This window comes from Jaculus jaculus, chromosome 4 (genome assembly GCF_020740685.1).
Source record: "Jaculus jaculus isolate mJacJac1 chromosome 4, mJacJac1.mat.Y.cur, whole genome shotgun sequence".
Lineage (NCBI taxonomy): Eukaryota > Metazoa > Chordata > Mammalia > Rodentia > Dipodidae > Jaculus > Jaculus jaculus.
Genome location: NC_059105.1, coordinates 99,016,548 through 99,088,636, shown reverse-complemented (window position 1 = coordinate 99,088,636; position 72,089 = coordinate 99,016,548). Strand labels below are relative to the sequence as shown.

At 37.2% G+C, this 72,089-nt stretch overlaps 1 protein-coding gene across 1 annotated transcript; it reads right to left on the bottom strand.

Moving 5' to 3' along the window:
• Nucleotides 1-35,700: 35,700 nt before the first annotated feature.
• LOC101605851 (eukaryotic translation initiation factor 1-like) lies at nucleotides 35,701-57,264 on the bottom strand. The gene is made up of 4 exons (XM_045148378.1): nucleotides 57,242-57,264; nucleotides 54,255-54,319; nucleotides 50,354-50,543; nucleotides 35,701-36,088 (listed from the first exon to the last, which is right to left on the bottom strand). The coding sequence occupies exons 1-4, from the start codon at nucleotides 57,262-57,264 to the stop codon at nucleotides 35,701-35,703; spliced, it is 666 nt and encodes a 221-aa protein (XP_045004313.1).
• Nucleotides 57,265-72,089: the final 14,825 nt, after the last annotated feature.

Below are 72,089 nucleotides of genomic sequence, written 5' to 3'. Positions count from 1 at the left end.
AATCACAGAAAAAAAATCGACACATAGTCTCACTCATCTGCAACACCTAACCTGAATCTGCCCAAGATGCCTTACATACCCAGCAAGCACCTCATGGGCTAGACAATAAGATGGATGGAATAACCCCTATAGTTTTTATCAAACCTAATGATGTACAAACATCCCTATGATCCAAAGTGATTTAACTAAGCCATAATACCAAAAAATCCCACCAAAAAGCTATAATGACACAGAATACACATTCACACTACAAAAGGTGGCATTGGGGTTAGCAAAAAAGTATTCAACCAATACAAAGTTTAAACAGGGAAAACATAAAACTCCATAGCTCTAAATCAAACAACTCTAGGCAGTAACAAATCACCAAGTCTGAAAATTCTAACCAGCAACAAGTGTCTGGAGCTCCAATTCCACCCCTCCAGCTAGGCTAGCCACAGACCTGGAGAACTTCATCTGGGGGCAGCAGCTTTCCTTAAAAACCATATTGTGGCCCTGGCATTTCCACTGGGTCTCCACCGCAGCCCACAGTTTATCCTCATGGCTCCATCAGGTCTTCATGAAGGGATCCAGCAAACCTGCTTCACATTGCCCATGGTCTTTTCCAAAACACAAGACCACATTGTAACCCCAATGACCCACTCTTTCCTGCATTCCTTATACTCCACAATACCATGTAGGGTGCCAATTTGCTAATCCAGGGGGTGGGGAGTAGCGGATAAAACAGACTTTGAACAATAGGACACTCCACCATTCAGGCCTCTTCAAGACACTGCATAATTTCTCTTGTCCCAATGCAGGCCAGCTGGCTGAATCTCAATGGTTGTAATCCTTCATACAATTGCAGATGAACAGGCAGAAGTTTCTGCAACAAAATTTCTTTCTGCACCATACCACACTGCACACACCAGTCCATTTCTATGCTCTGCATCCCTGAACAAGTTCTCAGGACATGGGCATAACAGCAAGCCTGTCACAAAAACTGCTTCTATCCCAGTCCAAACTAAGCTATTTTTTACCCTCATAAGCCAAGCTTCACAGTCTATAGTTCTTACTGCATTCAGGTCTTTCAACTGTGAACAGAATAGCTGATCAAGCTGTACATACAGCACTGTAAGGCACCTCTTAGGCCAAACTTTCAAATCGTTACACATTCCTCTTGAAAACCAGCTCCAAAAGACCAAAACCACACAGTCAGGTGTCTAGCAGCAAATGACACCACGTCTCAGTACCAACATTACTGTTATAGTCAGTTTCATATTGCTGGCAGAACTCACTCAACCAACAGCAGATACTGGGGACAAAAAGGTTTATTTTGGCTTATAGACTCGAAAGAAAGCTCCATGATGACAGGGAAATCAATGGCATGAGCAGAGGGTGGACATTTCCCCTGACCAACATAAGATATAAAACAGCAACAGGAAAGTGTGCTAAACACTGGCATGGGGAATTTGGCTATATTACCCATAAGCCCACCCTCAACAATATACCACCTCCAGGAGGCTTTAATTCCCCAGTTTGATATATTTTTTGATTGTAATCTTTACTCCCTTTTCTATGTGTCATATATGTGTACGTATGTGTGTGTGTGTTTATGTGTGCTTTTAGTGTTTTGTTTCAAAGTAACTCCTATATACTTTATTCTTCCTTGGAAAATATTCTTTGAAAAATTTCCCTTGCTTTTATAGACTCAAAATTTTTGAAAATAGCACTGTACATGGCATTTGCTGCCTGAGTTTTATTTATTTTTTTTATTTTCTGTTCCTAGCTCATTTTCTACTCACATCAAAGAGAAACAGTGCTAAAAGAGAGTAGATTGTAAGTCAATAAAATATGCATAGTCATAATATAAGATATTCCTGTCTATTCTATATACATGTGATTGGCTAACTAAGAAGTGTTAGAAGCCACTTTTTAAGACTTCAAAGTAGAATGAACACATTCATACATCTCTTTGGGCTTTCAAGAGACTTATAGTGTCTCACCATTAATGTTTTAGGATGAAATGTCTATGTGACTAGCAGAAGGGGAAAATATAGTCAGGGTGACAGGATAATCAGTATGCTGTACATCCTTAATGTTGCCTCAGTGACTGGATTTTATAATGTTAGGGAAGGAGTGTATAATTAAACTTACCTAAATACCTAAAAATACTGAACCCATGACAAGAGACACATTTGCAACAAACCAAGAAACCAAGGAATTAGTATGGGAGAGAAAATCACACTAATTTACCCAGTTGAATCCTTTACTATCTACTAAAGATCATTTCAATGACTGGCATTAATTCCTACAGATTTAGACTACTCATTTCTAAAGTTTTAGATCAGTTCTCCTGTTTCTTATATATACAGCAAAGGATTTAGTGATACAAAATTATTGGTGGAGGGATGGAGATATGGCTTAGTGGTTAAAGCATTTCCCTGCAGAGCCAAAGGACTTTGGTTAGATTCCCCAGGACCACGTAAGCCAGATGCACAAGGGGGCACATGCATCTGGAGTTCATTGGCAGTTGCTGAAGGCCCTGGCACACCCAGTCTCTCTCCCTCTCTCTCTTTCTCTGTCTGCTTCTCCCTCTCTCTCTTTCTCTCAAATAAATAAATAAAATCATAGATAGATGATAGATAGATAGATAGATAGATAGATAGATAGATAGATAGATAGATGGAATTGTCATTTAAGAGTCCTCAGAGAACCCACAAATGGTACTCTGGCAAAGGAAAGAAAAAAATAAATAAAACATTGAATCATAAAATAATAATAATAATAGAGACACAGATAAATACTGGGGAATCAATGAAAGAGTAAAAAATGAATGTGGCTTCTTTTTCCATTATGCCAAATCTTTGCCTGAGTTTACATGTAGTGGTCTTTCTTACATCAGGTAAGTACAGTTTCAGAAAAAATAAACCAAGTTCATGTCTGATTTGAAGAGAATATATTTTTCCTTAATACATGCAATTCCTAGCAAAGTAAATCCAAATCTTTCCTCCTTAGTGGAAAAAAAAAAAAAAAAAAAACAACAAAACACACTATATATTGAGATGTGAGTGGTTGCTTAAACACAAATATTATGTAAACTACTTTTATATTCAGATACATACTAGTTCAAAAATCTATCCAACATTTTAGAAGTTGTCAATTTTTTTTTTAAGAAATAGAATATGCAGAAAATTTCTCACCTTGGAATAAGCAGAAACACCATTGAGCATATGTTACTAACACACAATAATGAACTAACATGTAATAATCTACAAGAGACACCTGTAAGAAAGTCCAGCAGATTCTGACTTTCTGAAGTTCTTTTTAAATCTGTCATGATCTAAGTGAATGTCCAGAAGTGTTCTTTGCCATCTCTGATTTAAAGCCAACTTCCATACTGCAGTGCCATACTACCACAGCCATATGCATTCATCTCTGCAGTGGTGGAGTTGAGTATGCCTCTCACTAATATAGATTTATAACAGGAACCACACATCCTCTTTCCTAATACAGAAATAGAGAGAGTAAACAAACCTTTCCCCAAACACTTTTCCATAAATGTTCTCTTGTAAAAGTAAAGAACTATACTTAGTGGTGTAGTTTTCTCCATTTCTTTGCAAAAATCTGCATAATGAGCTTATTTTACAGTTAAATAGATACTGTGCCTTTGTGTGTGTGTATGATGTATCTTGTACAAATAGTGTGGTGATGTGTGCTGTGTGATGTGGTGTGGTGTGGTGTGGTGTACCATATGCTTGCCTGAGGTGGGGGCGGGAATAGCCTGCAGTGGCTGAAGGAGAATTTTTGGTGTCCTGTTCCATTTTGGATGATATTCATTAAAAACATTATTAAAACATTATAAATTTAAACCATTATATCCACTTTGGCTCAATAGAGAATTACTAGACATATCATTTCTTTAGGATTATTAATATCATTAAGTAGGTCAATAGTCCTTGAGAAATTTGAATGGTTCCCTGTTACTATAATGTCCAATCTTGTCATTAGACCCTCACCACATTGTTAGGACAGTGCATTTTTCTCTTCATATTTCTCATTATAGACAATTTTGCCTTAATCACAACAGCAAGATTTTTTAAAGTTTATTTATTTGTTTGCAAGCAGAGAGAGTAGAAGAGAAAAATACAGAGACATGGGCACAACAGGGCCTCTAGACATGAAAAATTTCATATGCAAGTACCACTTTGTGCATCTGGCTTACATAAATTTACATGGGTACTGGGGAATCAAATCCAAGTAGCTAGGTTTTACAAGCAAGAACTTTAACCACTGAGCAATCTGTCCAGCCTATTAATAGTAGTTTTAAGACTTGAATACTTTATTCTGCAGTGTATATTTCATTCTAGAATTTTTAGTTATAGAAAGGTTAAATTATTCAGTTTCTTTCATTTGTTTTGCCAAAAAAGTAAATGCAATGACTTTCGTTTTACATTTCTATCTTTTTATACTAGTTATGTAGACAGTGTGTATTCATGGTGGTACCATCATTAGCCTTCTCACTGTCACCCTCTCCCCCAAAGATTGTGGGCATTGTGAGGATGGCCATCAGTTATGGGGGAGAGGCAATGTCTCTGTGCATAATGACCCAACTTATAGCTCTAACAATCTTTGCTCCTCTTTTTCTGTGAATTTCCCTGAGCCATGTTGGGTTCATTTTAGGTTTATTTCAGTGATGGGAGGTCTTGAGAGTCTCTGTGTCTCTGGATATCTGATTTGGTAGGTGTTTGTGTCCTTCACCCTTGTGCTGATACCAGGTTCACTGAGAAAGCATCTCTTGCCAATTACCCCACTAAATCTATGGCTTCAGCTGGTGCCCTGGTGGGGTGCAATGGGCTGATCCTCTCCTAATGTTCTGCATCCATATGAAAAGAGAAGCAAATTCTCCCATGGAGAGTGAGGTCAGATACATGGATATCCACTATTATTTTAGAGAGAATTTAATAGGTCTAGGCTCTCCTGTAGCCCACTATTGGTGGAGGCTAGATATTGGAGAGCAGGCTCATATTTGGATATGATTCTGACTTGTTTTTCCATTCTAGGTATGGGTTCTGTTCCACTGAGTGGATTCATAAGGCAAATCAAGAGCAGTTGGCAACCCACCATGGCTGGGTGCCATTGCTGCACTTGTGTGAGCATTACAACAGGTTGATTGCTGCTGAGTAGCATAGACCATGAGTTACTTAGACAAATGTTGGTCATTTTCTCCAGTCACTAATGTAACACCTTCTGGCACTAGACAAGATAACTGACTGGGGATTGACTCTCTTCCAGTTTCCAGCCAGGTTGCTCCATGTTACATCTCAATAGCATATGGTGTTTTTGGAAATTGGGTCTTATTATTAACTTTTGGTTGGCCATCAATTACCCTGACAGAATTCTTTCTTCTTTTGGGAAACCTTGTAGGTCTCTCTGATCAGCAGCTCATTATGGATGTTACCTAAATGCTGGTACTGAGAGTTACAGGTCAGTGCCAAGGGAGAAGAAGAAACAAAGATATAGGTAATATGAAAGAGAAAGAGAGAAAGAAGAGAGAGAGAAACAGGAGAAGATTGAGGGTAGGTTTTTTCATGCCCTCTCTAGGCCCCTGTGATTCAGGTGCTCTCTCTAAGCACCAGATGAAGGTTCAACTTTTTAGTATGTCTTTCAAGATGTAGGATTTTACGGTACCATTACCATTGGGTTCAGGTTTTCCCCTTCTCCTCACACTTACCCTCCTCTTCCACTCCACCATCCATTTTGCCCAGTCCTCAAGATATTTATTAGGTATGACAGCATCATGGTCAGATTCAGGTTAGGAGCCACAGATGAATGAGACCATTATCTTTGTGCAATTGGGTGAGTTTAATGAGAATGATCTGTTCCAAGTTTTTATTCAAAATTCATTGTGTAATTTTTTTTTTTCTTTACTGCTGCATAGAACTACATCGGGTAGATAAGCCACATCTTAGTTATACAATGATGGACATCTGGGTTAATTTCAGCTCTTAGCTGTTAGGAATTGCGCAGGTACAAGCATAGTTGAGCAAATATCTCTGAGCTGAGGTTTGGAGCTTTTAGGGTAAATGCCCACTAAGGAAATAACTGGGTCTGTTGGTACCTATATAGTCATCCTTTTTAGGAGTCTCCATATTACTTTCCATAGTGGTTTTGCCAGCTTACATTCCTGCCAACAATGGATGTGGGTTCCTATTTCTCCACAACCTTGCCAGCATTGGGTTTTTTAATGTTTTCTATCCTTATTGGGGTAAGGTGGAATCTCATAGGTATTTTAATTTGCATTTCCCTGATGGTTAGGGATGAAGAACCTTTTCTATTTTTTTTCCATTTTATTTAAATTTATTAGTTTTCTTTTCAGTAAATACAGGCAGTTTGGTACCATTATTTAGGCTCATCTGTGATCTACCCCCTCCCATTAGACCCTCCTTGTTAATGAAAATGGGTCGTACATTGTGGAGTTAGCCCCCAGTTATTGGTATGATAAATGTCTCTGCAAATCATGACCCAATATGTGATTCTGACATTCTTTCCGCCCCCTCTACCACAAAATTTCCCTGAGCCATGTTGGGTTCATTTTTGGTCTGCTTCAGTGCTGAGGTGTTGGAGGCCTCTGAGGCTCTGGCTCACTGATTTGGTAGGAGATGATTTTTCTCTGCATTGGTCTCCTTCCCCTTTGTGCTGGTATCCGGTTCACAGGAAAACATCACCCTTCCTTATTTTGCCAGTTGTCCTTAGTTTCAGTTGGGCCCCTTTTGAGGTATGTTGGGGCCGCTCTCTTCTTAGGATCTGCATCTATCTGGATAAGAGAAGCAGATTCTCCAACGGACAGTAAGTTAGCACCTGGAAAATTGAGAGAACACTTAATTTTTTGATAGACAGTATGATAGGCGTAGGCCTTCTTATACCCCGTGATTGATGGTAGCTTGATATTGTAGAGTGGGCTTGTGTTTGGGTATGGTTCTGACTTGTTTCCCAGCTCCAGCTTTGGGACTAGTACCACTGAGTGGATCAGTTAGCCAAATCAAGAGCAATTGGTTCCTCACCATGGCTGTGTGCCACTATTGCACTTGTGTGGGCATCACATCAGGTTATTTGTTGCTAATTAGGTTAAACAATGTGTTGCTTGGAGAGATATTGGTCATTTCCCCCAGTCGCCTATGTAGCACCTTCTGGTACTAGACACGCTGACAGTCTGGGGACTGACTTTCTCCTGGTTTCCAGCCATGTCATTCCATTTTATGCGTCAGCTGTGTATGGAATCTTCAGCAATAGGGTCTTACCACTGGCCTTTGGTGGGTCATCAAGTACTCTGACAGAAGTCTGTCATTATTTTGAGAAACCTTGTAGGTTTCTCTGATTAAAAGCTCTCTGTGGATGGTAGGCCCAAGCTGGAAGTGGGGGTTATAGGTCAGTGTCCACTAAGAAATTGAGGAAAAACATAACTAATATACAAGAGTTAGAGAGGAGAGAGAGAGGGAGGAGAGGGGGAGAGGGAGGGAGGGAAGATGTAGGAGATTTAGGTCGGGCTTGATCCTACCCTCTGCAGTGTCTTGTGCTTCATGTGTTTCCTATAAGGGTCTAGTGAAGTTTCAGCCATTTGGTCTGTCTTTTAGAAAGTAGAATTTTATGATACCATTGCCTTTTGGGTCTGGATTACTGTTTTCCACCCTTCAATTCCCTCCCTGCCCTCCCATCCATCTTATTGTCTAGTCCATGAGGTGCTTGCTGGGTATGTAAGGCATCTTGGGCAGATTCAGGTTAGGTGTTGCAGATGAGTGAGACTATGTGTCGATTATTTTTCTGTGATTGGGTAAGTTCACTGAGAATGATATGTTCCAGGTTCAACCATTTTTCCTCAAATTTCTTTATGTCGTTTTTTCTTACTGCTGTATAGAATTCCATTGTGTAGATATACCACATCTTTGTTATACATTCTTCTAATGATGGACACCTGGGTTGATTCCAGCTTTTAGCTATTACAAATTGAGCCGCTACAAACATGGTTGGGCAAATCTCTCTGGCTTTTGGTTTGAAGGTTTTAGGGTAGATGCCCAGTAATGGTATAACTGGGTCTGTTGGTATTTCTATAGTCAGCTTTTTCAGGAGTCTCCATATTGCTTTCCAAAGTGGTTGTACCATCCTGCATTCCCACCAACAGTGAATGAGTGTCCCTGCTTCTCCACATCCTCGCCAGCATTTATTTTCATTTGATCTTTTGATGTTGGCTATCCTTATTGGGGTAAGGTGGAATCTCATAGTTGTTTTAATTTGCATTTCTCTGATGATTAGGGATGATGAACATTTTCTTAAGTGGCTGTTTGCCATTTGTATCTCTTCCTCTGTGAATTGCCTGTTTAACTCTGTGCCCCATTTTGTGAGTGGGGTGTCTTCTTATTGTTTAGACTTTTGAGTTCTTTGTAAATTCTAGAAATAAGGCCTCTATCAGTTGGATAACCTGCAAATATTTTCTCCCATTCTGTGGGTATTCTATTGGCTTTGCTTATTATATGCTTGTCTGTAGAAACTCTTCAGCTTCATATGATCCCAATGGTTGAGTGACTGTTTAAGAACTTGAACCACTGGAGTTTTGTTCAGGAAGTCTTTTTCCATTCCTATATCATGGAAAGTACTTCCTAAATTTTCTTCCAGTAGTTTTCGAGTTTATGGTCTTATGTTGAGGTCTTTGATCCATTTGGATTTGAGTGTAGTGCATGGTGAAATGTGTGGATCAAGTTTTAGTTTCCTGCATGTGGTTATCCAGTTTGCCCAGCACCATTTGTTGAAGGTGCTATCATTTTTGCAGTCTATATTGTTTGGGCTTTTGTTGAATATCAAGTAGCTATAGTTGCTAGACCCAAAATCTGGGTCCTCAAGTCTATTCCATTGGTCTATACTCCTGTTTTTATGCCAGTACCATGCTGTTTTTATTACTATGGCTTTATAATATAGCTTTATATCAGGTATGGTGATGCCACCAGAGGTATTTCTTTTGCTGAGGATATGTTTGGATATGCGAGGCCTTCTGCCTTTCCATATGAAATTTGAGATCATTTTTTCTATCTCTGTGAAGAACACTGTAGGGATTTTAATTGGAATTGCATTAAATCTATATATTGCATTTGGTAGGATTGTCATCTTCACAATGTTAATTCTGCCTATACAGGAGCATGGGAGGTCTTTCCATCTTTTCAAGTCCTCATCAATTTCTTTTTTGAGAGTTTTTATATTTTCATTGTATAGATCTTTTACTTCCTTGGTTAACGTTATTCCAAGGTATTTTATTTTTTTGTTGCTATTGAAAATGGGCCTTTGTCCTTTATTTCTTTTTTTGTGTCTTTGTCATTTGCATACAGAAATGGTACCGATTTTTGTGCATTGATTTTGTACCCTGCTACTTTCCTATAGGAGTTAATCACCTTCAGGAGTTTTGGTATGGAGTCTCTCAGGTCTCTTACATATACAATCATGTCATCAGTGAATAGAGCTAACTTAACTTCTTCCTTTCCAAATTGTATCCCTTCTATTTCCTTCTCCTGCCTTATTGCTTGGGCTAGGACTTCCAGAACTATAATGAAAAGCAGAGGTGAGAGAGGACATCCCTGTCTTGTTCCTGATCTCAATGGGAATTCCTCCAGTCTCTCTCCATTAAGTATTATTTGGGCCTTTGGAGCTTTGTATATTGCCTTTATTATGTTAAGATGTGAACCGGCCATGCTGATTCTCTCCAATGTTTTGATCATGAAGTGATGTATCTTGTCACAGGCCTTTTCTGCATCTATCGAAATGATCATGTGGTTTTTATGTTTAAGCTTGTTTATGTGGTGTATTACATTGACAAATTTTCCTATGCTGAACCACTCTTGGGTTCCTGGGATAAATCCCACTTGGTCAAGTTGGATAATTCTTTTGATGTGTTGTTGGATTCAGTTTGAGAGTATTTTGTTGAGGATCTTTGCATCTGTGTTCATTAGGGAAATAGGCCGATAGATTTCTTTTCTTGTGGCATCTCTGTCTGGTTTTGGGATTAGGGTGATACTAGCTTCATAGAAGGAGTTGGGTAGCTTTCGCTGTTCTTCAATTGTGTGGCACCGTTTTAGGGAGATTGGTTTGTGTTCTTCCATGAAGGTTTGATAAAATTCGGCTGGGAATCCATCTGGTCCTGGACTCTTCTTTTTTGGGAGGTTTTTTATTACTTTTTCAATCTCCATGAGTGTGATGGGTTCATTGAGGTGATTGATCTGCTCTGAGTTTAGCTTTCATAGATTATATGCATCCAGGAATTTATCCATCTCTTCCACATTTTCCAGTTTTGTGGAGTAGAGATTTTTGAAATAAGTCATGATGATTCTGCCGATTTCACTCATATCTGTTGTGATCGCTCTTTTTTCATTTTGAATTTTGTTAATTTAGAGTCTCTCCTTTTTTTGCTTGATCAAATTGGCCAGAGGTTTGTCAATCTTGTTTATTTTTTCAAAGAACCAGCTCTTTGTTTTGTCAATTGCCTTAATTGTTTCTTTGGTTTCCAGTTCATTAATTTCTTCTCTGATTTTAATTATTTCTTTCCTTCTGGAGCTCTTTGGGTTGGATTTTTCTTGTTTTTCCAATGCCTTTAGGTGGATGGTTAGGGTATTCATTTGGGATCTTTCTGTCTTTTTTATGAAGGCATTGAGTGCTATGAATTTTCCCCTGAGGACTGCCTTCATTGTGTCCCATAACTTTTGGTATGATGTGTTCTCATGGTCATTCAATTCCAGAAATTTTGCAATTTCATTTTTTATTTCATCCACTATCCATTTATTGTTTAAGAGTGTGCTATTCAGTTTCCAGTTGCCATTGGGGTTCTTGTTGGGTTTTTTGTTGTTGATTTCTAAGAATATAGCATTATAATATGATATCATGCAGGGAATTATGTCGATTTTCCTAAATATGTAGATGCTGTCTTTGTGACCCAGTATATGGTCTATTTTAGAGAATGTTCCATGTGCTGCTGAGAAGAATGTGTAGTCTGTGGATTTGGGATGGAAAGTTCTGTAGATGTCTGTTAGGTCTATGTGCTGTATGGTTTTGTTGAGCTCTCTTACTTCCCTGTTGAGCTTCTGTTTGGATGATCTGTCTATTACTGATAATGGTGTGTTAAAATCCCCAGTTATGATGGTGTTGGTGGTTATTTCTTTTTTATTGTCAAATAGGTTTTGTTTTATGAACTGTGGTGCCCTTGTGTTTGGTGCATACAGATTTATGATTGTAATATCCTCTTGATGGATTGTTCCTTTTATAAGTAGGAAGTAGCCTTCTTTGTCTTTTTTTCCTTGTTTTTGGTTTGAAGTCAAGTTTATCTGATATTAATATAGCTACATCTGCTTGTTTCTTATCCCCATTTGCTTGGAATATTGTTTTCCACCCTTTCACCCTGAGGAGGTTTCTGTCTTTAGTGGTAAGGTGGGTTTCTTGAAGGCATCAGATTGAGGGGTGTAATTTTTTGATCCACCCTGTTAGCTTGTGTCTCTTGATGAGTGAATTAAGGCCATTAATGTTTAGGGTGATGACTGTGAGATTTGATTTGATCCCTGTCATGTTGTGGTGGTAGAGGTGTGTTGGCATTTCCATGGAATTTAATTTTTTTTCTTTTCTATCTACTCTGGGTTTGGTTGCTGTGATCTGCTTCTTGTAGGCATTTGTGTTTGGTTATTTGTTTCTTCTCTGTGGGGAATTTCCTGGAGTACTTTCTGTAGGTTTGGTTTTGTGTTCATATAATTGTAAACTGAGTTTTGTCATGGAAAGTTTTCCTTTCACCATCTATTATAAGGAAGATTTTTGCCGGGTAGAGTAGTTTGGGTTGGAAGCCATAGTTTCTAAGAGTTTAGGAGAGTTTCATTCCATGCCCTTCTAGCTTTCAGGGTTTCCAATGAGAAGTCTGAAGTAATTCTGATGGGGTTTCCTTTGAAAGTGGTGTGCTCTTTTTCCCTAGCTGCTTTTAGGATTTTTTCCTTGGTGTCAATGTTTAGAGTCTTAATGATAATATGTCTTGGGCAGTTTCTCCTTTGGTCTTGTCGGTTAAGAGTTCTGTTTCTTTCTTGAATCTTGATGGGCCTTTCTTTTAAGAGATGGGGGGAAGTTTTCTGCAATTATTGTGTTAAATAAGTTCTCCATGCCTTTGGTCTGAAATTCTTCTCCTTCTGGTATTCCAGTGATTCTGATATTGGGACGTTTAAGTGTATCCCACAATTCTCTCATGTTCTGTTCACAGGAACTTTTGAACTTACTGAAATTTTTGGACTCTTGAACTGTTTCTTCCATCCTGTCTTCCAGATCAGAATTTCTATCTTCCACTTCGCTGACTCTATTCTTGAGAGCCTCTAGTGAGTTTTGGACTTGTTCAATTAAGTTTGCATTTTCTACTACTTTCCTATGTATCACTTCCATCGTTTTGTCCAACTCCCTTTTTGTCTCATTTTCTGATTTTCTTGATGATTCTTGGAAATCATCCTTGCACTTCTTTATGTTTTCATTTAGTGTGGCCAGCTGATTTTTAAGATCCTCTTTTTTTTCACTCTCCCTCAACTCTCTTAGCTCTCTTTGAATTCCTTCCAGTGTCTTATCATATTGCTCTAGCTTAGTGATGGTAGCATCCACATGATTATCTATCCTTTGTAGCTTTCCTGCCAGTTCTAGCAGTAGTTTGGTCAGGTTTGCATTGTTCATTGCTTCCACTTGATGTTCTGATCCTAAATACTCTTCTATGTTTTGGTTAGTTGTGATCCTTGTTGGACTGGGTGATCTGTCTGGATTTTCTTGCCTTTTATATTTCATGTTATTTCTTTTACGCTGTGGTCTACCCATGTCAGTGTATAGGCAGGTAGGTGGGTGGAGCAGCCTGGGATCTAGCTTAATGCGAATCCAAGGCAGCCTGGGTCAGTTGCAAGCAGCCTGGGATTTTGCTCTCTCTTGCCAAAGCCGCCTATCTATAGCCTGACAGGGGCACCAAAGTTGCCTGAATTCTCACCCAGTAACGCACCTAAGCTGCCTGCCTTCGAACTTGAAAGGGGACTGAGGTAGCAAGCTCTGAAGCTGCCCAAACTCTGGCTGGGTACACTGGGGTCTGTAAACAGTCTGTGCTCTCCCGCCTCAGGGCAGTGGGGGATCGGTGGTGATGTACAGGTAGGGGATGGCACCTGTGCTGGCGCTAGTGACTCAGTGTGGACTTGTGTGGCTCTTGCTGTGGGAGTGGGCCCACTGCATGTGCAATTGTAGTGTAGAGGTAGATGATGTGGGTACGGGATCAGGACACAGCAGAGGCTGACCGGTGGCAAGTGATGTGAGCACAGCAGCAGGGGATCTGGCAGCCACCTATTCACAGAAGGGGTGGCCCCCACGGGCCTGCGAACTGCGCACCACGTGGCTGGCCAACTCGCAGGATCAGAGAACAAGGGCGAGGTAGGAGGTCACAGCTTCAGTGCAGCAAGCTGGCTGGTGTGGCTGGTGGGTGCCCGATCAGAGCACAGCCACGCGGGATGTGTGGAGGGTGCACGGGTGGGGGTGCGGGGTGTGACAGGGTGTATGGAGCGAGTAGGGCACGCAGTGGCGGGGGGGTACTGGGCAATCAGGGCAGGGCGTGTGGAGGCAGTAGGGTGCAGGAGGCACAGGGGTGGGACGCGCGGGGGGGGTGGGTCGGGGGGCATGACTCGTGTGGGTCTGTGGGGGACGGTGGGTGCTGCGGGGGGCACAAGCGCAGGGGGTGTGTGTGGGGCACGGGGGGGGGTCACGGTGCGCCTTGGGGCATGGGGGAGCTTGGGGGGGAGTAGGACTCCGAGGTGCGCGGGGGGTGGGGCTAGGGGTGTGGGGCACGTGTGGGGTGCGCGGGGGGCGTGGGGCACCACTGGATGCCGCGGGGCACTCTGTACGCGTGGGGGGTGCGGGGCGCACGGGGAGGGGTCGCTGGGGTTGCGGGTCCGCTGAGGCATGCCTGGTGTGGGACGCCACGGGGCACTCTGGATGCACGGAGGACGGGGCGCTGGGGGTCGTGGGGCGCACAGTGGGGGGGCGGCTTATGCTGAGGCACGCAGGGGTGCAGGACACCACGAGGCGCACTGGACGCATGGGGGGGCGGGGCGCTGGGGGGGCGCGAGGCTCATGGGGGGGCGCATGGGGGGCGTGGGGCACTCCTGGGTGCATGGGTTGAGGGACGCGCTCGGGTAGGCCACATGCGGAGGGCGGGCAGGTCTGGTGGGTTGGCGGGAGGCGCGCAGGAGTTGGTTGGGGCTCGCGGGGGGGGGGGGGGGTGCGGGGCACGCGGGGGGGGGGGTCCAGGGCGCGCGGATGGGCGCGGGGCACGCCGGGTGCGGGACGCCGCAAGACTCCGTGGATCGCTCAGGTCTCGCTGGGGGGGGCGGGGGTGGGCCGGTTGCCTGCAGGTGGGTCACGGGGGTCGTGGGTCATGCGGGGGCGTGGAGCACTCTGAGGTAAAAGCAGGGGCGCGGGAACCATGGGATGCCTAGGAGCGCTCTGGATGCGTGTGGGTTTGGGGAGGTGTGGCGTGCTGGGGGGGCTCCAGGCGCACGGGGGTGGGGCGTGGGGTGCGCGGGCATGGGTCGTGGGTTTAGCAGGGTGTGCGGCCCGCTGGGGCGTATGGGGCTTGGTGCGCCGGGCCTCGGACCGCGCTGGATGCGTTGGGTCAAGGCAGGCGGGGTGGCAGGGTGTGGGTCAAGGGGGTGTGTGCTTCCCTCTTTTACCCCAATCTGTGCCCTCCCTCTAGTAATAAGTTCTTAATTTACCTAGAATACTTGCCATTTTTTTCCTTGTTGTCTGTAGTGCAGCTAGGTGGTCGCCATCTAAGAACCTTTTCTTAAGTGTGTGTTTGCCATTTGTATTTCTTCCTCTGACAACTCCCTGTGCAGTTCTCTGCCCCATTTTTTGAATGGGTTGTTTGACTTTTTATTGTTTAGGTTTTTGAGTTCTTTGTAGACTCTAGAAATTAGGCCTCTGTCCAATGTGTATCCAGTAGAAATGTTATCCTATTCTGGGGGTAGTCTTTTGGCTCTGCTTATTGTTTGTCTATGAAAAAGAGCTTTTCAGCTTCCTGAGATCCCAATGATTAAGTGATTGTTTAATTTCCTGAGCTATTGGGATTTTATTCATGAAGTCTTTTCCCACAACTATATCATGGAAAGTTCCTCCTATTTTTTCTTCCTATAACAGCAGAGTTTTTGGCCTTAAATTGAGGTCTTTTGTCCATTTGGACTTGATTTTTGTGCATGATAACTGTGTGAATCTAGTTTGATTGTGATGCATATGGTTATTCAGTTTGTCAGACAATATTTGTTGAAGATGCTATCTTTTTTCCAGCCTACATTGTTTAGGCCTTTGTCAAATATCAAGTAAGCCATAGTTACTTGATCCAACACCCAGGTCCTTGGTTCTGTTCCATTGGTCTATGTTCCTATTTTGATGCCATTACTATGTTGCTTTCATTACTAGGCTTTTGTAGTATAGCTTTACATCAGGTATGGTGATGCCTGCAGAGGTGTTTCTTTTGCTGAGGATATGCTTGGATATCTGTGGCCTTCTGCCTTTCCATATGAATTTTGAGATCATTTTTTCTATCACTGTGAAGAAAGATGTTGGAATTTTTATTGGTATTGCATTAAGTCTATATATTGCTTTTGGTAAAGTGGTGATTTTCACAGTGTTAATTCTGCCTATCCAGGAGCATGGGAGGTCTTTCAATTTTCTCAAGTCCTCCTCAATTTCTTTCTTGAGTGTTTTTTTATGTTTTCATTGTAAAGGTCTTTCAGCTCCTTGGTCAATGTTAATCCCAATGGTATCTTTTTGATGCTATTGAAAATGAGATGATGTCATTTATTTTTTTTTCTCTGTATATTTGTCTTTTGCATATAGAAAGGATGCTGATTTTTTGTGCATTGATTTTGTTTACTGATACTTTACTGAAGGAGTTAATCACATCTAAGAGTTTTGAGATGGAGGTTCCCAGGTTAGTTATGTATAGAATCATGTCATTTCCAAATAGGACTAACTTAACATCTTACTTTCCAATTTGTATACCCTTTATTACTTTCTCCTGTCTTATTCCTTGAGCTAATACTTCCAATAAATGGGTAGCAGATGAAGTAAAAAATGAAATTCCAAAATGTATAGAAATGAATTAAAATACGAACACAACATACCAAATCTTATGGAACACAATGAAGACAGTCCTCAGGGGAAAATGCATTGTGCTGAATGCCTTCATAGCAAAGACAGAGAGATCCCAAATCAATAACCAAACCATACTACTACAGGTATTGGAAAAACAAGAAGTATCCAACACAAAAAGGTACAGACAGAAAGAAATGATTGAGATCAGAGCAGGAATTATGAATTGGAAACTAAGAAAACAGAAAATTGAAAAGACCAAGAGCTGTTTCTTTAAAAAATAAATAAGATTGATAAACCCCTAGCCAATTTGATCACACACAAAAAAGAGATGCTTCAAATTAACAAAATCAGAAATGAAAACGGAGAGATCACAATAGACATAAGTACTTCCAATACTGTGTTGAAGAACAGAGGTAAGAGTGGACACCCCTGTCTTGTTACTGATTTCAATGTGAATTCCTTCAGCCTCTCCCCATTAAGTATTATGTGGGCATTAGGATCATTATATATAGCCTTTATTATGTTGAGATATAAACCATCCATGCTTATTCTCCCCAAAGTTTTGATCTTGAAGTGATGTTGTATTTTGTCAAAGGCCTTTCTACATCTATTGAGATGAGCATGTGGTTTTTGTGTTTAAGCTTATTTATGTGTTGTATTACAGTGATAGATTTCTGTATGTTGAAACATCCCTGCATTCCTAGGATGAAGCCTACTTAATCCAGGTGGATAATGCATTTGATGGGCTATTGCGAGGATTTTGTTCAGGTTCTTTGCATCTAAGTTCATCAGGAAAATAGGCCTGTAGTTTTCTTTTCTTGCATCTCTGCCTGATTTTGGTATTATGGTGATTCTAGATACATAAAAGGAGTTGGGGAGCATTCCTCGTTCTCTGATTGTGTGGCACAATTTGAGAAAAATTGGTTTCAGTGCTTCCACAAATGTTTGATTGAATTCACCTGAGAAAACAACTGGTCCTGGCTCTTCTTTTTAGGGAGGGTTTTAACTACCCTGTCAATCTTGGTGGTTGTGATAGGTTTGTTTAGGTGCTTAGTCTGCTCTGAATTTAGCTTTGGTAGGTGGAATTCATCCTTTTACTCCATCTTATACAATTTTGTAGAATAGAGGTTTTTGAAGTAAGTTCTGATGATTCTCCCAATTTCATTTATGTATGTAGATGTCCATTAGGTCTAATTGAACTCTGGTGTTGTTGAGTTCTCTTACTTCCCTGTTCATTTTCTCTTTTGATGATCTATCGATTGCTGATAGTGGAGTACTGAAGTCCGCAAGTATGACAGTGTTGGTAGTTATTTTGTTTTATTTTCAAACAGATTTGTTTATGAATTGTGGTGTACCTGTGTTTGGTGCATAAACATTAATAATTGTGATATCCTCTTGTTGGATTGTTCTCTTGATAAGTAAGAAGCAGCCTTCTTTGTCTTTTTTGATTACTTTTGATTTGAAGTCCATTTTATCCAATATGAGTATATCTATTCCTGCTTGCTTCTTATTTCCACTTGCTTGAATGGCACCCTTTCACACTGAGGAGGTGTCTGTCTTTAGTGGTGAGGGGGGTTTCTTGAAGACAGCCAATTGAGGTGTTTAATTTTCTGATCCACCCTGTTAGCTTTTGTCTCTTTATGGATAAATTAAGGTAATTAATATGATGTTTGATTTAATACCTGCCATATTGTGGTGGTTTATGTGGGTTGGTGTATTCTTGGTCTTTGTAGTTTTTGTGCCTTCTTAAAGTTTGGTTATTGTGAACTGGCTTTCATAGACACTTGAGGTTGGTTATTTGAATCTTTTGTGTGGAGCATTCCCTGAAGTACTCTCTGCAGGTTTGGCATTGTGTTCATATAGTTGTAAAGCTGAGTTTTATCACAGAAAGTTTTTCTTTCACATCTATTATGATGGATATTTTTGCTGGATTGAGTAGTTTGGGTTGGAAGCCATAAGTTCTTACAGTTTGCAGTGCTCCATTCCAGGCCTTTCTGGCTTTTAAGGTCTTTATTGAGAAATCTGAAGTAATTCTGATGGAGTTGAATTTATATGCAGTGTGTTGTCTCTCCCTAGATGACTTTAAGACTTTTTCTTTGTGATCGATGTATAGAGTCTTAAAGATAATATGTCTTGGAGAATTTCTGCTTTGGTCCAGCCTGTTTGGAGTTCTGCTAGCTTTTTGTAACTTGATGGGAGTTTCTTTTAAGAGAGTGTGAAAGTTTTCTTCGATAATTTTGTTGAATAAGCTTCCCATGCCTTTGGTCTATATTTCCTCCCCTTCTGGTATTCCCATTGTCCAAATGTTGGGACACTTACGGGTATCCCACAGTTCCCTCATGTTCTGTTCACAGAAATTTTTGAACTTGTTGAAACTTTTGGATTCACAAACTTTTTCTTCTGTTTTGTCTTTATGTTCAGAGTTTGTATCCTTCACATGGCTGACCCTATTCTTGAGGGGTTCATAGAGTTTTGGGCTTGTTCAAGTTAGTTCATATTTTATACTGCTTTTTTATGTGTAGTTTTCAACCCTCTGTCAAGTTCCCTTTTCATGTAATTTTCCGATTTGCTTAATGATTCTTGGAGTTCATCCTTGTATTTTTTTATGCCTTCATTAATTTTAGCTAGCTAGTTATTGAAGTCCTCTTTTTTTGTGCTCTCCTTCAGATCATTTAACTGTCTTAGAAACCCTTCCTGGTTCTATTCTAATAGATCTAATCTAGTGATTATACCATTCATACAATTATTGGTCTTTTGTTGAGTTTCTCCAAGTTCTGCTTTTTGTTTGGCCAGGGTTGCATAGTTTGTTTCTTCATTCTGGTGTTCTGATCCTATTCTCTCTTCTATGTTTTCATTAGTGACACCCATTGTGGGACTGGGCAATCTAGCTGAATTTACTTGCTTTTGATTTTTTTTCTATTAATTTTTCACTGTGGTCTGCCCACCACAATGTTTCAGAAAGCCCTGGGTGTGGGACACTATCTTGCTGGCCATGGGTGGGGGACAGTGGTGAGTGGGACAGTGATTGCCCATGGATTTCAGAAATGCTATGGATGAAACACTAGCCTGGGCATTGTTTGGGGATTGGAGGTGGCAGTGGTGAGTAGGATGGCGATCATGCTCAAGGCTTAGAAAGTCTGGGCTGGAATGGTGACTGGGACAACATTCTTGTGTATGTGGGTCACCAAGGTTGGGAATGGGGATCATGCATGTGGGGGTCAGCAAGGTTGTGTAGGAATGGTGACTGGGATGGCATTTGAGCTTGTGTAGCTCTTCCCAATGGCAGGAAAGCCTAGGGAAGAGGACCTAGCCTGCTAGCTTGGGTCCACTTGGCCTGCAGTTAGTGCAGGAGGGACCTCCTACTGGGACTGCCACTAGGACGGCTGCTTTAGGGGACTGGGGGACTGGTGGGCTACCCAGGAGTGTGGGAATCAATGGATTTCCTATTTTGCTCCTCCACGCCCTCCCACTGGAAGCCTAGTAGAATCAGCAAACCCTTAAACAGAAACAACAAAAAAAGCCTGAACCTTAAGGGTCTTGCCTTTTCTTCCCCATAAGGTAAAGTGAGTTTAGGCCAATGCCATCTTGATTGGGAGACATTTCTATATTTCATTTTTATTTCCATTCCAGTGTAAACATTATAATTCTGTATTCTAAATTATACATTTTCTCTTGAAAATATAGATGTGTGGGACTTCTGGTTAAGATGGAGTCTTAGGTACCACTCCAAAGCAGTTTAGGGGGAAAAAGACAGAAAAAACTCAGCAAAAAAGTGAGGTGTATAGGAAATCAAAACAGCAGTGGAGAAGTAGAAAAGATCCAAAGCCCGCACAGGCCAGCAAAAGTGGCCCTGGCAGGTCTGCCAAACTCGGCGGCAGCAGCACACTAGAAAGCCGCCAAGCTCAGCTCCAGCCACAGGAAAAGCCAGGTGAGGGGAGCTTCCACTCACACTGGTGCTCTCCACAACTCAAGAAATGTGAAGGGAGAGCGGCAGTGAGCAATGGAAGAGCAGATCACAAGGTAGAAGAACATGTGGAACAGCAAGAGAACTAGAGCAGCTGCGGCTCCTTCCCCTCCCCCACTGCCTATGCCCAGCTCCAGTGAACAGAGCAGTGGTCCCAGGACCCGGCAATGCCAACTAGAGCCAACAGTGGGACCCAAGCAAGAGCAGAATCTGGCAGCAACATCAGTGGCTCTGGCCCCAGCAGCAGCAGCCCCAGCAGTGGCAGATCTAGCAGCAGCAGCTTCACAGGCAGCAGTCACAAATCCAGCAGCAGCAGTGGAGGATCCAGCAGTGGCAGCTAAAGCAGCAGCAGCAGTGACAGCAGCAACAGAAGCAGCAGTGGACACAGCAGAGGCAAAAGACCCAGCAGCAGCAGTTTTAGCAGCAGTGATGACAGATCCAGCAGTGGTAGCTTCAGGAACAACAGTAGTGGTTCTAGCAGTGGGGATGCTGATCTGCAGGGCCACAGTTGCCAGGCTTGGTTTGCCCTGCAGGAAAAGCCAGTGCCCAGCTCCAGAAATCAGAACAACAGCCCAACGACCCAGCCAGCAACTTGACTGAGACCAAAATCATCCAAAAAGGTAACTGGGATTGGACCAGGGAAGGTTCTTACTTGGTCACAAGCTGACTTGGATCCCTCAACATGCCAGAAATCTTAACTTCATTGTTGATACAGGATCTGGTTGTTATAATAACAACTCTTGCATGAATATTTGGTGCTGTTTTTGATTGAATGTGTACAGTGTTTAGTAAAATTTTAGAATCTACCTGTATTTTATTACACTCAGCCTACTTGAATACTTCCATAGCAGGGAAACTCAACCCCTAGGAACACCTTTGTAGAAACTCTGAGAGACTTAAGAGCCACACCTAAAACCTTAAGCTCCTACACTGAAGATATATAACATCAAATCAATTGATATAGCTAAGAATACCCAGCTAGCTAGAAAATCCAACCATTAACTTAATCAAAGATGCAAATATATATACATTATAACACAAGAAACACTAAAAAGCAAGACAATATAAAACCACCTAAAAGTATTAATGCATCAGAAATGGTCTCCAGTGAGAACGAATTAGAGGAAATGCCTGAGAAAGATTTCAAAAGAATGATTGTAAACAAGTTCAAAGAAGTCAAAGAACAAAGCAAAGGAATCAAAGAAGAAATTAAAGAGGAAATCAGAGGAAATCAAAGAAGATGCAGGACACCAATTTAATGAAATAAAGAAGGCAATACAAGACATAAATAAGGAAATAGAAATAAAAAAGAAAAACCAGGCAGAATTACTAGCAACGAAGAACACAGTTAATGAAATAAAAAACTCTGTAGAAAATCTCACCAGTAGAATGGATGAAGGAGAGGACAGAATATCTAAGCTAGAAGACCAGTTGGCAGATCTAACACAGTCCAACAAAGAGAAAGGCAAACTTAGAAAAGTATGAGTGGGAATTTCAAGATATTCGGGACACTATGAAAAGATCAAATATAAGAATTCAGGGCATAGTAGAAGGTAAAGAATTCCACTCAAAAGGCATAGTAGGCATCTTCCACAAAATCATAGAAGAAAACTTCCCACAAATTGGGAAAGAGGTGCCAATGCAGATACAGGAAGCCTTTAGAACCCCAGCCAGACAAAACCTGGAAAGAATCTCTCCTTGCCATATTATAATCAAACTACCAAACACACAATCCAAAGAAAAAAAATATTGAAAGGAGTTAGAGAGAAAAATCAAGTTACCTACAAAGGCAAGCCCATCAGGATTACAGCAGATTACTCAACACAAACTTTAAAAGCCAGTACTCCCAGTTCTGAAAGATAACAACTGTCAACCAAGGTTACTTTATCCTGCAAAGCTATCCATTCAAATAGACTGAGAAATAAAGACATTCCATGACAAAAGCAGGTTACAGGAGTATTTGAAGACAAAACCAGCTCTACAGAAAATACTTGATAGGATCCTCCATGCTGCAGAAAAGGAAAAGCACACATATAAGGAACCTGGAGAAAACAAGCAATACTCAAATACTAGTTAACACAAGAAAGCAAAGGTAGAACTGGAAACACACACACACACACACACACACGGCAAAAATAAATGAACACCTTTCAATAATAACTCTTAATATCAATGGCCTCAATGCCCCTACCAAAAGACATATGTTTGCAGACTGGGTTAAAAAAGCAGGAGCCTACAATTTGTTGTCTCCAAGAAACTCACCGCTTTCTACAAAGGATAGACATTATCTTAGGGTGAAAGGTTGGAAAACGGTGTTTCAAGCAAATGGGCCTAGAAAACAAGCTGGGGTTGCTATCATAATATCTGACAAGGTATCCTTCAGTGCAACATTGGTCAATGAAGATAAGGAAGGTCACTGTATATTGATTAAGGGCACACTCCAACAGGAGGACATTATAATCCTAAACATATATGAACCTAACATGGGGGCTCCCAAATTCATCAATCAAACACTATTAGAACTAAGGTCACAGATAACACCAAACACAGTGGTGTTGGGTGACTTTAACACCCCACTCTCATCAATTCACAAGTCATCCTGTGAAAAAATAAACAGAGAGACATCTGGACTAAATGAAGTCATAGAAGGAATGGACCTAAGAGATATATACAGGACATTTCATCCAAATGATGCAGAATATAGATTCTTTTCAGCAGCACATGGAACATTCTCTAAAATAGACCATATATTAGGACAAAAAGAAAATCTTAACAAATTCCGGAAAAGTGAAATATTTCCTTGCATTCTATCTGAACACAATGGAATTAAACTACAAAACAGCAGCAGGAAAGGCTATAGAGCATACACAAAATCATGGAAACTAAACAGTACATTACTAAATGATGAATGGGTCAATGAAGAAATCTCTGGGACACAATGAAGGCATGTCTAAGAGGTAAATTTATAGCCTTAAGTGCCTATATTAAGAAATTAGAAAGGTCACAAGTAAACGACCTAAAGAAGAACAAGGCAAACCAAAAATCAGTAGACAGAAAGAAATAACAAAGATTAGGGCAGAAATTAATGAAATAGAAACAAAGAAAAAAATACAAACACTTAATGAAATAAAGAATTAGTTCTTTGAAAGCATAAACAAGACTGATAAACCCTTAGCAAATCTGAACAAAAGAAAGAGAGAAGAGACACCAATTAATAAAATCAGAGATGAATAAGGTAACATCACAACAGATTTCAGAGAAATTCAAAAAATCAAAGGGACATACTATAAAACCATATACTCCACAAAGTATGAAAATCTGAAAGAAATGGATGATTTTCTTGATTTATATGACCTACCTAAATTAAATCAAAATGATTTAATCACTTAAATAGACCTATAACAAACACGGAGATCTGAACAGTTATCAATAATCTCCCAACTAAAAAAAACCCAGGCCCAGATGGATTCACTGCTGAATTTTATGAGACCTTTAAGGAAGAGCTAACACCATTGCTTCTTAAGCTTTTCCAGGATATAGAAAAAGAAGGGATTCTACCAAACTCCTTCTATGAGGCCAGCATCACCCTGATACCAAAACCAGGCAAAGATAGAACAACAACAACAAAAAATTACAGACAATCTCCCTCATGAACATAGATGCAAAAATTCTCAACAAAATATTGACAAAAAGAATACAAGAGTATATCAGAAAGATCATTCACCCTGACCAAGTAGGCTTTATCCCAGAGATTCAGGGATGGTTCAATATATGCAAATCTATAAATGTAATACATTATATAAATGGGTTGAAAGACAGAAATCACATGGTTATCTCATTAGATGCAAAGAAAGCATTTGACAAAATCCAACATCCCTTCATGATAAAAGTCCTACAGAGACTGGGAATAGAAGGAACATATCTCAATATAATAAAGCTATTTATGACAAGCCTACAGTCAACATATTACTAAATGGGGAAAAACTGAAACTTTTCCACAAAATCAAGAACAAGTCAATGGTGTCCACTGTCCCCACTTTTATTTAATATAGTTTTGGAAGTCTTAGTCATAGCAGTAAGGCAAGAGACACACATAAAAGGGATACAAATTGGAAAGGAAGAGAGTAAGTTATCATTATTTGCAGATGACAACATTCTGTACATAAAGGACCCTAAAAACTCTACTAGCCAACTGTTAGAGCTGATCAAAACCTACAGCCATGGAGCAGGATACAAAATAAATACACAGAAATCAGTAGCCTTCATATATGATAACAACAAACACACAGAGGATGAAATCAGAGAATCAGTCCCATTCACAATTGCATCAAAAATAAATAAATAAATAAAGTACCTTGGAAAAAACCTAACCAAGGAAGTAAAGAATCGCTACAATGAGAACTTTAAAACACTCAAGTGAGAAATTACAGAAGACACTAGAAAGTGGAGAAACATCCTTTGTTCCTGGATTGGAAGAATCAATATTGTGAAAATGGCAATCTGACCAAAATCTACACATTTAATGCAACCCCTATCAAAATTCCAAAGGCATTGTTCATGGATATCGAAAAAACAATCCAAAAATTCATTTGGAATCACAAAAATCCTCGAATATCTAAAATCATACTGAGCAACAAAAATAAGGCTGGTGGTATTACCATACCTGATTTTAACCTATACTATAGAGCCATAGTAACAAAAACAGCGTGGTACTGGCACAAAAACAGGCATGTAGATCAGTGGAACAGAATAGAGGACCCAGATGTAAGCCCAGGTAGCTATAGCCACCTGATATTTGATAAAAATGCCAAAAATACTCATTGGAGGAAAGACAGCCTCTTCAGTCAATGGTGTTTAGAAAACTGGATATATATCTGCAGAAGGATAAAAATAGATTCTTCTCTCTCACCATGCACAAGAATTAAGACCAAATGGATTAAAGACCTTAACATCAGACCTGGAACTCTGAAACTGCTAGAGGAAAAAGTAGGGGAAACCCTTCAACATATTGGTCTTGGCAAAGACTTTCTGAATACAACCCCAATTTCTCAGGCAATAAAACCACAGAGTAATCACTGGGACCTCATGAAATTACAAAAATTTTGCACTGCAAAGGAAACAGTGAAAAAAGCAAAGAGGCAACCTACAGAATGGGAAAAATTCTTCGCCAGCTATATATCTGATAGAGGATTAATATCTAGGATATACAAAGAACTCAAAAAGTTAAATAATACGGAATCAAACAAGCCAATCAAACAATGGGCTTTGGAGTTAAATAGAGCATTCTCAATGGAAGAAATACAAATGGCATATAAGCATCTAAAAAATGTTCTACGTCTCTAGTCATTGGGGAAATGCAGATTAAAACTACATTGAGATTCCATCTCACTCCTGTCAGATTGGCCACCATCATGAAAACAAATGATCATAAATGTTGGTGGGGATGTGGAAAAAAAGGAACCCTTCTACACTGTTGGTGGGAATGCAATCTGGTCCAGCCATTGTGGAAATCAGTGTGGAGGTTCCTAAAACAGCTAAAGATTGATCTACCATATGACCGAGCTATAGCACTCCTAGGCATATATCCATAGGAATCATCTCATTTCTTTAGAAGTACATGCTGAACCATGTTTATTGCTGCTCAATTTATAATAGCTGGGAAATGGATCCAGTCTAGATGTCCCTCAACAGATGAGTGGATAATGAAGATGTGGCACATTTATACAATGGAGTTCTACTCAGTGGTAAAGAACAATGAAGTTATGAAATTTGCAGAAAAATGAATGGATCTGGAATGGATTATACTAAGTGAGGTAACCCAGGCTCAGAAAGCCAAGCACCACATGTTCTCCCTCATATGTGTATCCTAGCTACAGATGATTGGGATTCTGTGTAACAAGGAAAATAGTAGCAGTGGCCAGTAAGTTAAAAAGGAGATATAAAAGGAAAATAAAGGAAGGGAGTAGGGTACGTAATAGGTTGGTATTGTATATATTTAAGTACAATGATTGAGATTGGTAGGTAATCTGATGGAGAATGGAATTTCAAAGGAGAATGTGTGTGGGCGAAGGGTATTACCATGGGATATTTTTTTATAATCATGTAAAATATTAATAAACATTTAAAACAATATATAGATGTGTTATTTTTCTCTGCATATTATTTTATGAAAAACATTGGGTGGAGAAATGGCTCGTAGATAATCTGCTTGTAATGTGAGCATGGTTACATCACTTCTGATCCCCAGAACCCAGACAAAAATTTGATGGCATAATATGAACATCTATCATTCCATCTCACCTCCTATAAGAGAGGGTGTAAAGTTGGAGATAGGAGAATATTCCTGCAGCTCACAGGTCAGTTAGCCTCTACTGTTGAACAAAAACATGTGATCCTACCTCAAATAACAGGAAGAAAAAGACCAAAAATGAACAACTGTCCTGTGACTTCTACACATGGTATGATAGTGTAATTCTTGTGGCCCCCATAAACTGGGGTGTTCTGAATGCTAGCTTCCCAGCTGAGGGAGATTTGGAAATAAATGCATCCTGGAGGCAGTGTATTATTGGGGGTGGGATGGGGCTATCATAGTCAACGTCATCTTGCCAGTGTTTGGCACATTGTCCTGCTGATGTTTTCTACCTGATGTTGTTCAGGAGTTCATGTCTACCCACTGCTCATCTGTCTGTTTTCCCTGTAATCATGGATCTTCCCCTCAAGTCTGTAAGCCAAAAGAAACCTTTGTTCCCCCACATGCTGCTTTTGGTCAGGTTGGGTTTTATTTGCCAGCAATGCCAACGTGCCTGCAACACATGGTATGTGTATGCCCACACTGACATATCACATATATAGAAATGCATACATGCATATAGAAACCTCATATGCCATACATGTCCAAAGATAATGTCATTAACTTATTACTTTTCTCTTGGGATATTATATTTTTGGCATTTTCTGTTCTTTTCGTATTTAATGTTTTGTAAAATATATTTTATACTTTTTGTTCAATAACAGCCTTGCATATTATTTTTTTTCTTTTTCAATATTTGGTAATCCTTGGCTGTTCGTTTATGACTGACAATAACAACCTAAACATTTCTTGGGTAAAAGTGATTCTTTGCTATTTAACCCGGAAAAGTGACATTTTGTAAGGAAAACACATAGCTTAGTATTGAATATCTTCAAAACTATGACTGAGTGTCAAAATTGATATGTCTGATTTCAGTCATCTAGCAGCCAGTGAGAGAAATGGTGCTAATCCCTTAGTCCTTTCCTTAAGCACTTATTACTACATTTTCTTATATCTAATGCCCTTAAGATCTGAGGTTCTCCCAGACATATTTTTCACAGGGCAGTCCTCTCTTAATATGCCTTACTGTGTTATGTTAGAAGAGGGAATTTTATCTCCTCTAACTAGACACTTGGTTTTCAATTAATTCTTTTCATCCTTACTCCAAGTCCCTCCAAGTTGCTATGCAAAAGTTTTATTTCTCTTGGTGCTTCAGCTCAAAGTGTCTTTAGTATCCTTATATTTCTGTTGTACTCTATAGCCTTTAGAATATTAAAATAATGTCAAAGCTTTCCATAGTTGGCTAAATTCATTATTATTCCATTGTTTTCTTCCCAATATTTTGCTACTGTCTTTCATCATGAGTTATCCCTTTTTTGTTGCTTTTGCATTATTTTTGTCACACATTTCACATTAGTGATTATAAGGTGTGTGAGTGAAGCTGAGGTCAATGAGTTCCCTCATTTCACTGGATTAAGTAGGTGAACCCACCTGTATAAGTTTTTTAGAACTTACAGAAGTAAATGCCATAGCCTCAGTGGCATAAACAATAAAATTGTTTCCCACTGTCATAGATATTTGATATATGTATAAATATATGCGTGCGATAGTTTCTTCTATGGCCTCTCTTCGTAACTTAAAGATGGAAGTGTCTCCACCTAATGATTGAATACTATGCCCTCTATGTGTGATAATATCCCAATCTATAAAAGGTCCTTTTCTTTCAGTGATACCAGTCACAATGGAATAGCAACCATTCTAATGTACTACTTTTTAATAACAATAACGTATTTAAAGATTATACCTCCCATTGTGAAATACTGATGACTAGGATGTCACCATGTGAATTTGATTGACACATTATAACAACGATAAGGCCAATGCTCAAATTTAAAAAAAAAAATGAGCAAGACTTATGCAAGAGCATCTTCATATCATGCATAAAACTTTATCAACATGCGTTCATGTTACAGAAAGGGAATCTAGAAGATTTGATGAAGCTTAAAAAAAAATCACAGTTATACAGCCCAGATCTAAGTAGCCACAAGCAATTTAAAAGGTAGTGCTTAAAATGCCTGAAGGCCAAAAGTTGGAATCTGAGACGTCTGAGTGCAAATAACCAAAAATTAACTCAATTTGTATTGTAGCAATATTACAAAGGAATGTAGATTACCTAGTGTGATCCATTCATAGGTTGCTAAAACAAAGGACCTAAAATCAGTAAGGAACAAGGTTACATAGACCAAAGGAAGATTGACTTGATCTTAATGTAGAATTATTTATATTTTCACCAACTGAAAACTGAGGTTATGAGTATTTTAAGATGGCTACAAATTTGAGAAGTTTATGAAGTAATGATATATGACTTATCCTCAGTATTTGATACTAAAAAGCACTCTGTAATAATACTGCACTTGAAGTGCCATCTCTACAAATAAATTTAGATGAATAAGTAAGATACTGAATCTTTTTAAGTACAGCATTTTAGCATAAACTTAACTTTTGTTGGAATTTTTTTCTCTCTTGACTTATATCCAGTTGATGAATCACATTGTTGTTTATCTGAGATAAATAAATGTTCCATGTCTATGGTAAATCATAATCTTTCTAAAGAAACATCAGTTATAAAAGTCTTCAAATCATTGCAATGATATTTATCTAATGCAGGCTAAATAGTATATTCTATTATTCTGAAATAAGAAATAGCAACACTAAACATACACATTTTCTGCATTATCATTAGGAATATCTAAACTCAGGTTGGAGAAAAATAAAACAGAAATACTCAAATGTATGAAACCAATGGCAATTAAGCATTTATGTGAATGACAGAGGTCAATGGAGTGAAAGCTAACAAGGTTGGAGTAACAATTACTTATGAAGATCTTCAGTGTTTAGTGATGGATAAATCTGTAACATTGCATCAGTTGCTATAGGAGACCATATCCTGGCTCTCCATTAATCAGAAGACTTTCCATGTCATAATATTGGCTGGTTATTTGCTTTCCTCTCATAAAGGACCTTAGGAGACTTACAATATAAAAGAAGAAAGCTAAATTCATAAAATATGAGGTTGGAATATTGTGGGAGCTATGAACCAAGCCTTGGCCATGTTAACAGAAACCGCCATACAGCAAGTTAAGTTTCTGCTTCCTCACCTAATATTCAACTACCAGAAACAAACGGATCATATGCTTGGCTGAATACTCCCCCATGCTGTCAGTAGCTGATGAAGAAACAAAGGCATTGAGGCTTAACCAGTAACTCTGTGATCTTTGGCCTGATTACATCCCCTTCCCCCTACAACCTTATACATGTAAAAATAAAATCTTGAGGCCTTGACAAACACCTAGAATGGTCTCCTTCTTGTGTCTGTTTGACTTCTCCCACTCAGGTTAACTTCCCCTTGGGTCCTTGTTCAACTTCCCACTGGCCAGGGCAGAATAAAAATATGAAATGAGAATACAACACTTTCTTTGTATTAAAAATCAATCTCTGTGCTAAAAATGGAATCACTCCTATACAAATAAAAGGTTAGATTTAACTTTAGATTTTTCTGACATTTGCCATTAATTTTGCTTTAAATTTATATCTTTATATGTACACACATAAAAATGGTTTAGAAAAACCCAGTTATGCTCATATATTTTCATAAAAAAATTATATGTTTCATAATTTCTTTTTTAATGTTTATTTATTTGAGAGAGAGAGAAAGAAAGAGATAAAGAAGCATATATATAGAGAGAATGGGTGCACCAGGGCCTCTAGCCACTACAAATGAACTACAGACACATATGCCATCTTGAGTATCTGGCTTATGTTGTACTGGGGAAGCAATGGAACCTAGTTAGTCTTCACAAGAAAACACCTTAAATGCTAAGCCATCTATCAAATCCAGCCCATGACTTTTTTTTATTGTTAAGATCATACTTTGTATGGATATACCATGTGCTGATAACATGTTTTCCCTCCTTCCTGCCCCCTTTCAACCAAGGGCCATCTTCACAGGGTTGCTGGTATTCCTCATGGTATAGTGGGTTATGCATTTTGAGAGCTGATGTCAGTTATTTGGGGTTAAAAGGTAATTAATGCCTCTGGGTATGACTTCCCAACCTGTTGCTCTTACAATATTTCCAACCCCTCTTCCACAAAATTCCATGAGCCATTGTGGTGTGCTTTTATTCTCCATCAGTGATGAGCTCTTAGGACCTTCTGGATTTTTGCTTTGGTATGCATTGAGTATCTTCAGTGTCTGTCTCCATCAACCTGGTGCTGATTGTCAGGCTGACCATGGAAGCAGCTCTCTTGATCATCACCCTCTGTGGTTTCCCCTGGGCTTTGGCTGTAGTGTAAGGGTGTTATCTCCTTGGGTCTCTATCTTCTGAAAAAGCAAAACAGAAAATTAAGTCAGCATAGGATAAATGAGATAAGCATTGTAAACATATGGAGATTTTGATTATTGTAGTCCCTCTGTTAGCAAAAGACTAGTGAGAGCTTGTCATTGGAGACCATAATCCTAGTCTATATAGAATTCTGACCTGATTCCCAGTTCCAACTACGAATTCCTTTCCACTGAGCAGATCTCTTAGCTAACACGAAAACAACTGGTTCTCCACCAAGGCTGTGTGCCACCATTGCACAGGTGTGAAGTGTGTACTTTTTGTGAAGCTGGTTGCTTCTGAATAGTCTAGACCCCTGCTTGTTCCACCATTGTTGATCCCTTTCCTGTGGTAGCTCACATAGCACTTTCCAGTACCAGGTGGGCTAGCAACCTGGGTACTGGCTCTCTTTCAGATTCCAGCCATTTCTCTCTATGTTCTATGTCAGCAATAGGGTCTTACCTTTTACCTCAGGTCTGTAATCAAGTGTTTAGACAGAAGAATCACTTGTTTTGAGGACCCTTTGGTCTCTCTGATCAACAGCTCAATGTGAGAATCAATAGATTTCTGGTACTGGGAATTACAGACCAGGGCCAAATATTTTAAGGTTAGATATTACCCCACCCTCTCCAGGGCCCTTCTTTTGAGATTCTCCCCCATGCTCTTGTTGAGGGTTAAGGAGAAAGGTTTCCATAGTACCAGTTAATTTTACGTGTAGTTATGTGTTTCCCCTTTCCTCTTTCTTTCTTCCTCCCCTCCCCTCCTTCCATCCCTATTATCTGGGACTTGAGTTGCCTGCCAAGTAGGCCAGCAACTCAAGCTGTTTCAGGTTAGGAACCACAGATGAGTGAAAACATGTAGCATTTGCATTTCTGCGATTATGTGTGATCACTGAATAAAATCTTTTCCAAGACCATCCATTTTCCTACAGATTTTTGGGTAGATTATCTTACTGCTGTGTAGAATTTCCTTGTGTAAATGTACCACAACTTCACTACTCATTTGTATTAGTTTGATTCAGGTGTGTCCCATAAACTTAGGTGTTCTGAATTCTAGGTTCCCAGAGAATGGGAATTTGGAAACTAACACCTCCTGGAGGCAACACACTGTTGAACATGCCTTATGAGTACTATAGCCAGTTTCCCCTTGCCAGTGTTTGGCACACTGTTGCTATTATCCACCTTATTTTGGCCAGGGGGTGATGTCCATCCTCTGCTCATGCCATCATATTCTGTTATCGTGGAGAGTTCCCTTGATTCTGTAAGCCATAATAAACCCTTTTATATCCCAAAAGCTGCTCTTGGCTGGGTGATTTCTGCCAGCAATGCAAACCTGACTGTAATAGTAATGTTGGTACCAAGAAGTGCTGTAATTTGCTGTTAGGCACCTAACTATGTGGCATTTGCATTTTGGAACTGATTTTCAAGAGGAATGTGGAAGGATTTGAACCCAAGGCATAAGAGAGTCTTACAGTGCTATAAGTACAGCTTGATGGATTATTTTGGTCAGAGTTGAAAGATCTGAATGTAGTAAGAACTATGGATCATAAGGCTTGGCTTATGAGAGTGAGAAACAGCTTTTCCTGAACTGAGCGTGAAGCAGTTTGTGTGAGAGGCTTTCTGCAATGCCTGCATCCTGAGAAATTGTGTAGGGTTTCTTTGCAAAAGAATGGACTAGTGTATGTAAAGCAATATGGCACAGAAAGAAATCTTTGGGCCAAAGCTTTTGCTTGTTCAGCTACAATTGTATAAGAGGTTACAATCATTGAGACTGGATCAACTGATCTGCATTGTGACAACAGAAATAATGCAATATTTTGAAGAATCCTGAATGTTGAAGTAGTGTCCTGTTCTTCAAAGTCTGATTTATTACCCCCTGTATTAACAAATTGGCACCCCAGATGGTTTTGTGGAGTATAGAAATGCAGAAAAGAGAGAGTCATTTAATTTTCAGCAGTGTTGTGTTTTGGAAACAACCATGGGCAGTGTGAATCGGGTTTGCTGGATGCCTGTATGGAGCACCTATGTAGCATGAGGATAAACCGTGGGTTCCTGTGGAGAACCAGTGGAAATGCCAGTACCGTGAGGTGGCTGCTATGGCAAGCTGCCAGCTCAAGATGAAGTTTTCCAGGACTGTGAGTAGCCTAGCTGGAGGGGTGTAATTGGAACTCCAGAGACTTGTCTCTGGTTAAAATTATCAGACTTGGAGACTTGTCACAGGCTAAAGTTGTTGAACTTTTACCTACAGTTTGATGTTTGTCCTGGTTATTTTAAATTTTGTATTGGCTGAATATTTTTGCTAAGCTCAGTGCCATCTTTTGCAGTGGGAATGTTTATTCTCTGCCATTATAGGTTTGGGGGATTTGGTATTATGGCTCAGTTAAAAGACCTTGGACTATGGGGATGTTTGAACATCATTAGCATTGATTAAAACTATGAGGACATTTAAAGATGTACTGAATGCATTGCATTCTATATCACTGGTGGTTATCAGTTTATAGGGGCCAGGGGTAGAATGTGGTCACTTGATTTATATATCTCCCATAAAAGTAGGTGCTTGGAATGCTAAGTTCCCAGATGATGAAGAGTTGGTAATTAACATCTGTTGGAGTCAGTGTATTGTTGGGGGTGTGTTTATGGGTGTTATAGCCAGTGACCCTTGCCAGTGGTTGGCACACTCTCCTGCTCCTATTGTCTACCTTATGTTAGTCAGGGGGTGATGTCCAGCCTCTGCTCAGGCCATCCTTTTCCTGACATTGTGGAGCATCCCCTCAAGCCTGTAAGCCTAAACAAGCCCTTTTGTCCCAAAAGCTTCTCTTGGTCAAATGATTTCAGCCAGCAACATGAACCTGACTGCAGCACCATTCATCCAATGATGAGCTTATGGGTTGATTACAGTTCTTAGCTACTGTGAATTGAGCAGGTATAAACATATTTGAGCAAATATCTCTGTAGTTAAAGAATATAACATTTAGGAGAAATGCCCAATAGGGGGGAAGAAAACTGGGTCTGTTGGTAGATTTATTTTCATGTTTTCCACAAGTCTCCATATTGATTTCCATAGTGGTTGTACAAGTTTGCTTTCCCACCAACAGTAAATTAGGGTTCCTCTTTCCCCATCTCCTCACCAACATTTATTTTCATTTGATTTTTTTAATGATTTCCATCCTGACTGAAGTAAGGTAGAATGTCATAGTTGTTTAAATTTGCATATTCCCTGATGGTTAAGGATGTTGAACAGTTCCTTAAATATTTATTACCCATTTGCATTTCTTCCCCTGGGAACTCTGTATTCAATCCTCTACTCATTTTTTGAATGAGTTGTGTTTTTATCATTTAGTTTTTTGAGTTTTATTTTCCAACATGCTGTTATGCAAATTCTCTAGCACCATATTTGAAGATGCTATATTTTCTCCAATGTACATTGTTGGCAACTTTTTCAAAGATGACATAGCTGTATTTACTTGACTTAAGAGCTAGGTCTTCAATTCTTTGAAATTGGTTTATATGTCTGTTTTTATGCAGTATCATGCTATTTTTGTAACTGTGTATTTAAAGTATAATTTTAGATCAGGTATTGTGATACCTGTAGAAGTGTTTCTTTTACTGAGGATATATTTGGATATCTGAGTCCTGCTGCCATTCCATGTGAATTTTAAGATCATCTTTTTCTAGTTCTGTGAAGAATGATGCTGGAATTTGTATTGGTATTGCATTAAATATTTATATTGCTTTTGGTAGAATTGCCATTTTCATAATATTAATTCTATCATCCAGGAGCATGGGGGTCTTTACATCTCAAATTCTCTTCTGTTTCTTTTTTGAGTGTTTTTATATTTTTCTTTTATTTCTGAAAACAAGTTTTTGTTTAAATAAAGGTTTAAATACATTACACAACATTAAAACTGGAAAGGAAAAGAAAACTGAAAACCAGTCTGGTACTTCACATGGCATTGTGCAGCTGTTGCTGGTTAAGTTGCAAGTGCTACAGCTAGCTATATGACTGAAAGCATCAGTGTGGTGGTGTTTGTTCCCTTGTCAAAAGCTTAACTGATATAAGACTGGCATCACATTCTGTTTGGACATCCCTTATCTATGATGTGTCTGCTTAAAAAGACAACCTGGGGGCTGGAGAGAAGGCTTAGCAATTAAGTGCTTGCCTGTGAAGCCTAAGGACCCCGGTTCGAGGCTCGGTTCCCCAGGTCCCACGTTAGCCAGATGCACAAGGGGGCGCACGCGTCTGGAGTTCGTTTGCAGAGGCTGGAAGCCCTGGCGCGCCCATTCTCTCTCTCCCTCTATCTGTCTTTCTCTCTGTCTGTTGCTCTCAAATAAATAAAAATAATTAATTAAAATATTAAAAAAAAAGACAACCTTGGTGACAAGCTAGATGTCTTAACCATCTCATTAGAGGAAAAGTGGCCTTTTCTCTATTCTGCTGGCTTGTCAGGTTAGACACCAAGTGTTTTATTTTGTTGTTGTTGTTTTTAACTGCTCCCTCTAGTGGCACTGCTGCTGTTGCTGTGTTACCACATCATCTTCCAACTCACTGGGTTGTTCAAACGTGGACATTCCACTAGGGCAGGGAACTCTAGAGTAGAGGGAGAGCTGAGGAGTTTCTGGCCAGACATGGCTTTCTGTGACCTGGGGGCTCTGTGCTTGGCTGAAACATCATTATTGCTTTGTTTCAGGCTGGACACTGCCAGGTGCCTGCTGCCTGACCTCTGTTTAAATGAGGGACTTCAAGATAGACAGCATGGTTCTTTTCAGCTTATTGTATGAAGTTACACTAGTCCAAGTTAAAAGTGGACCCCAAATGGTTACACTATACAAGCTGTGAGGTTTTTAAACTTGTCGCAAGGGACAGAAGGGACATTCTACTCATTGCATGGAAATTCTCACTCTTCAGAGAGCCACAAATCCTTAAAACCCATGAACCTTCAGCTGACCATCCTTAGCCCGTCCAATCTCTATTAGGAACTGCCATATGTTCTTGCGCTGGTCACCCTGTAGCTGAATCACATCTCCATATTCTGAATGTTCAATTACAGTACCATGGCAGGCAAAATTATTCTTGAACGCCTTCACTAATTTCTTTTTATTGTAATCATCAGCGATCCCTTGGACAGTAGTCGGGGTCTTCCTGCTGTTCCTCTGTTGAATTTGTGTGTGGATATAATCCTCAGTATGGGCAGGAAGCAGGTCATCACCTTTACCTGCATCAGCAAAGGGGTCGAAAGTGTAGAGGCTCTGGATTTCAGAGACAGGATACAATTCCTTTTCCTCAGTGGAAATGGCCTGTGGAAGATGGCTATAGGAGAAGGCGGGCAAGAGGGACAGAGCATCTGCAAGCAAGGGGCCTCTAGGGGGAGGCAGCTGAGTCCTCACTGGCGGCTCACTGACTGGGGTGCTGTTTTAATTATATGGGTCTTTCCTGTGTTTGGTTAGTTTTATTCAAAGGTATTTGTATGTGTGTGTGTGTGTGTGTGTGTGTGTGTGTGTGTGTGTTGAAAATAGGACATCTGCACTGACTTATTTCTCTCTATATTTGTCCTTTGTATCAAGAAACATTATTTATTTTTGTATATACATTTTGTATCTTGAAAATTTTATTTTGTAATTTTCTGAAGGAATAAATCACCTTTAGAAATTATGAGGTGGAAACTTTCAGGTCACTAATGTATAGAATCATGTCTTCTACAAATAGGGCTAGTTTGACTTCTTCCTTCCCAATCTGAGTCACTTTTAATCCTTCTCCTGTCCGATTGCTTGGGTTAGGACTTCCAATAATATATTGCAAGACCAGTGGTGACAGTGGGCAGCCCTGTCTTGTTGCTGATCTCAATGGAAACTTCTTGAATTTTTCTTTAAGTATCATTTGGGATTTAGGCACTTTACATACAGCCTTGATTGCTTTAAGATATCAGCCACTTATACCTATTCTCTCTAGCATTTTGATCGTGAAGTGCCATTGTATTCTGCTTAAGGCCTTCTTTGCATCTATTGAAATGACCATGTGGTTCTTGTGATTAAGTTAATAAGGTAACCAATTTTGATATGCTCAACCATCCCTGCATTCCTGGGATGAATCCTGTTTTGATCAAGTTGGATAATCCTTTAGATGGGCTGTTGAATTTGGTTTATGAGGATTTTGTTCAGGATCTATATTCAACATTCTCAGTATTTCTTACTTATTCTATAGTTGTGGAAAAGTAAAGGCAATTTGCTATGTGTTGTCAAAGAAAATGTTAGTCATTCTTTACTGTTCTAAATCTTCTATGGGCCTTTCTGTGAGAAAATACTCTTTACAAGACCTTGAGATTAACAGTGTTGCAAGTTACTAACATAACCTGAGAAAAGGTACACAGAAGGGATTCTCAAACACTAAATAAAGATTCTGCAACTCAAAATCACAGAAATTCACTTAATCCAATTTAAAACAAAATTATGAAATGTGTTCTTTGTAGGTATTCACAAGTAGTGCTTTTTTCATTCATGATAATATCTCAGTACTTAGAAAATAATCCTAACAATTTAAAGAGTAGACATCTGATTAAATTTCCTGTATTCTATGACCCAAAATGTATACAAAAGACATGGATGGTTGCACTATTTAGGGGAACCACACTGATTTTAGAGAAGACAGCCCTCTGGATCTTTCCTATCCAGAAGAGCTGATCCTGAGAGATGGTGAAGTAAACTGTTGCTCTTATCTCAGGAGTGGGCTATCTGCCTCTGGTAGTGGCTTGAGCAAAAAAAGGAAACTTAAGAGAAGTTTAGTTTAAGCCATTCACACTGCTGCATCTGTTATCACTGCTGTTTTGATCTTCTTGTGGCTATGGCTTCCTCTCTTCTGCACCCACATACTCAACAGCCCTTTATTGACAAACAAGAAGTAGTAATACATGAACAAGTAGTGTACTATATTAGAAAATTATAAGAAACATTCAGATTTGGATAATTCTTAAACATTTGATAAAGGAAGGGATTTAGGATTATGACCTACTGGACTTTGCTGATCCAGAACCCCTTACACTTTGATCATAAGAGCAATCAAAATAAGTCCACCTCCTTTCAACAGATCTATGGACCTATAGTTGCTGACCTCATTGTATTCAATGCTATGATCAGCACTTCTTACACACATGTTTGTTTTAAGTCATAAGTCCATCCAGGCTTCTGAGAAAAGGCACATAGGGCATATCTTAAGATGAGCCAGCATCTCTAAACATTGATTGTCGATATTGATCATCTGTGCTGTTTAGGCCAAAGGCACACCAAGCTAGAGAAAACATAGTCACATTGCTTTCATCAGGTGGATGTACAATTAACTTTAGAACAAGTTATAAATAAGGAATTTAAGATCTTTCAACAAGAATAGCACAAATGCTACTTATAAGGTGCATAAGGAATATTTCCACAGTTCTTAGCAATAATAGCCCATTCTTGTAATTTGCTATCAAATTTTGTTCTTATTGTCCACTCACGCAGTTTGTTCTTACAGTTCATCCATACAGATGGTGTGCTGGAAGGAACACAGGGGAAATATATTTATAAGTATATTTAACAAAGTAGCTCTAAAGTATGTGAGTATTTTCAACAAGGTAACCCTAAAGTATGTATTTTCAAGCCACTATTTAGATATTCTTGTTTTGACTCTCAATCTTTTCTTTTTATTTATTTAATGTTTAAATTTTATTTATTTATTGATTCAAGAGAGAGAAAGAGGCAGACAGACAGAGACAATGGGCATGCCAAGGCCTCCAGCCACTGCAAACAAACTGCAGACACATGCACCCCTCTGTACATCTGGCTTACATGGGTCCTGGACTGTTGAACTGGGATACTTTGGCTTTGCAGGCAAATGCCTTAACCACTAAGCAATCTCTCCAGCCCCTCATTCTTTTCTTAAATGTAATATGATGGTAAATCTTGATTGTCAAATTGATACATTATTTTGGCTGTGTGTATGTATGACATTATTAAAAAGGGTTAAGTGAAGTGTGAAGACTTCCCCAGAATGAGTGGCACCTTCCAGAAGAAGCCCAGATATAATTAGGTCCAAAGAAAAAGCAGTATTGTTTTTCTGTCTATTGTCACTTATTGCTGGTGAGTGCATTTCACACATTGTTGTTGCTGTTGCTGCTGGTATCTTTCTCTCAGCATGTTCCGCCTCTGCAAGTTCCAATAGACTGAAAGCTAGCGACTCTTCAGAAATCTCACAGGCCTTCAGCAACAGACCAAGATAGCTGACATATCCAGTTTTGTGGACTGAGCAGCTACCCAGTTCTCACCCTCTCCAGAATGAAGTTAGCCATTGTTAGAATCCACAATTCCTTCTGTATAAGCCAATCTAACAAATCCCTTTTAATTAGCATATTCATTCTGTTGATTCTATCCCTCTAGTGAGCTTTGACTATATGGATTTTGCTACCAGGAGTGGTTCCAGCAAAACAGAATGATAAAGAAGATTTTTTTTAGTGTGTTTTGTAGTATCTGCAACTCAACTAAACCTAAATCATTAACAATGTCTGGAACTATGGAGAGCACTGGTAATCTATGGTATGGGGAATGCAAAAAATTATGCACGATAAATGCATGCAACACTTCTAGTTTACCACCTGTGAAAATCATGGAGTTTAGGGATGCTACAAATGAAACTTCTGAACACTTCTGCAAAAGTAATAAATATAATGATTCTGACTGATTCTAGTATTTCTTCCTAAAGTAAAAGGAAAGGAAAGAGCTCAGAGAAGAAATATTGTAGCTACAGATTAAATAAACAAAATAAATGTTTTTAAGTTTGTCCTGCAGGAACAATCTACCCATCATCCATAGGTATTCTGCCATATTTTACTATACATTGGTTTACATACAATACAAGTTTAAGTCCCAGTCTCAAAGATAGTCAGCAATAAAGTAAAGGTGTTGATAGAAAAAGAGTGGGCTCCAGGAAATTTTGATGGAGATGTATGTGAAGACCATGATGAGGTCAAGAGCACTGAGCTCTGATTCTTATCTATTGGTTGATGAAATAACATTTAGTGAAGGCTACACCCAGACACCTGCTTTCTGCAGAATTAACCTCTTTACCCTTACCTAAGTAATTCTGCTTTGACCATAGAACTGACAGTGGCCTTCCCTGGAGAGGATGACAAGCAAGATAACACTGGTGTTCACAAGTGCTCATCCACGTTAGGCTGTAGAACAATAAGCAGATACAAGGGTAAAAGAGCCGCTAGAGGTGAGGTAGAAAGTACGACGCATGAGGAGGTGCAATGCATGTCTAAAGAACTCCATGAAATTTCCAACTCATATAATCAGAACTCTGGAAAATACAAATATGTCTGGGAGTGCATTTTAAGTGCAAGGGATGATAGGATAACGAAAATACATTTAGATCAGGCAACATTTATCAATATGGGTTCATTGAGCAGAGATTTTTCTGTTGCAAAATTGAAAAGGGAGCAAAAAGTTTATTTGATTAGCAGGACAAAGTGTGAGTCAAAAGAAGGACTACTGTGAATGAACTGCAAATGTCTGGTATACCTTGGATGACTATTGATGAAGGAATTAAAAGGCTCATGGCACTGCAATGCTCCAATGGATTTGCCATGTAAATTCTAGTCCTCTGCAGTGGGGAGGTCTCAAAAATTTGTTCTTTACTAAACCATAAGAAACTGATTTGTCTGTGAGTGGAGCACCAACATGTGTGAAGAGGTCTGTCATTGCTATTTGCTATTATGCAAATATTACAATCAAAATATGCTGTATGCAGTAAAAATTGAGGTTTCTCAATTAGATCACTTAAATGTAATTGGTAAAATTTGATCTTAAAGTACCAAGGGCCAAGTAGTGGCACTAAATCATCAAAGGTAGAGAGTATACTGACCATACTAGACATCATAGGCAAAGCAATGTTCATAATGGTCTGATTTGGGTAGCCTCTGGCACTGGATAAATAATTTTGGTGTTCTTAGAAAGAAAATACATTGGAAACCAAGTATTTCCTTGCTTGATTTGTATAAGTAGAAAAAAAATCCAGGTCAAATGAATGACAAACTACTTTAAATTCTAGCAATGAATAATTATAAGTGCTTCACCAATTTCTATATTTGAGTCAGCTTATAGAACCAGAACCACTTGAGTAAAAGAGAAGATACATGACACTAAGGAAGGATCCTCTTACAATTCTTAGAAGTTTTGATACTAGTCCTTCTCCTATCCTTTCTCAAAAGGACATGTAACCTTTTAACAGGATAATTATACATTGGGGAAAAGGAAATAATCAGATATTGGGGTATTGATAAATACTGATCCTGAAATGAATTCCAGGATATTTCAAACATCATTCAATGTAAGCATTTATAGAGGTCAGATGCTGAGTTGAACCCTTTTAGTTAAAGCCTGACTCATGGTGAGACAGAAAGGTCCTCAATATGATCATATGATTATTTTCCTGGTCTCATAATTCATAATTTGAGATTAATACACTTAGAAGTTGTCAGAATTCTCACACTGGTTACCCAAACTGTGAAATAAGAAGTGTTATGGTTGGAAAGATCAAATAGAAGCCACTTAACTTGTCTCTACCAAGAAAAGTGGTGAATTTAAAACAGTTTGTCATGCCTAGGAGAATTTTTTCACAGAAATTAGTGACACTCAAGAACATCAAAAAGGCCAAGATGGTGGTTTCTAACACATATCAATTTACCTTCCCTATTTAGCATTTGCATAAGATGAATGGATCATGGAGAATAACAATTACTTATTGAAAATTCAGTCAAGTAGTTATTCACTCTAATTCTAGCTGCTATACCACATCTCCTGGTATGTGGTTTGCAGCTATTGGATCTGGGAAATGCTTTGATCTCCATATCTTCCCATAAGTACCAACGGAAACTATTTGCTTTCAGCTGGCAAGGCCATCACTACACCTGCAATGTTTTATATTGAGATAACATTAGTTCTGTAGCCCTTTTCTATAATTTAGTTTTCAAGGACCTTGAATATCTCTTCTTTCCACAAGCTATTACACTGGTCCATTACATTGAAGATATTAAGCTGATCAGACAAATTACCAGGAGGTAACAGTTATGCCATACTTGTTGGTGCAGTGTATATGGGTGGGAAGTAAATGTAACAAAAATTCAATGGTTTTCCACCTCAGTAAAATTCCCAGGTGTCCAGTGGTTTGTAGTATGTGCAAATACTCCTTCAAAGGTGAAGGACAGGTTGTTGCACCTGGCCACACATGCAGTTGAGAAATAAGTCCCATACAAGTAGGCCTGGTGGGCCTATTTCTACTTTGATGGTAGCAGATTCCTTAGATGGGTATATTACCCTTTCACATACACCAAACGACTTAAAAAGACTGTTAGTTTTGAGTGAATACTGGCTTTACAACAGGTGCAGGATGCTGAACAGACACTTTGCAACTTGGACAATATGATCCAGCGGACCCTTTGGTGCTTGAAGGGTCAGTGGCAGACATGGGTGCTGTCTAGAGTCTTTGAGAGGTGCCCATAGGCGAATTACAATGAAGACGCTTAGGACTTTGAATCAAGGTCCTGTTATCATCTACAGACAACTAATGACCCTTTGAGATATCTCTTAGCTTGCTATTGGGCCTTTGTGGAAACCAAGCACTTAACAATAGGCCATTAAGTCCCCATGTGACCTCAGGGACTCATGAGTGAGAAACTATTGATCTACCTAGCCATAAAATTGGGTGTGAACAGTAGCAGTACATCATCAATACAAGTGAACAGACCTGGATAAGTAGGGAAAGCTCAAGTAATCCATATGAGGAATCTGTTAAAACACTTAGAAATCTATTTGCTGTTTACGATGATTTCTGTCAACAATAATGTACCCATTGCCTCATAGACTATGTTGACTGAAATGATGAGAACACTAGAGTTTGTTTTCAAATCATTCTGCATTCTATGAAGGCACCATCCAGAGGTGGGCAGCTGCAGTATTACATCCCTTTCACAGGGCAACCCAGAAGGACAGTAGTGAAGTGGGCAGACCATCAGTCAGTGCACATGGTTGTTCATTTTGCTCAGAAGGAAAAATGGCTAGACATATGGCTGTATGGTTATGTATTAAATTATGAGCTGTAGAATTATGGCTTGAACTCTCAGAATGGTCACACCATGGGAAGGCACGTGGGTGTTTTATGTTAATTCACACTAAAAGTAGCCTCAGTAGAGGAGGATTACAGTAATTATATTGGTAAGATGACCAGTCTGTGGATAGCAGTCAGCCTCTTTCCCTGGTCAGCCCTGTCATTGTTCAATCTGTTCTTTAACAAAATGGCATGGCTGGAGGTTATGTATGGTCTCAACAACATGAAATTCTGCTCACCAAGACTGACTTAGCCATGGATAGTGCTGAGTACCAAATTGACAGCAGCAGAGCATAGCATTGAGCCTCCCCCCCACCACCAATTGGCACTGTTGCCCAAGGCAACCATCCAGGAATCTGGTGGCAGATTCATTATATTGGACTACTTCTTTACTGAAATACATAGGTATTCTGGACATGGACTTCCCTTTCTTGCATGTAAATGATTCTGGAAATTCATGGAATTGCATAATGCCTTACCCTCAAGCATGAATAACAATGCTTCTAACCAAGGAACTAAGCATTCCTCAAAGAACTTGGCTGCCTGTTCTGGGGGAATAATAGTGCCTTTTTAGTGTTATATGGGACAATTATATCAGGTAGAGTGATGTCATCATTATTATTATTTTTATTTTAAAATATATATGACATAAAGAACTGATTGGATGTCATGTTGGGAAAGGATGAACTTGTGATAGTTAATCTTGATTGATACTTGGTTTAAACTGGCATTAACTAAGGGATAGGAATCAGAGTGGGTCTGTAAAGACATTTAAAGGAAGAATTAGCATGGAGGAGAAAACCCTCCCCCAGACTGGGTGCTTTCTTTCCACAGCAGAGAAGTCCTCAGAAAAAAATACCCTTTGCCTGCCTGCTTGCCTTACTTCTGCGAGTGTCTATCCTGCTGATGCTACTACTGTTGCCAACCTTTGCCGACCTAGGAACCCAGCTTCAAGTTCAAACATGGGTGGCATTTAGTGACTCTACAGGAAACTTCTAAGCCCTCTATACCAGATTTGGACTGTTGAGGCAACTATCATTGGCTCCAAATGCTTGTTATTGGTAGAAATGGCTTTTGAAAAATGATAACAACATGGATGAAATCCTTGGTTGAGGAATCAGGATTACCATTGGCTCCAAATGCTTGTTATTGGTAGAAATGGCTTTTGCAAAACGATAACATCATGGATGAAATCCTTGGTTGGGGAATCAGGATTTCCTTATTTGGTCTCATGAAGCTTTAAGGATTAAAGAGAATTAATATAGACTTAACACATTGACTGACATTGTCACATTTTAAGGGGCAAAAATATTCTTACAGAAATTCTCTCAGAGATTTAATATGTTAATGCACACTTTGACTATTTTAGTGAAATTCAGGGTGCACATAATTTTCCCAATGTACCTAAGGAGACTGAAAGGTTACTGTCTGTCAGAATATGAAACGTTCTTCATGATTGTGTCTAGAATACATGCTGTATGTTTTCAATTGTTCAGAAGTTATCACAAAAACAAATGCTAAAATAATCAACATCAGGAGAACAAAAATGAAATTATGGTATTCCTATATACTTGCAAAATCTATGATGCTAGTTCAGATTGTTTTGCTGTAATCTAAGCTTTTCAGTAGTCAAATGACTGACATTCTATCTATGATGTTATATGATACACCCTAGGTTATCATGCAGTACAAATTAGCACAGTATATCACATCTGTGATCCTCTTTTCAGGGTACTTGATAGAATATATTTAGCTACTTGGTTGAAGTAAGTTATGATCAAGTTATTAATCATAATAAATTAATTATTTCAAGAAAATAAAGCATCACACTAACATATATTTGGAAATGGAAGACTATTTTAATATTTATTATATACAGTTTCATATATTCCTCTTTGTCACTGCTTTGAAACTCAAGAATTAGGTTTAGTAGTTATTTACAAAGAGGAATGTAATGCCATAGTCAATGACTAGTTACTACCATAACACTAAACACCACACTATACTGTGAACTCTGGATATGTGCCTTGCTTAATGTAGTTTGGTAGAATTCATTCTCAGTCATTTGGAAAATAGTATATTTAGATATTCCAAATACTATGATGTTTTTATGCATGATCATTTTTTAAAAAAATTATTTATTTGGAGAGAGAATGAAAAAATATTTATTCATTAATATGAATAGTCATAATGTAGTAATTTTGATAAGTAGGAAAATATCAACTGAACAATGATGGCTAGATGTTTCAAACTTTTAATTTTTAATTTGAACCAAAAATAGTGTCATAGGCACCAAGTGCTATCATTGGTTTTATTTGATATTATAAGTTTTTGTACTTTATTTTAAAAATTACTCACAAATATCAAAATGATAGTAACCATAATCTTTCTGATGACAATTCCTTTAATTGAAAATAGTGCTTTAAGTCTATAGAGATGGCTCAGTAGTGAAAGTGGATTCCTATAAAACCCAATAACTAGAATTCAACCATGTAGACCTTGATGCATAAAATGGTGCAAGCATCTGGAGTTCATTTGCAGCAGTTAGAAGTCTCAGTACGCTTATTCTCTCTCTCTTTGTTGGGCTTGGTGTCACAGCCTTTAATCCTAGCACTGACTCAGGAGGGAGATACCTGTGAGTTCAAGGTCTGCCTCAGACTACATACTGAATTATATATAGGTCAACCTGGGCTACACTGAAACCCTGCCTAAAAAAAAAAAAGAAAGAAAGAAAGAAAAGAAAAAGAAAAAGAAATTTGAAGAAGTTAGCAATTAGAAGTCAGTGACTCAAATTATCAACAATATTTCTTTTTCCTAGAGAAACTATTGTATTTCAGTATGCAGAAGAATTCTAAATGTACATTTTTCAACAGGCTACGAATACATGCAAACAAATTAAATTAATAATTTTATTTTGTCTTTTAAAAAATACTGATCTTGAGAAATAGTTCAGAGGTTAGGAAACTTGCCTGAAAGGCTTAGCGATCAGGGTTGTGATTCCCCAGCACTCACATCAATCAGATACACAGTGGCACATGTACCTAGAGTTCCTTTGCAGCAGCTGAAGGGTACGGTGCATCTATTCTTGCTTTCTCCCTCTTTCTCTCTCCCCATTTACACCCTATCTCTCTCTGCTTAAAAATAAATAATTTTTTTTTCTTCTCAAAAATGAAAATTACTCAATGAAACTGGTTATTTTCCCTGCATGTGTAAAGTAGTAAAGAATCTAGTAACTAGTGGTGGATTGTCCTTGATTCTGGCTAAACACGTAGTTTTCTGCTTAATTGCTTTAGTACCATCAATGCAAGTGCCAATATAATATGAAATCAGACATGTAAGTTCTTAACTATTTTGGACAGTTTAGAAAGCCTGAAAATATCTTAGCATCTTCTAGGATGCAAAGATTACAATTTGAGAAAGTTATCGTTGCCATTGCCTTCTCATTACTAGGACCAATATCTGACCAGAAGCAGCTTATAGAAGGAATAGGTTTATTTCTATAATACAAATTTTTGGTGAAATTGCATCATTCTGGAAAAAGCTGACTCACTTCCATAGATTCATAAGAAAGAGATTGAAGCCAACACCACCAAGCAAGAAGAGACAGAGCTCAAGTTGGCTCTCAGCACACCTTAGATTTGTACTCAAGATTTGCCCCAATGACACACCTCTCGCTGGAGCCCTAAATAGAGAGTTTAATCTAAAATACTGATGTCTTTGAAGAACATACATTCAAAAAACCACAGTCACTTAAAGAATTATGATTTTTGGGCTGGAGAGACTGCTTAGTGGTTAAGGTACTTGCCTGAAAAGCCAAAGGACCAAGGTTTTGATTTCTCAGGACCCACATAAGCCAGATAAACAAGGTGGTACATGCATTTGAAGTATGTTTGCAGTGGCTAGAGACTCTGATGCACCCATCCCCCCTGCTTCTTTCTCAATTAAATAAAAATAAATTATTAAAAGGAATTATGATCTTCATACCTATGATAGTAACCGTTTTATACAGGAATAGACATAAAACAAACATATAGAAATATCTAAAACAATTAATTTCCTATCACAAATAATAACCAATAATGTTTTTCATAAGTGCTGGAATGATTTAGAAATATTTTCACAGGAATAGATATGCCTGAGACCTCCCCCTTATATATGAGAAAGCCTTGGATATTTCTCATGAATTATCAATTATCCAGGCATGCTGAACACTTCTATGGCATAACATAGTAATTTTCCAGTTAATTTATTTTAGATGAGGTGATTTAGATAATTCATTCCCTTTGTTTCTAAATGTAGCTTATTTACATGGATATACAAAATTGTGTTTATCAATTCACAAAATGTCAAATATATTTATGTTATTTTCCATAATGATGTATATTTTTATATTGCTTCTGGGTTATAAATATTATGGAATGCTTGGTTATCTCATGGGTTTCAACAACTGCATTTATTTACTATTTTTATTTGGGAACTGAACCTAGGGCCTTGCACACACTGGGAAAGATCTTGACCCCTGAACTATACCTCAGCCTTCTTTCCATGGATTTTATTTTGAAACACACACTTAACTAAGTTGTCCTGCCTGCCTTAAACTTATAATTTTCTGACTAACCCTCCTCACAAATTAGGATTATAAATCTGTAGCAATAGGCACAGCCTTTCTCTTGTTGTGTTCTTCAAATTGTAAAATTTATGTAACTTTTTTCAGTGCTAGGAATTAAACCCATAATCTGTCTTTAAATTCACAAAACTATACATGTACATATTATGTATATCTTGAAGTAATTTATTGCATTTATTCAACTTTTCTACTCAAGATTTTCCATTTGAAACATTTTAGTGTTTTCTGTCTGCATTCAAAGATCTTATATTTTGGTCATTATCATTTCACTCTAAACCTTCAACCACCTTTTCCTCAGGACTTTGATAGTGTTCGCAATCACAGCTTTGTCATCTCTATTGATTAAGTTTAGGTTTTGTACCCCCCTCAAAGACAACTATTGGCTCCTGTTTATCTATCTATCCATCTATCTATCTATCTATCTATCTATCTATCTATAATCTATGAGAAAGAGAGGAGAGAGATTAAAAAATGTGTGTATCAGGAAATTCCAGACACATGTGCCATTTTGTGCATCAAGCTTTATGTGGGTACTGGGGAATCAAACCTGGGCTGACAGGCTTTGCAAGCAAACACCTTTAACTGCTGAGCTGTCTCTTCAATGTCCACTTTTGTCATTTTGAAATCGTTTTCATTTTCATTTCACTTGACTTTCATATTTACATTCTCATTGCCTAATGACTCAGTTATTGGAAACAAACCTATAATAGTATTTTGTAGCAGTTTTAGACTTTGAATTCACCTCTTTGCTCTTGCTGTTTGTTTACATATTTTCCTTAGTTCTTCATGGCTTGTTTTACTCACATGTAATTCAATTGTAAGGGCATAACTTGGAGGAGTTTGCATTTCATCTGTCAATGTGGATACATATGACTACTTATATCTGTGCAAAGTGTTTTTATTTGTTTGTTTATTGTATTAGTTCTTTGAAACTAGTCATGTGGGTGGCTTAGGTACTTTTTGCTCTTGCAGATGCACATACAAAAGGCAGCCAAAGAGATGTAGCTTTCCTGCCAATCATTTATAGCTTCATGTTATTCCTGGCTCGTGCCAGCCCACCCGTGCATTGCTGCCAGAGCATCCACTGCACTTGCCCCCAACTTGCTGTTTTCATAGAACAGGCAGTTGAGCATAATTTCTGTTTGGTTTTGTTTTCCTTTCACCTCAAACCACTCCCTAGTGGTAAAGCCAGTGATTTTCATTGACTATTTCATCCTGCTAGAAACATCTGACTGATTGGCTGAAAAGAAAACTCTCATAGAAGCACAATGTAGTGACCCAAAAGTCAAAAATAATTCCTGAATAAACATGTCACAAACTTGTGTGTGTGTGTGTGTGTGTGTGTGTGTGTGTTTAATGGATTTCCTGAGCTTTAAAATAATTTTGAATGTGCTTGTTAAGCTGTGCTTCCCGATATCCTCTTCCTTCTACCTCTAAATGTTCTGTGCTGTTCTTGTTTTGAAATTCATTTCCCCTCTGTTTGGATTAGCACTTATGGTGGTGATGAATAATCTATTTTATAAAAAGCTCTTCAAAGAGCTGATTATAATTTATCTAGCTACATATTGTTACCCAGCAAAACATTTACCTTTTCAGTCATGATCTCATGTATGCCTTTATATTATCCATAGCTACCATGCCAGACAAAGTGTGCTGAGCCGGGGGAAGTGGCATTCACTTTTAATTTCAGCATTGAGGAGGCAGAGTTAGGGGGATAGCTGTGGGTTCGAGGCCTTCCTAAGACTATTTTAGGTCAGCCTGGGCTAGAGAAAAATCTTATCTCAAAAAAACGTGCACTTACATGAATATAAAGTAACTGGGATGTAGATTGTTAGTCACTTACTATATGACAATCTCCTCAATTCTCACTTCATGTCTACCAAACTCACAAACAACACCACCTCAAACTAGTGCAATTATCTAAGGTTATCTAAGAAATAAAAGTGTGTCTTAGAAAAGTTAAATTACTCTGTCTAATCCATTGGCGTTATCTGAATGCCTTATAAATTCTTTTAAAAATATTTTATTTATTTAAGAGAGAGAGCGGCAAATAGAGAAGAATAGAAAAGAATCGGCACACCAGGACCTCTAGCCACTGCAAATGAACTTCGGTTGCATACACCACCTTACACATTTCCCTAAGTGGATACTGGGGAATTGAACCTGGCTCCTTAGGCTTCACAGAAAAGCATGTTAATTGCTAAGCCATTTCTCTAGTCCATGTGTTCTTAATTTCCTTCATGATTCTTTCAGCTCAAACCTCATGCTTTATCATGTAAGTTATTTTCTTTCAATGAACACATGGATATTATTCTAAATTTCTGGAGCATAAAATGGAAAATGGAGGCAAGTGTATCAGTTACATTGTGGGTGTTATGACCAGAACAGAAACAATTTAAAGAAGAAAGAGTTTATGGGACTCGTTTATAGTTGCAAGAGGTACAGTTCATTATAGAAAGTAAGACAAGGCAGCAGGAGGGGGAAAGTTAGCTGGACACATTGCATGAGCAGTTAGGAACAGAGAAGGTAAACAGGAAATAGAGCTAGCCTGTAAATTCTAAGAGCCCATTCACAGAGACCTACTTTCCTCCAGCAAGTTTCTATCTCCTAAAGGTTCTATAACTTTTCCAAACATCACCACCACCTGGACCAAGTTTTCAAACACATGAATACATTTAACAATAAAACTCCAACAGTGAGTTACAGAAAAATGAAAACCTAAACAGTTCCACATAGAAGTGTAGTAAAACTGGAACTTTCTCCAACCTCACAAAACTGACATACATGATCACAACTGGAAAGAAAAAGAATCATACCTCTTGCCAAACCTGGAATGTGTCCTGTTATAGGGCTCTATGGCAGGGTGAATGGTGGAGTATCCACTAGCTGGTGAACACATGTGATTCTGTGCTTCAGCATTATTGCCATTGGAATCCAAAGTGAAGCTCCATCTGTGCTGGTAGTAGACCTCTGCCAAGTATATCATGGAAAGATCCAGATGTTCCTCTGTAATAATATATGAAAATTTACTAATAATGATTGTATATTACATTAATTTTATTGTAATTATGGAAATATGCAAATGTCAATCCACATGTGATTTAACATATGTCTAATTTGTCAAGAGGTAACATTATATTATCATAAAGAAGCTTACATTTATTGAAATTAATAACTAAATCAAGAATTTTTTTTACAAAATATTGTTTGGATTCTGAACATTCCTGTTTTGTTCACTTCTCAAATTGAAAATCTCTCATTCATTAGCTACTCTTCATTTGCTTTTCCTTAATTGTGTCTATTGTTAAGGAAGACTGTAGGTAATATCCATGCTGCCCTTTTAAAGCCATGATTTTTATACTTCCTGTTCCCTTGGAATCACTTTTCTAACTTTGGTGTTTGACCAGGTTAGGGTATAGAGTAGTACCAAGTGAAAATGATAAAATAAGTCAGGGTTTAAGGAATAAATTATTTAGACACAGCTTTACAGTAACCTCTTTCTATCTTAGCAAATTCAAGAGGCAGCAAACAACAGTTTATAGTACTTTCAATCTCATTGCTGGGTATTGAACACAATGGATCGTGCATGCTATGCAACTACCCTACTGATCCTCATACCAAGCCTGCAAAGTGTTTTTAAGCAAACACCTGACATTCTAACTTATGTGGTATGTGGTGATCTTGGCAGCAACACATTTGTGGATTTAATTGTGTTTTATGATTAATCCTAATTCACAATTCCTGAAAAGAATTTGAAATATGTCCCAATGGCTATGATATTACTGATAGACACACACACACACACATGCACACACACACATCTTGGTGTTGGAGACTGCATTGCTAGTCAGTTGCTCTTCTGATGAACTGAGCTGAAGACCCAACCTAAATAAGGATTTATATTGAGCTGTAATCATGACTTAGGAAAAATTATTTCCTTTCTAGACCATAAAGGTATAAATAAAAGTTCATACTATGGTCCTATGTAGTCTGATATGTTTCCTCTTGAAACATCTATTTTTGCTTTCTAAATGTAGGAAATTTTATACCAAAATGCATGTTTGTACCAAAATATTATAAATAGTATCATAAGAATTTTACTTAACTCAAATTTATTGAGACATTCATTATTATTCAGAGTTTAGTATGCAAAAGAAATCAGATCTAGAAATATAAGAACAGATCACCATGTGTTATACAATTATGAATACCAGACCGCTAAAAGCAAATTATGTGATGAGAGTTTAGCTCAGTGGTAGAATGGCTGCTTAGCATGAAATCTCTCAATTAATGAAAAGTCAATTAAAGACTATTGGTTTCTAAAAGATAAGTGACACATTTAGTATCAGTCAGTCATTAGAAAATTTTAAATTATGCTAGTATATTTAGCAATTCTGTGTTATTTCTTTGTTTTGGTTAAAATGTAGATTGTACTCCTTTTATAAAATATAGAGAAATAGAAATCAATAATGAATGTAATGATAAGTCTCTTGTTGTATGCCGTTAACATTAGGAACACATCAATAAATGTGAAAGTATTTCTGAGGAAGACTGCTTTAATAATAGAAAATATGGTTAACACTAAAAGTGTGAGAAAAAAGACAGGCTTTATCATAGTTTTTCTCACATAGATAATTCAAAAAGTCACATGTGCAATTCATCATGTCTATATATTCCTTTGTAAAGAACAGTACTTATATCAACTTTGTAATAATGAAATAAAGACAGATCAGCCTGTCTTCCAATCTGATATATTCACTAATACATGAGTAGTAACTTTTTTAACCCAAAATTACATGGCTAATGCTTTCTCACAATTTCATTATTTAGTGATGTTAACCCTCACTTTAGAACTGAAATCAACCCATTTAATGAAATGTGCACATAAACACCAAAGTCATTATTACACATGTAACTATTTGGAAATACTGCATTTCATTTGGAAAATACCCAACACTCATGAATCAGTTTTCTATCTGCTTTATGAAAACAAGTTTTGTCTTATTGGGTTTTTGGAAACAGAATTGAAGCAATACTTCACAAAACCCATTAAAAAGAACTTGAGTCACAAAACGTAAGACTTCTGAATAAGCTACATCATTTCATGTTTTCTTTTGAACACCTAATGGTACAATGAAAACTGATTTGACTATTCAAATGCTCACATTTTCAGGGTATCTGATAGCCTCAAATTAAAAACTTGATTCATAAAATGAAATGCCAATACAATTGAACAATCAACCTCATAAACTTCTAATGCTGAGCAATCTAAACTCTTAATTGGGTAAACAAAGCAGCATTTAATGCTAGAAAATATGAAAGATAGACTATAATTAGAACAATTAACACAATGATGATTCTTACATAGAAGCAGCACATTAAATATTTAACCACAGGAAAGTAAACATTTTAAAATTGATGAACAAAGGAAAATACTTGGGAAGATTAAAAACTAATAGCAATTCTGGGGCATGGTTGTCACATGGAGATTAAAACTGTAGAAACTTTATTATGGAACTGGAGTCACATCCTTTAATTTTATAGCATTATCTAGGTGCATAAACTCAATATTTTGAAAATATTTTTTAAAGTATACATGTTCAGTTTTGCAGAATACTTACATTATTTGAGAAACATATGTCTCAAAAATGGGAAAATTATGTCTAGATTCTGTGTAATCACATACTATGGTTCTGTAAATTACTCCTTTTATAGGAGTCATATTATCTGAGAGAGCAACTTAAAAACAGAAAAGATTTATTTTCTCTCATGGTTTCAGAGGTCTCCATCAATGGTTGTTCATCCTCATGTACTTAGCTAAGACATCAAGGTGGCAGAGCATATGTCCAAGGAAGTTCTCAAGCAGGGTAGAAAGGAATAAAAGTGAAGAATCTCACAGAATGGTTGACCCATCATAGAAAGAGGACAGGGAATAATATATCATCAAGTGACAGACTCAACCAGACCCCAATTTCCACAGTTTCTACCACTTCCCAACAATCTACTCAAAATTCTGATCTATCATGGGATTAAAGTGTTCCTTAAATGAGAGCTGATGTGATCTAATTATCTTGGAAAATCCATTCACAAACATAACCAGATTTACAGTCACTGAGATGCCTGCAATACAATTAGTTGACTGTCACAGTGGTTTTCAAAGCCTTGCAAAAATAATGAAGCCTCTGATGAATTATTTTATTGCTAATGTAGAGTGAAGACTTCATGTGCAACATGAAGTATGGATCCTTGGAACACATAAATCATGGGAGCTGTAAGATTTAAAATTAAGGGTCTGGAAAGATATGTTAGGAAAGTACATGTCTTGTAAACAAGTAGGCCTGATATTAATTCTCAGGACCTACAAAGCTGTGTCTTAATGTTGTAGCACTGGTAATCTCAGTTCTAGGGAGGTAGAGCCTGGCCATGGACACATTAACTGTACTCTGCTTTGTGTGGGAGCACTCATGTAAACACAAGCATACACAAAGCATTAGAATTTATGTCAGTATTATAAAAAGCAAGTTCATCTTTGAAGTGCAAATTGTTAGCCACCCTTAAATCATGAATCTCCTAAATGCTCTTGTGTAGTAGGTCACAAAGAGACACAGAGAGCATATGATAAAGAGAATAGAGGACTTTAATTTTGTTGTCATGTCAATATGTATTTAAAACAAATGAAGAACAAACTTATCCAAATAAAATCAAAGATTATTTTACCTCTTTGGTTGTCAACAATAAGATAAACACCAAATTCAAAGCAAATGATTGGGTCCAAGGTACACCTTAAAAAAATAAATAACTAATTGAGTTAAAAATAGGTTTCTAATTTCCTTTTATCCCCAAATTAAACATGACATAAAATACCAAATGATGACATATTATAAATCTACCAGTTGGCTTCTAACCAGAGAATAGATTCAAGATTTACAATGAGTATATTCAATAGAGTATTTAGGCCACAATATCTATCATAAAATAATGAAGAAACCCATTGATCACAGTAGAAGGACACGAACAATACAAAGTTGGAGGGGCAAAAAGGATAAAACTGTATTCTCAATGCCCTTAAGTAAGTCATGTAAGCCAAGCTGAGACCCAGGCAAGTCTACCTAGTAAAAATTCAAGTGGTGGAGAGGGCAGGCCACCATTGTCTCCCAAGGCAGAGGAAGAGTGGAGAAGTCACTTTGGCTTTTCTCTTCTGCTCTTCTAGACTCAGGTAAGTTTCCCTAGAGGCTACTTGTAATACAAACTTTTGGAATAAATCTTTAGGATTCAGCTCCTTATTCATATAGAACTGGTCAGGCAGAATTATGAAGACTCTGAACCTGCATATCATTCTATGATTCCACTATCAAGGTTAATATGGCAGTTATTTTAATCATCTCAAGCTGTCTTAAAGCAGAGACTGAATGGCTTAAATTTAACTTTGTTACCTTATTGATTATTATATGAAATGGATATTTTGTTATGCATAAGATCTGCTGAAAACTCAATAGTCTTGCTAATATATTACTTTTAATTATTTATAAATTATGAGTTACCCAATATTTGATATTGTGCATGTATAGTTTTAAAATATTAAAATACTTTTATATTCATATTTATTGTGGTTTTTAAACAAAAAGTCAGCAATTTTCTTTCAAGTTTGCTATGAATGCTACATTACTTTAATTTTTTTTAAATTTTAAAAATCTTTTAAAGCCTTTTGTGATTCAAATAATCCATCATATCAAACCACACAAAATGCAGAGCAGACATCATATTAAATATTTTGATTGGATTTTTTTTCTAAGCAAAGCCTTTCATTTATAGGCTAAGAATATTCTGGAGTTAGAAAAAGAACATTCCATAGTATCTCACTGAATGAATTAAGATAGAAGACTAATCAATAAAGAAAAGTCAAGGGCTGGAGAGATGGCTGAGCAGTTAAGATGCTTGCCTAAGGATCCAGGTTCGATTCTCCAGGACCCATGTAAGCCAGATGCACAAGGTGACACATGTATCTGGAGTTCGTTTTCAGGCTAGAGGCCCTGGTGTGCCCATTATCCCCCTCTTTCTCTCTTTCTCTCTCTCAAGAAAGAATGTTCTAAAGAAATTATGTATATCAAGAAAAGATGTGGAAAATCTTGAGGATAAAAGAAGATAGCTGCAAATTGCTTTGAGATGATAAGTGCACAGATATGTGAATTTAAGGAGTCTGGAAATCAAGACAGTTGGGGAAAAGAAGAAACAGAATGGGAGAAAACCTTCCTGAATTGGGTGGACATATTGAAATTAAACTAAAGTCAACTAACCCTAAATAATATGCCAGAAATAGCTTTGACATATCAAATCAAAATTTTCAACATCAAACATAGAGAACACTCAACTCCTTCCAAACCAAATATCCAGAGACACAGAGGCTCCCAAGACCTCATCACTGAAGTAGACCTAAAATGAGCCCCTCATGGCTCAGAGAAATTTGTGGAAGAGAGGGCAGAAAGAAAGTTAGAGCCACATATGGGGACATTATGCATAGAGATATTTCCTCTTACCCATAACTGATGGCTAACCCCACAATCCATGACCCACATTTCCAAATGAGGAGAGGCCCTGCAAAGGGGGGAGGACAGAGAGGAGGCTAATGTATGGTATCAACATGGCTGTATACACACTGTGTACATAACTAATAAAATCATAATAATAATAGAAAAAGTCTTGAACAAAAATCAGGACTCCCCTGAGCTAGAAAAACAACTAAATAATTGTCAATGAACTTTTTTGAAATAATAACAAATGAAAAAATATAATAACAGGGCTGGAGAGATGGCTCAGCAGTTAAGCACTTGCCTGTGAAGTCTAAGGACCCCGGTTCGAGGCTCGATTCTCCAGAACCCACGTTAGCCAGATGCACAAGGGGGCGCACGCATCTGGAGTTCGTTTGCAGTGGCTGGAGGCCCTGGCGCGCCCATTCTCTCTCTCTCTATCAGCCTCATTCTCTCTCTGTCTGTCCCTCTCAAATAAATAAATAAAACAGAAAAAAATTTAAAAGAAAAAAAATATAATAGCAGTTTTAAACAGAAGGGATAATGTGTTACTCAAACCTGTATACAGAAAAACAAGTGGTAAACAATAAAAATGTGGTTAAACATAGCAGTGACTGCCTATAATTTTAATACTCCAAATAGAGACAGAAAGATTACTATAAGCATTACTATAAGATTATTATTTTGAGGTATTCATGATACGTTGGTGAATTTCATGCCACCATTACTGCAAAGGAAATAGGAAGTCAGAAACTACACAGTTGGACCCAGCAGCCACTCTATGCCTTGCCCTGCTATTTCTGCCCATGTAGACCCATCGTGAGGTATAATACTGTGCTTCTAGACATGGCAGCCTTGCCCACCTGTCCCCATGGACCTATGCTGAGGTAGGTCAAGAGACCACAGATCTGTCAGAAAAAGTAGTGAGTTGACAAATGTATATTAAACCACTGATCTAACTTCTGATGTGTTAGTCTTAAAGCAAATACACAAATAACATAAAAGATAATACAACTTGCATCCACTAAAAACACTATCAACTCCAGAAAGTTGACCCAAAATGACAATGATTTAGGCAAAATTACACACTGAATTCAAAATAGTGATTATACATATGTTAAAAGCAATGACATCCTAAGTGTCTATCTCCATCATGCTGGCACTGATTTTCAGGCTCACCTTGGAAATTCACTCTTGGCCATTTCTCCAACTTCTCTGTGGTTTCACCTGGCCCTTGGTTGAAATGCAAGGGCTCATTTATCTCCTCTTATTTCAATACAGTCTTTAAAGGAAAATCAGATTCTCCAACATAGAATAAGTGCTCATCACTGAAGTAGATTTAAAACACACCATGGCTCAGGGGATTTTGCAGAAGACAGGGTGGAAATATTGTAAGAACACAGGTTGGGATGTCATACTCAGAGGCACTGCCCCAATAATTGACTGCTACCCTCACAAAACATAACCCTCAGCTACATGGGGAATACCAGCATTCCTACTGAGGAAGGCCCTCTACCAAACAGGGGCAGAGAAAAGGAAAAAAGATTTTACCAATACATGATGTATGCATAGAAAGTATGTTCTTAATTGAAAAAAGAGAAATGTTAAAGAACAGGGATAAACAGCTCAATGAAACAAAGAAAGTTAATACTGTATATGAAAATAAGATTTAATGGACAGATAGAAACAAAAAATAAAGGTTTTTAAATCAAAAATTCAAATAAAAGCACAATAAAATTTTTTCTATAATTGACTATGAGAAAGAAAATATTGGATATTGAATAATTGGTAGAGGAATTGGTACAATTTTTTAAAGACAATGGAAAATATAAACAATGTATTAATGTAACATGAAAGAACTTTGGAACACCATGAAAATGCAAATCTATGAATTATTGGCATAATGTAAGGGAAATAATACCATTCCCAAGGGAAAAGAGAAGTTTTTATATCACATCAGAAATTTCCATAATTATAGGGAAAATGAAGTCCACTCATGTACAAAAGGTATATAGAAGAACAAGAACAAAGAAAGTTTATTGAAAGTAGTAAGACAGAAACACCAAGCCATGTCTAAAGGCAATCTCATCAGAATCACTGTTGACTTCTCAGTTGAAATATGAAGAAATACATGATAAAAATTAAGTATTCCGAGTTTTGAAATACTACAGCTGCCAATACAACTAATATATCTAGCAAAACTATTGACGGCAACTAAGTGATAAAGGGAAATCAATGATAGAAGCATACTAAAAGACTTTATGATCATTAAGCCAGGTTTATAAGAGATAATGGAAGGATATTTTTAACACTGAATTGCATGAGGGACAAATCTAACAGGTCTCAGAGATAGAGCAAATTATAAAAGAAAGGTAACTAAGAATTATAAGGACTTTCATGCATCAAAAGGATACAGAAGGAAAAAATGAATGAAATCAAAGAAGCTAAGAAAAAAGAGTACACACTTAAATAAATCAACTAAATTACTGGAATTAAAGCATGCTTTTTAATAACACTGAACATAAGTATACTCAATTCCATGAAGAAAAGCACAAACTATGAGGTGGAAAGATGCTTTAACAATTAAGGCACTTGTGTAGAGCCAAAGGAACCAGATTTGATTATCCAGTACCCACATAAAGTCAGATACACAAAATGGTGCATGTATCTGGAGATATTTTGCAGTGGCTAATCACCATGGTGTACCCATTTTATCTCTCCATCTGTCTCTTTCTCTCTCCATCTCTCTCTTCTCAAATAAATTAATAAATAAAAAATTAATTTCATAAACACAGACTAGCATACAAACAGAATCCATATATTTGCTGCCTCCAAGAAATGCACCTGACCATCCAACATAGATAAGCCTTAAGGTAAAGGATGGCAAAAGGTCTTCCTAGCAAATGGATATTAAAAAAAAAAAAAAGTCATTGCTATTTTAATTTCTGATATACTAGATATAAAATAAAAACTAATGCAAAAAGATAAAAATGGTCACTTAATTCTGATTATAGGATCTATCCAAAAAGAGGGCATTACATTACACTCTAAACATAGACATACCAAGTACTAGTACACTGCACTTCATAAAACAAGCACCATTAGGTGCTTAGTAACAGATGAACACCAGCACAACAGGAGCGAGTAATTTCAAAACCGACTTTCAGAAATTGAAAGGTCATCTAGGGCAATCAATAAATAAACAGAAAAGGAGTTGGATTAAATGGTGTCATAGATAAAATGGACTTAACTCATATCAATATCACATTCTAACCAAATAATGCAAAATTCATATTCTTTTCAGCCTCTCATGGAATATTCTTTAAAATCAATCATATATTAGGAAATGTCCTGTATTCTATTTGATCATAATGCAATAGAAACTGAAAATTGGGGGGGCTGGAGAGGTGGCTTAACAGTTAAGGCACTGGCTTGAAGCCTAAGGCTCCATGTCCCACATTGTCCAGATGCACATGGCGTCACATGTGTCCTTATTTCATTTGCAGTGGCTAGAGCCCCTGACATGCCCATTCCTCATTTCCCCCCCACCCCGCTGTCCCCTCTCTCTGTCTTTATTAAATAAATAAATAACTCTAAATAAACCTGAAAATCAACAGCATAAGAAACCATAGAATATGCATAGTCATGAAAATGAAAAGACATAGTAATGAAAGATGAGTGGATCATTACATAAATCCAGAAGGGAATAAAATCTTCTTGAAACACAATGATAGTGCAAAAAGAGCATGAAATCACCTATGTGATACAATGAAAGCAGTCTTAAGGGGGAATTTTATAATTATAAAGATTTGTATAAAGCAATCAGAGTGATCTCAAAGAATTACCCATCACAATTACATTTATATTCATCATACAAACACAAACATCTTAAACTTTATTTGAAAGCAAAAAAGTCCTCAGATAGACAAAATAATCCTGACCAAAAATATAATAAGACTGGAGAACTAACCATAATATAGTTCAAGATACATCACAGAGTCATAATAATAAAAACAGCATGATGCTGGCAAAAAACAGACATGTGGATCAACAGAATAGATAAAAAATATCCATATATATAGTGGGATGTGGTGGCACACACCTTTAATCTCAGCACTCAGGAGGCAGAGGTAGGAGGATCATTGTGAGTTTGAGGCCACCCTGAGAGTACATAGTTGTCAGCCTGAATGAGATGAGACCCTACCTTGAAAATAAATAAATAAATAAATAAATAAATAAATAAATAAGATACAGATATGAACTATTTCATGTACAGCCTCATGAATTTTTTATACAAATGGTCATTGTAGAAAATGAGCTTCTTTAACAAATAGTAGAAATATATAAAGGTTTAGCATGGAAGGAGGGTAGGGGAATCAAGGATGGGAGATGGTGAGGAAGGGTTATCCAAAATTAAGGATATATGAAAAAGACAATGGAAATCTATTATATTGTGAGCCAATTAAAACATAATTTATAACTCAATTATTGTATCACTGTCCTAACACACACACATGTGTGTACCTATGTACATACAGATATGATACATATGTATATGTGCAATATATAGAATAATAATAAAAGGGAGCAGAAAATGATGTTATATTCCAGGGAAGTTGCTATATATATGTATTACTAGATATAACTTAGTATGAACCTGAAATACACTATGATACAAAGAACTATGTATCTCTGAAGCAACTACAAAAAGTTAAATCCATGATAAAAACATTTTGTTGAGGAATTTGTTCAACAACTTTTTGTAGTAACAAATTTAATAAAGTATGAATATAAAAGTAATCACTAAATACTGGAAGTGTAAATGTAGCATTATTAATACTTACATTATTTGAATATTCTAAACATTTAATCAAAGGGAATGGATTACCTACTTAGTACAATGCAATTTCCAAGCATATTTTCTATGTACAATTTATAAGATTTGTCCATTTTACTCATATGATCAAATAGTTTGAAAATTAACAAAAGAAAACTACAGTCTATGAATAATAAACAGAAGAATCGAGTTAGTTATGTTAGAAAAAATAAAAGTTGAAAACAAAAACTTCAGTGATAAAAACACTTTGAGAAATAAACATAAATACTACAATAAGATGGCAGAACAATTATAAAGTTTATATAGCTAAAAATAATGACCCAAAGTATATGATGAAAAAGTTAATAGAATTTAATGGAGAAAAATATTTTTTTCTCTCTTTCTTCTTTTACTTTTATTGTTTTCAAGGTAGTTAGCGGCCTCAAATTCACAAATCCTCTTACCATTGTCCCCCAAGCAGTGAGATTAAAGGCATTAGCCACCATGTCCAGCATTAAAAATTATATTTTCAACAATTATTATGAAAATGTCAGAGAGAAAATCTACAGAGATTTAGGAGATTTTAAACATGATTGGTAAACATTCAGTAACTTAATGGCTCCAGAACAATCCTTTGAAGTATACCTGGCACATTTTCTGAGACTGCATGGTAGGTCACAAATGTTTACTCAAATATATAAAATGATTGAAATAATATATAATTTGTTTTCTATCCATAATAAAGTTAACTTAGAAATAAATCCAAAATAAATATAGAAAATAAATATTTGGAAATTAATAAACATGCCTCTTAATAGCACATGTTAGAGAACAAATAACCAGTAGGAAAAGTCAAAATATTTTGAAGTGAATTAAAATAAAACCATAACACATCAACACTATTTGGAAGAAGATAACAAAATGTTTAAAGAAAATTAATCTTACTTATCAGTGTGTATGAATTTCTGAAATCAATTATATAAGTTTCTGACTAAAAACATTAGAAAAACTGATAAACACTTAAAAAACAGACAGGATAAATGGAAAATATTAGAGAAGTAACTGAAATACATTAACAAGTAGTTTGATTGACTAATACGATCAATAATCAAATCAATTGAATCAATAATGATGAAGAATATATCAGTAATGGTAGTACAGAACCTAAATGCATGAAAGAAATGTGAACGAATGAAAGTTGATTAAGTATAAAACATATATAAGTGAACTAGAAAATTTCCAGAGAAATGCAAATCGTCAGAGTGAGATCAGAAAAAATAAAATGTTTTAATATATTTATAACAAGTCAAATATTTGAAATAATAATTATCAATCTTCCTGCAAAATATGTTCCAGGCTCTTATAGCTTCACTGTTGAATTTTATCAAATATTTAAAGAGAAATAATTGTAATCCTTCACATATTCATTCAGAAAATAGAGTGATGAAACTTCTGATCACACATCCTATAAAGCTACTACTTCTCTGATATCAATCAAGGACATCGTGAGCAAACGAAAGAATATATAACATCTTTAATCAAATTTCATGAAACTCAATGGTTTATAAACTGTGATAAGACATGTGTTTCCCAGTTACTACTTTGTTCTACATCCAGACCAGATATTAATAATTATAATGCCCTATATTCATAAGATAATGAAAGAAGCAGGTGATCAGTTTTTTAGAGAAAACTGCTTTGACAATCCAGCATCACTTCATGATAGAACTATTTTTAAAAGATTTTATTTGCTTATTTATTTGACAGAGAAGCATATTAATTGCAAAAGAACTCTAGATACATGTACCACCTTGTGCATCTGGCCTACTACCAATATATAGCCATAGCTTCATAACCACTTTTATTGTCAAAGTGAGCAATGGCTATTAGATGACTTTGCTACTCATTTGATTCTTCTGCCTTAAGTTTCTGTATTTAAAGTTACTTTGCGACTTTGTTGGGCCCACAAGATAACCTTCTAACTTCAAGAGCTATTAAAAATACACTAAATAACATTTGCTCTGTAGTTTCTCCTTTTCCCTATAGCATAAAATATTTACTATCTGCAAAAAAGGATGTATAACATCTTCAGAAGCAGTTATTTTTCCTACCAGAGTGACCATTATATAACCTCAAATGTATTATGCTAAGGGAAAACGTCATTTGGAATGATCCTATATTTTATAATCTCTTTCATATATAACAAATTATAAGGAAAAATTGTACAATAGAAAGCAGAGTAATGGTTTCTAAGATTTAAGCATAAATTAACCACAAATGTTTATAAGTAAACATTTTAGGGGTGAGATATATATTCTAAAACTGGAATGTGACAATGTTTATACATTTCTATTAATTTACTAAAGCAATTTAATTTTTATATAAAAGTGCATTATATGGTTTATAAATTATACCTCAACTGGTTACTTAAAAGTACAGTATCATATCTGGAAAGGGCAGAAACTTTTCTTAAAGATTTGAATGGTTTTAGGTCTATAACAAAATACCTGAGAGACTTAAGGAAAGAAGTAGCTCCTTGGCTCAGGATTTCAAATACATTTCAGTTCATCCTGGAGGGCAAACATAGCTATAGGAGCAGTTTAATTAATTGTGGTGAGAAAGTTTAGCAGCACTAGCTCAGGAAACAAATAAAGAACTCTGGAACCTGAAATGGGTTTAGTCTTCAAATTCCACCTCTGGTGATCTCCCTCCAGCCAGGCCCCACCCAAGAAAGGTTCCACAGCTTTCAATATATCACCAGATGCTGGGCTCCAGCATTCAAAGCATGAGCCTGTGAGGGTAATTTCAGACCTAAATGGTAACATGGCCTTCCCTGAAAGAGAGTTATTTATGAGAAATTTGATATATAACAGATTAAAATCAAATATACCATAATATATACATAATATTATACATGTTTATAGTGTGGAGTATTTTGAAGAATATGCCCTTGAAATTCTTCAATATGAATAATAATAGACAAATGGGAAAGTATAGACATATGATGAGATTAAGCAAATGAAAGTGATATAAGGAAATATTTTATTCATTCACACATTCTTTACTGTATTTAACATCATGGACCACTAATTCCAATTGACTGCTTTGTAACCCAAATTAATTATTTAAAATTAACTTTTATGCTATATTTCTCTCTGTTCTTAGGGGAAACAAAAGTTCCTGCCATCTTTTCACTAAAACACAGACCTCAGGAGAATTGCTTATCCTTGTGTAATTTATAACCAGTCCAAAGATCCTAAAGCCATCATCCCCAGCCACAGCTATGACATTCCCCAAGCAATATAGGCAAAGCACGAAACAGAAGGTTTGGTCTCCCAGGACCTAAAGCTTCTTGATAATTGAGTATCTTGGCTGTGCAACCTTAGTCTGCAAGCCTAGGAAATTGCTCAGGAAGCCCAAAGAGATTTCACTCCCATCATTTGTTGCAAAACTCAAACACATCCCTGCAGGCAACACAACCAGCACTCCAACAATTCAGCAACCATCATGATTCTGACTTTGATTAATTTTTAATTTTTTTTTAACTCATAGCACTTTGAATATGTGATAAACAGATTACTTACTGTATGTAAAATATAAAGCCCATATGTATAACCTTTCAATATTTCAAAGGGAAAAATATTGGGGAATTTTAGCTATGTCATCAATGTGTGTTTGTCAAATAATGCTGTTGTTATTTTGTCAGAGACAATTTAGCTTTTGAGTGACCTGTGAATTTAATAGTAGTTATTTCAAGTTGGCTTTGTCTCAAACTTAACTAGAATAAATCTCAGAAAAAAAAAATTCTATTGCTCTTTTGCTCTAGAAAAGAGGTTAAGGAAAGAGGTTTTCTATTCTAATAGACACTGCTAGCATTTTCTAATTCTTCATAGAAATGCAAAAGGTTAAGAAAATCCTTTGTTCACATGCTATTGAAATACAAAAATAAATAAATAAAATTATTCAAACTCATGTTTAATTTCAAAATGATTGCAAACTGAATGCCAAAATAAGGAGGTAACTCTTCACATAAAAAGGCTAATCATGGTTAATTGTTTCCCTGTTCATTCTGATGATAATAACCATTATAGCCTCATTTGAAGTATGTAGATGTAATATGCAATTACTATAAGATTCAGCTTTCCAAAATTCAAACATATAACTAAGATAGTATTGAGCACTATTAGTGAAGCTGCCAACCTGCTTCATTTTCAGAAGAGAAACAACAGTAGAGCTGTGGTCCGATTGTGTTTACATGCGCATATTTTCCCTTTATGTGTGCTTGTATAATAACTATAGGCTAAATCAACCTGTTTACTGTTGCTGAAAGCAGTGGGTTACTACCATTATTATTTGGAAATTTCTGAAGGAATGGGGTTCAAATAACAAAGCATTTAGTTTCAGATTGTTTTTTCTCCTTCTACTTGAAAATGGCAATCTACTAGAGGCTATAAGGAACAAAGTCTTCCTCCAGCAGGGAGACTTGTTGTCCACTTAACTTATTCTAATGGGAAGTGAGTGGTCAGAATTTATACCAGAGCTGGTAATCTCTCTGCAGAAGATATGAAATGAGGTTTTGCAGTTGACTTTTGACCTTCATGGAGCTTAATACCATTAATAAAAGAAGATAGAAAGAAACAAAATGCTTTCCTTAACACTTTCAATCTATACACTCTGTTGACTTAAAAATAACATAGGGAAGACAAGTGATTATAGAATTCTCTGAAAGGGAGCACCAGCCTTCCCAGGGAGTAGCTATCCTATCATTAAGCTTTTTGTTTTGTTCCAGAAATGACAAGATAGGCCTCTGCCACTATTGGTTTGTCTTTGAAGAACATGCCTTTCAATCCTACTCTCTCTTGCCTTTGTCCCTCTTAAATCATTCCATCTTCCTAGGCATTTTCACTCCTTGCTTAACATTTCAGTGATTCCTTGAAATATGTAGCCCATACTACTGCATAAAAAGTTGTCCTAGCTTTCATCATCCCAATAAAGAATTCAACTGCCCTATTTCCTTCTGTTTGCACACCTACTACCTACTAGGAAATAGGAATCCATCAACTGTCACTATTACCTCGGTCTTTTCTTACCTTAAGATTTATTTCTAATTGCTTCTTGAAAAACTTTCTCTGGTGTCTCTGGAACTGAAGGCTGAGTAGGACCTACGCTAATTTCATCCTCACCTGACATTCTTTCACACTAGTAGCACCAGCACTGACTATGATAGAACATAAGAGAGAAATGCCACAATTACAGGGAAGGTTTCCTGATCAGAATTGCAGAACCAGCATGAGGAACCCTCCTCACTAGAACAAGGTGATTTTCACTAGCATGGACCTCCATTCATTCACAACTCACACTCAATCAGTCATATATTTGTATAAGTGTCTCAGGCTGACATTTTTCTGGGTTTGATGGGGTTGTATGTGATGGGACAGGGGTCATTAAACATCTATTTTGTAAAATATCATCCTGTTAGTGTATTACACATTGCATACCATATGGTTTAAATGACAACTACTTAACTTGTAACAAGAAAATAAGTAACTTCTAACCTTTCTAACCTTAGCCAGTAAATGAGTGGATATAAATATATTAAGTAAATTTATTTTACAATACCAGGTAATAGACAAGATTTTGTTGGAGAACTCTTAATTTATGGACTTCTGGCCTTATAAGATGATATTAACACAATGTGGCATGTGTTTAATTCAGAAATTTCCCCTTTTCACTAATAAGCAATGAACTGTAAATACTGTTCAGACACTAAGCACATTTTAACTTTTAAGCTTTTCTAGAAAAATCTCAACATCCTAAATGAATCATCAACCTGAACACCTTTTAAATAAAACACCCATATCCATCAAGCACTATTAGCTTACCTTCTATCTTGCCTGTGGTGTAAATATGAAGACTCTCATTGAATTCTCCAATGGAAAAGTCTTAAACTTTGTACCTGAGATAATTTTCACAATGTGTTTCAGTGCACTTAGTATAAAAGAGTGTAGCAACTCATGCAGATCAGTGTGGAAGTGGATCTCAGACCTTGGAAATAAGTTTTGTCTTTCTTATTATCTCCCCTATAAACAGTGCAACATGAATTCATAAAACAAATTAATCAAATGATAGTCTCAGACCACACACACAATGGACACAATTGTTGCTCTCCTAAATTTTCCCACCTTATACAATATGACTGCTGTGTAGATTACTTAGTAATATAGGAAAATGTTCATGTTCAAAAGCATAAGTTACAAAATTTGTTTTACTCATATGTCAAAGAAATCATTGAAGATTCATAGTCAGAAACCCAGCCGAGAAGAGACTGTTAACAATAACAGAGTTTAGTGTTTAAGTTCATTCTACTTACACAAAATAGTAGAAATGCTGCTATGTATTAAAGGATTCAGAATAAAAATATAAATACATAAATATTATAAGTTAAGAATTCAATGCAAACATTAAATGGTATATGTGGTTATTTAGACAAAACTCTTCTTTAAGTCAAAATTCATTTTCACATGAATTTTTAGAAACAGTTTTTTCTAAAATCATAAATATTGTAAAGAACATAAGAACTAACACAATTATCACATTTAAAAATAACAATATATTCATATGTTATTTTGAGAGTACAAATTGAAAACATTCAGGAAATTGTTGAAATGGTTAGATAAAATAAGCATATTTCTTAAAAGAGTTTTTATTTATTTTATTTATTTATTTGAGAGGGAGAGAGAAAATGTGCATGTCAGGGCTTTCCACTGCTGCAAACAAAACTTCAGTTGCATGTGCTATCTTGTGCATCTAGCTTATGTGATTCCTGAGGAACTGAACCTGGGTGCTTTGGCTTTGCAGGCAAGTGCTTTAACCACTACGCCATCTCTCTAGCTTGACATAAGCATATTTCTAATCTCTCTTTAGGATAACTAAAGTTGTTAATTACATGAAGACACAATTTCTATGAAAGCAGGGAATCTTTTTCTTTAATATGAGTTTTGATACATGTAAGGGAAACTCCATTTTAAAAAGAATTAGAAGAAAATATCATTTTAAAGTTTCTAAAATAAAACAAAGTCTAAAAAACTAAAACAAAATATTTTGGGATTAAAAGAACTATGTTTATAGGAATAGACGAACTAGGACTTCAAATATACTAGGTCATATATGCTATTCTTCTCTCTATAGTGGCTAAGGTGCTTTCTTGAAATATGTTTTCTCTATTTTGAGGGATTATCATGAAGTTTATTAACTTTCATGAAATTTTCCCTTTCTTTCATGTTAACAGTCCCTGCTTATGAGAATATATGCTGACTCCTCTGCATACCTATGAGAAACGGTACTCTTCTCCAACACCAGAAGTTGCTTCTGTCTAGTCTTAAAACAAGATATTGGAACTAATTTAGGTATTATATTCATGGAGGAACAGCCTATTCAATTTCTTTAAATGATGTTAGAAAGTCCCTTTTCATGTTATACTGCTTACTATCCCATCAGTTACACTTCTACCTTATGCTAATATTATTATGTTTCATAAACCATTTTAAGTGATAGAGAAAGAAATTAAGTCTTGTATAGTTTTGGCAAGAATGTGGATTTGTACCACAGTTGTAGGAAACAGTATGAAATTTCTAAAATAATTTAATGCTACAGTTACTTTATAAGCCAGCAATCCCACTCTTCACCATACACTTAAAGGAAATGAAATCATTATCATGAAAATATGAGCAGTCTTATGTTCGTCATATCATCATTTATTTTTATTTATTTATTTATTTTTGTTTATTTTTATTTATTTAAGAGAGACAGACAGAGAAAGAGGGAGAGAGAGAGAAAGAGTGAGGGAATGGGTACACCAGGGCCTCCAGCCACAGCAAATGAACTCCAGATACATGTTCTACCTTGTGCATTTGTCTTACATGGGTATTGTGGAATCAAGCCTTGAACAGGGGTCCTTAGGCTTCCCAGGCAAGTGCTTATCAGCTAAGCCATCTCTACAACCCCCCATATCTGAAATCACTTGTCATATGTGCTAAGGATTCACAATAAAAATTAGAAGGAAATTGCATTGAGATTAGCAGAGTAGTTTTTCCTCTAAAGCTGTAATCTTCCTGCATTCCCTCTCAGACCAAACATAAAAAAGCAAAGTAAAACCAGTTCTCTTGTGTCTGAGTAGAGAGTGTAATGATTATTTGCTTCATGACTTTACTTGGAACACTCTCCCTCCATACACTATTGCTTCTCTTCCTTGTGACATTTTGCATTTTTTGATACAGAAGCTATTTTTAGAAGTCTTAACAAATGGAAAGAAGCATGTATGGCAATTTAGATGATTGTGTTTTTGAGAAATATTTATTTTACTGATCCAGATAACTATTTTACCCACTTCAATGTCCCCAGAACGTTTATTTCTGAAATAAAAGTTCCATCCAGAAAAAAAAATAGAAGGATGATAAAATCCAATCACTTACATTACAACAAATACTGAAACAAGAGAAATAATTAGAGCAGGGATCCAATTTTCTAATCTATTTTGTGGCAATACGAGAGTAAAGGTTGGAAGTGCTTTGTGCCTTGAGGCAGAGTATCACAATATCTATCTATGCTATAATAAGTAAACCTATGTTTCGCAAAAAGCCCCTGAATGTTATGAACTTCTACATTTTCCACCAACATTGTGTAAGTAATCATTACTTGAATCATGTTACATGAATCAAAAAATAGACTGGAGCCATAATCTCAGTACTTCATAAGATGACCTTTGGCAAAAGAAACTTTTCTCTAGTTAAACAAGGTCCACTAGGGTAAGTCCTAGAGTACACCATAAAATATGTTTGATGTCCTGATATGAAGGGAAAATTTGGACATGGAAACAGACATGCACATAGGGACAATGTTAGGTAAACATGATGGCAGATATTACTGTGATGTGTCTTCAATACTGGGAGAACCAAAGATTGCAAGTAAATCACCAAAGTGGAAGAAAGGCTGATAGCATATTTTTCTTCACTACAGTCTGAAGGTACCAGTGAGCTAACACCTTGGCCTTGAACCTCTAGCCTCCAATACTGTGAGTTCATAAATTTCTCTTGTTTAGTGTGGGTTATGGTTGCCATAACTATGAAGTAGAATAATAAGCCATGTCATCATGGGATTACACATGGATGCTACAATATTTTTTTCCATCCACTGACATTCTGTCTGGAAGCACACTTGGAGGGGGATGACTCTAGTGTTCTGTTTCCTTCTCAGAAGGGCATGATTGTAGGTAATTCTGCCTATCCATTACCATGTGGCTAAACAAGAGTCAAAACACATTTGCTTTTACGGTTACCATCTCTTCATTATGGATAAATACTTTAACATGCTGGGTACTGACATTCTGGTTCTCAGGTTATTCATCAAAAAGGATGAAAGGTTCTCATGATAGGAAACAGATTAGGGTCATTTTTTAAAAATACACAGAATGTGGACTCCTTTCTCAGCAATATAAATTAATGATGGGATCTATCTGTACTCTCTTTTAACTCTACCACTAAATCTAAAACAGCCTTCCAAAGCTGATGATATTAAATACTAAAAGAAAAAAACACGGCATTCTCAAGACTGATGTCATTCACTCTGTGAGTGTGCTTCATGACATGAGTGGTACAAAAGTGTTAAGAGCAGAAACGACTCATGAAAAAGAGAAAACATTGCACTTGCCTACAATAAATATTTAATGTAAACAGGAGCAAAGGTCTGGTAGAATGACCTAGAAAGCCATTCTCAGTTTGTGGCCATAGCTAAAATTCATAGTTCTCATATTCCTAACATTTTTCTCCATAAGCTCTTTGAGGATAATGTTCACTGTTCTGTGACACTAGCAGTTTTACTGTGACATTGACATAATCACTAATTACCCTAATTTCTTTTGTAAAATGATATAATAAAGACACCAAGTTTGTAAAACTCTCAACTTGACAAATATTTTAAGACATCTTTCCTTAAATGCTGAGAGTTAAAAAATGAAATTCAGTACATATGAGATCCTACAAGCTATTTACCACTTTACCATTTAACAAGCCATGCATTAACATTTTAAAAGACATAAAAATCTTCACATATAAGCAATTTTATTGAATAGGTTAGCTGCATGCATTCTATCCAATTGAAGGGAGGGCAGCAATAATAAAATGAATACTGAGCTCAGTAAAAGTAATTTATACAAGTAGAGCTGAGTTGGTGATTAGGGGCAAGATATTGGTTATATGTGATAGTTTCATTTGTTTCCAATATTTTTTTTTCACTGAATTACATCCAATATTGAGGAATGACACTCTGATTAGAGTCAGAGGCATGGGTAGGGTGACAACAAAGTCTTAGCAAGATGACTATAATTAATTTCATGGCAATATTATTGTTTAGTAGGCTAAGCAACATATCTGAAAATGGAAATAAGTAAGGCCTTGCTTTATTTTCTATACTACTTTTATTCTACAAATATGTTTATAAAATGTAAAATAAACAGAATAACACTAAGTACAAGAAAAAGTAACCTCAAATAAATAAATTACTGAAAATTAAACAAATCAGCCATGTACAATTGACTGTTTTCTTTTTATTTTCAACCTGAAACATCTCCTGGGAAGTCATAGGAAAGCAGTGTCATCTCTAACTGCAAATTGCATGTTGGGCCTAAAGAAACCCAGATGGGAGGCCCAGTGGAACTTCCTGAGCCTGGCTAGAATTTGGGGACCTATCTTTGGCCTATGACTTCCGCATAGGAGTGACTCAGCAAGGCCTGACCTAAAACTACCTCCGCCCAGCTACTACTAACGTGGTGAAATATTATTGGCCCTTAATCCTCACCCCGTCCTAAGACTCCCACCCCCTACCTTGATGCTATATAAGTGCCTGTTTGATACAATAAAACGAGATCCTGCTTCAACAAGTCTCCCAACTCAATGCGTTTCTCTCCGGTGACTAGAAAAGGGTCTGGGTGGTCAACACTCACCATCCCACTCAGCCAGAGGGAGAGACCAGTAGGTCCAGCAATCCTACAGCCCTACCTGCTGGAGAACCTGGCAGACTGGTTCCCATGTGAGGAATCTTTTTCAATGGAAAAACACTGATGGGCCAATTGGTCAGTGGGTGAGGGTACCCTCATAAATTATGGGGCAGTCCTCATCCAACCCAAATCCCTCATGCTCACCTGAGCCCTTGCATCCA

Coding starts and splice junctions, on each gene's coding strand:
- LOC101605851 (XM_045148378.1), bottom strand. CDS start 57,264: ATGGCCAAGAGTGAATTTCCAAG. Junction 54,320..57,241: donor GCCAAGAGTGAATTTCCAAG/GTGAGCCTGAAA, acceptor TATTTTTTTAAG/GTGTACCTTGGACCCAATCA. Junction 36,089..50,353: donor CATTCCAGGTTTGGCAAGAG/GTATGATTCTTT, acceptor CTTCTCCTATAG/CCATCTTCCACAGGCCATTT.